General features: G+C 59.7%; 1 protein-coding gene across 1 annotated transcript; it reads right to left on the bottom strand.

Moving 5' to 3' along the window:
- Window positions 1–19498: 19498 nt before the first annotated feature.
- Window positions 19499–58079, bottom strand: PKP1 (plakophilin 1). Its single transcript, XM_061161297.1, has 14 exons — window positions 57820–58079; window positions 48778–48884; window positions 32705–33099; window positions 29636–29780; window positions 28670–28877; window positions 28054–28231; window positions 26722–26836; window positions 25614–25769; window positions 24750–24926; window positions 23602–23755; window positions 23125–23311; window positions 21335–21419; window positions 20994–21099; window positions 19499–19603 (listed from the first exon to the last, which is right to left on the bottom strand). Exons 1-13 carry the CDS (start codon window positions 58019–58021, stop codon window positions 21025–21027), a joined length of 2184 nt encoding a protein of 727 aa, XP_061017280.1. The 5' UTR covers window positions 58022–58079; the 3' UTR covers window positions 19499–19603; window positions 20994–21024.
- Window positions 58080–69671: the final 11592 nt, after the last annotated feature.

Here is a 69671-nt window from a genome sequence, read left to right as displayed (position 1 = left end):
TGTCCATCACATTACCAGGACTCACTGATCTGATGCCTGCAAATTTGTACTTTTTGATCACCTTCCTCTAATGCAACCCCCCCCCCCCCCAATCTCTCGTAGCCCCAAGTCTGATCTCTTCTGTGGCTGCTGTTTATTTGTAGATTTCACAGACCACTGAGATCATAAAAAGTTTGTCTTTGTCTGTCTGACTTATTTCATTTAATATAGTGCTCTCAAGTTCTGTCCTGGTCACAGACGGCAGGATTCCCTTCTTTTCATGGCCAAATGGCATTCCTTTCTGCATGTCTCTGTGTATCTATCACGTTTTCTTTATCCATAATAGTGCAGTTTTGACAAGTCTATCTACTTAAGAACTGTAGTCTTCTAACAGGACAGAACTTTTTGAACTAAGACTTTTCTCCCCTCCTCTCTTCCCCTCTTTGAATCATCTTCTAAGTTCCCCCCACCTTTTCTCCTGTGGGAGTCAAAAAACAAAAAAGCAAGCAAACAAAAGCCATTAAAAGCTTTGTTCTGAAGTTAGGATGGTTAGAGAATCTCTAGAACATTTTTTTCCCCTGCATTAAAAAGTTATGTGTAGGGGCTTCCCTGGTGGTCCAGTGCTTAAGACTGTGCTTCCACTGCAGGGGGCACAGGTTCGATCCCTGGTTGGGGAACTAAGATCCCACATGCCTCAAGGTGTGGCCAAAATAAATAAATAAAAATACTTAAAAATTTTAAATAGTTATGTATTACTTTGATGTTCAATGTATTTTTTTTATGGTCAGTGCTTTTTAAAATCCTGTTTAAGAAATATTGTATACTACAGAGTTGTGAAGATATTCTCTTATGATTCTTTCTAGAAGTTTTACAGTTTTGGTTTCCCCCTCCAGCTTTATTGAGTTATGGCTGACAAATAAAAATTGTATGTATTAAGTGTACAACTTGATGCTTTGATACAGATTTACACTGTGAAATAATTACTACAGTCACCTCACATGTTTGCGGCTTCTCTCCTCCTCTCCTTTCTCTTCTCGTCTTTTGTTTCTTCTCCTTTGCGGTGAAGGCCTTTCAGATCTGCTCTTTCAGCAAATTTCATGCATAAAACACAGCGTTGGTGACTATGGCTACATTGCTGTGCTTTAGCTCCAAAGCTTATTCATCTTTGCTCCTTTTTATAAGACCTCCCCCCCTTCCCCTCTTCCAGGTTCTGGCAACCAACGTTTCTATCCTTTGCTTCTATGAGCTTCACTGTTTTAAATCCCACATATAAATGAGATCATGCAGTATTTGTCTCTGTGTCTGGCTTATTTCCCTTGGCCTGATGTCCTCAAAGTTCACCCATGTTGTCACAGACGGCAGCGTTTCCTCCTTTTTAAAGGCTGTGTAATACCCCCTTGAATGTTTATACACCACATTTTCTTTATCTGCTCCTCTCTCAGTAGATGTTTAGGGTGTTTCCTTTCTTAAATAATGCCGCAATGAACATGGGAGTGCAGGTATCTTTTTGCGATCCTGATTTCAGTTCCTTTGGATATACAAGTACCAAGAAATAGGATTGCTGAACCATAAGTTAGTTCTAGCTTTAATTTTTTGAGGCGTTCCCATAATGGCTGTAACAATTTATATTCCCTCTAACAGAGTGCGAGGGCTCACTTTCCCCCAATCCCTGGCCGAGACTCAGCTTCATTTTTTTTTTTTAGTAAAAGCAATTCTAACGGAAGTGAGGTGATATCTCATTGTGGTTTTGGTTTGAATTTCCCTGATGACTAACGAGAGCTTCCCTGGTAGCTCAGTTGGTAAAGAATCTGCCTGAGACCCCAGATGACTAACGCAGGAAACCCCAGATGACTAATGATGTTGAGAATCTTTTCGTGTACCTGTTGGCCATTCGCAATGTCTGCTTTTGAGAAATGTCTCTAAATGTCCTACCCATTTTTAATTGAGTTATTAATATTTTTTTTTTTTGCTGTGGAATTAAATGAATCCCTTATGTATTTTGGATATTAGCCCCTTACCAGATAAATATCCTGCAAATAAATACCTTCTGTTCAGGGGCTGCCATCTCATTTGTTCATGGTTTCCTTCACTGTGCAGAATATAGTGCTCGTTTTTAACTTTAGGTCTGTGTCCATCTCAAATTCATACTTGCGTATGGTGTGAGGTAGGGGTCGAGGTTCATTTCTTTGCATTGATACCCAGCTCTTTCAGTACCATTTTTGGAAAACAGTTTCCCCTGCCTTCTAAATTACCTTGGCATCTCGTCAAAATCCAGGCAGGGCATAAGCCTGCAGCTGTTTCCACTCTCGTGTCGTTCTGCTGATCTATTTTTACTGCACTCTGCGTAACCTCACGTCGTCCCCCTCCCCCAGCTCCGAGGTCACAATGCTGGTCTCCTGTGTGCTCAGATAGGAACCTGTGTCCGGGTTCCAGTCCCGCTAGCTCTCCCACACATCCTGGGGCAGTGCCGCCTCTGTGACAAATCACAGGGGTTTCTACCCCTATTTAGGTTTCATCCCCTATTTCTTGGGGGTGGTTTTCTAACCTTGTGCCTAAGCCGTACCATTCTGTTGGAATAATTTGTTAGTTTTTCAGTTTCTGAGTCAGCTTTGTTGACGTATAACTCACAAACGGCTTTTACCATGCGGCTCACCGAGCTTCAGCAAATGTGAACAGTTGTGGCGCTGCGTCACCGTCGAGTTGGAGAGCGGTCCCTGGAGAGCTGCTCTGTGCCCGGTGCGGTCCACGTCCACCTTCCCGGCCCACCCACCCCCGGGTCTGGAGGACCACTGCTACGGTTTCTATCACTATGGTTTGCCTTTTCTAGAATTTACCTATGTTTATCTTTCTATGATTTCTGTTGAGCATTTCAGTTGTTTTAGCGTTTGAATACAGTGAATAAAGCTGCTCCAGAAATTCACGGGCAAGTTTCTGGGTCAATAAGAGTGCGATGGCTGGTTTGTGTGGAAGGTGCAGGTTTAACTTCGTAAGAAACGGCTGGGCTGTTCTCCAGAGTGGCTGCACCACTGTGCATTCCCACCAGCTGCGTGCTCGGCCACACTTGAGACTTCAGTCCTTCAGTGTGAGCCATCCCGGCAGGGCTTTGTTGGTGTCTCATTGTGTTTTATCCCTTTTGTAAATTAAGACGTAATTTACACACAGTAAAACCTCCTCGTTCTTGTAGCATTCCCTAACTTTCACTGCACTTGTCCAGGTGCACAGTCACCATTGTGATTGAGCCGCGGCCTGGCAGGACACTCGTGTGTCCTTGGATCCAACCCGCTGCCTCACTTCCAGCCCCTGGCGACCGTGCAGCTGTTCTCTGCCCCCAGAGTGTCCCGGCAGTGGGGCTGCGCCGCTTGTCTCCGCCTGAGCCTGCCTCTTCCCCATTCGTGCTGCTGAGAATCACCCTGTCGCGTGCACCTCGGTGCCTCCTTCGTCTTCCCTGCCGAGTGATGCTCAGTGTGCATGGACCGCAGCATCTTTGCAGTCACAGTTTGGTGGATGTTTGGACTGTTTCCAGGCTTTGGCAATCACAGATAAAGCCACTAAAGACTCTCCCTTTCAGGTTTTTGTGTAATGTGTTTTTATTTCTCTCAGATAAACATCTGGGACTGCAATACTGTCATATGGTGTGTGGTTTAGATGACAAGAAACTGCTAAACTTTTTCTAAAGTGGCGCCTCATTTTAAACATCCACCGGCATTGTATGGGAGTTCCAGCTGCTCTTCAGCAATACCTGATGGTCAGTTTAAAAAATCAACCCTTCCCATAGGTATACACGTAGTATCTATTAGCAGCCATGGTTTATGGTGGACTGGCTAAATTTGTAGGTGTGCCTACTGAAATGCAGACGCAATGTCTCCGGGACCTCACTCACCAGTGGCTCCAAAAGACAGTGATGAGGGAACGTGCTGGGGGGACGTGTCAGGCCATCAGCTGGTCTAGGAGTGGGCTGCGGTTACACCCTTGCTGACCCGTGACCGCAGTGGAGACCTTGGCTGGCTGGTCAAGAGCCTGGAAGTGTGGGGACCATGTCCGGGCTAGAGGAACGTGATTGGATGACCGGGCCTGTGTGCGGATGTGGCAGGTTCACATCCACCAGGGAACACCTGTCATGGAGGGGGGGCTGGGGGACGAGGAGGGTGGGCGATGGAGGCCCCCATGGTGCCGGCACGGCGCAAGTGTGAGCTGAGTGGCCACAGGGAGCCCCACGTGGACGATGACTCCTTAAGCTTGACTCTGCTCCTGTCGTTCTTGAATGTGCAGCCTGTGTGCAGGACCGCGTGCAGAGACACTTGCAAGCGTCCTTCCCCGGGAGACCAGCCAGACACCGCCCTGCTGACAAGCTGTTTTCTCCGGAACAGGCAGTCTCTCTGGGTCTGAGTTTGCTTTCCTGCCTAGGTACCCACGGAGCACCACTCTCTGAGGGTCTGGTCCACAGGGCACAGCCCCCGAGCAGGAGACCCGCCCCCAGCAAAGGAAGAAGGGGCGGGGCTCGCGCCACCTCCCGCACATGCGCGTGGGGCGCCTCCGAGAGCTGACCACGTGCCGGGCTGCCTGCGGTGTGCATGCAGCCCGGTCAGAGGCGCGAGCTGAGGGTGGGCCTTCCATTCACATTCTCGGTGCTGAGAATGACAGTCCCCCGCCCCGGCCCCAGCAGACAAGCAAACAGACCTCCAGCTGGTCTCCGACCCCATCGAGCTCAGAGAGCCGCGGTCTCAGAGGTGCCTTAGCTCCGCGACGCGGCCCTGCTCCTTTCTCTGCACGGTGCCGCCCCTGCTGACCCCTTCTTACGTGGGCACAACAGCACCGCTCTGGTGGGCTGGACACAGTGCCCCAGAGTGGCCCAGCGCATTCAAAATGACCTGCCCCCGAGACCGGCCATAGACACGGGGGTCCGGAGACCGGGGGTGTGGTGTGCCTCCCCCAAGATCACTGCTCAGGAGACCCCGGCTGCCACCGTCAACCTTCTCCCGGACTTGTTCATCCTCCTCTCGGTGGACATCTTGCTGGGTGGTTCACGGAGAGATCAGATCCTTTCCAGCAAGAGCGGAATCACCTTCCCAACACACGAGAAGAGAACAGACCCGTTCCCTGCCCGCTCGGCCTCATTAGGTCAGAAGAAGCTGCCCGCCTCCTGTCAGAAGCGAGACCGCAGGCAAAGGACCTGGGCCTAAAGAAGCCAGCGGGCTGCCTGGAGCTACGGACAGCCTGGGTGCGCCAGGCGGGCTCTCCCGTTGGGGGCGCGCGCTCTGCAGGGCACGGGGTCAGCCGTGGTGGTGCTCAGGGCTCCCTCTGGCGGTGCTCGGGCTCAGTCGCCCTGCGGCCTAGTCCCCCATCCACGGATGTCCCCTGCTTCGGAAGGCGCATTCTCAGCCAAGAAGTCCCTGAGCTGCTTTAAAAAGCATCAGCAAAACAGAACAACCCCCCCGCCCCGTCCCTCAATACAGCAGGTGCCGGAGGTGGGCGGAGCCTTCCCCTCTTTCCTCCTGGAAGCAGGAGAGGACAGCTCTCCCCCACCCGACCCCCTTGGCAGATGTCCTCCGTCTGCTGGAAGGAGCGTGATGTCGTTGCTGTCAGGGCAGAGAGTGGAGGAGAGATGTCCGCACACAGACTTTGTTCAGCAGCACGCTCATCTTCCGTCGCCTCCCTACATCTGCGGTTCCTTCTCCACAACTGCCCGTCTTCGTTCAACCCGACAGAAAAGTGTTTAGGTTTCGCCGCTTCTCTGGGTCTTAATTTCCTCAGGAGGGCACCCTGGGTCACATAAAACCCGTGGGAAAATAAGTGTGACTGCTTCCCTCACGTGTACCTGCCCTGTGTCCATCTAGTTCCCAGGACCGGCTCTCACGACCTATGCTAGGACGTTTCCGAGCATAGCATGGCAGGAGTCCATTCCAGCTTGGCAGCCCTCGTGAATATTCAGAGCCCATCGGACTGGTTTCAGGGCTTCCCAGGTGGCTAGCGGTAAAGAACCCACCTGCCAATGCAGGAGACGTAAGAGATGTGCGTTCGATCCCTGGGTCGAGAAGATCCCCTGGAGGAGGGCACGGCAACCCACTCCAGTACTGTTGTCTGGAGAATCCCGTGGACAGAGGAGCCTGGCAGGCTGTGGTCCATGGGGTCGCAAGGAGTCAGATAGGATTAAGCAACTTAGCCGCACACTGGTGTCAAAGTTGTCGTTATGGAAAACGGCCACCGGGTGGCAGCACTGACTCAGGCGCATCGCTGGTTACTCAGGCGACCAGAGCCTGGGTTGTCAGTTCCAGCGGAATATGCCAGAAGAAAATCCCAAGCCTTGTGTCTCAAGACTTCCTCCCTCTGCCCCTTTATCCCCCAGCACATCCCATCCCTGCAACCGCAGTGTGGGGTCGGTGCTGGCATCACAGGTGGGGCGACCCTAACTGAGCCTGGAGGTGGGAAGCCCCTCCCCTGAGACCGGGGCCCCACCCCCGTGCGGGTGCGGCAGCTTGGCTTCACCGCAGGAGGGCCAGCCCCGATCTGGACACTGTGCGCTCAAGCCGGGGGAGCAGGCCCTCCAGGGCCATCAGAGGCACTCGTGGGTGGGCACACCCTCTCAGCGCCCCCAGCCCCACGCCTTGGGAACCGAGCTTGCTCACACTCCGGGGTCACGGAGAGTCAGCGCCTGGTTGTCTTTTTTCAGTGTATTTGGAATTGCAGTCTATAGATGACTTTCAATGTCCTGGGTTGTTTTTTGTTTTTTTTTTTTTTCTTTTTGATCTACAGCAACTTGATTTGCTTAGATGTATATATGTCTTTTTTCAGGTTCTTTCCCCATATAAATGATTACAGAGTGTTGAGTGGTGTTCCTTGTGCTATACACCAGATCCTTGATTATTTTATAAATAGTAGTGTGCATATGTTAATCTGAACCAGCTAATTTCTCCTGGCTTCCCACCTTTCTTTTGTGGTAGCCATAAGTTTCTTTTCTAAGTCTATGAGGCTCTTTTTCGTTTGTAAAGTTCATTTGTAGCCATGTTTAGACTCCACCTTGGGATCCAAAATCACTGCAGATGGTGACTGCAGCCATGAGATTAAAAGACGCTTGCTCCTTGGAAGAAGGGGATGACAGAGGATGATGTGGTTGGATGGCATTACCGACTCAAGGGCCATGAGTTTGAGTAAACTCTGGGAGTTGGTGATGGACAAGCAGGCCTGGCATGCTGCAGTCCATGGGGTCACAAAGAGTCGGACATGACTGAGCAACTGAACTGAACTGAACTGCTCCTTGGAAGAAAAGCTATGACAAACCTAGACAGCATATTAAAAAGCAGAGACATTACTTTGCTGACAAAGGTCCGTCTAATCAAAGCTATGGTTTTTCCAGTGGTCATGTATGGATGTGAGAGTTGGACTATAAAGAAAGCTGAGTGCTGAAGAATTGATGCTTTTGAACTGTGGTGTTGGGAGAATACTCTTGAGAGTCCCTTGAACTGCAAGGAGATCCAATCAGTCAATCCTAAAGGAAATCAGTCCTGAATATTCATTGGAAGGACTGATGCTGAAGCTGAAACTCCAATACTTTGGCCACATGATGCAGAGCCAACTCATTGGAAAAGACCCTGATGCTGGGAAAGACTGAAGGCAGGAGGAGAAGGGGACGACAGAGGATGAGATGGTTGGATGGCATCACTGACTCAGTGGACATGAGTTTGAGTAAGCTACGGGAGTTGGTGAAGGGCAGGGAAGCCTGGTGTGCTGCAGTCCACGGGGTCAGAAAAAGTCAGACACGACTGAGCGACTGAACTGAACTGAGACCCCCCTGAGAAGTGGTGTCATGTGATATTTGTCTTTCTCCATTTCACTTACTTCACTCAGCGTGATCATCTCTAGCCTCTTCCCTGTGGCTGGAAAAGGCATTCTCCTCCTTCTTGATGGCTGAGTGATATTACATTGTATATATGCACCCCATGTTCTTTATCCACTCATCTGTCCTTCTGCAGAGTTAGGGGGGTGGGATAAATTAAGAGTTTGGTATTAAAACATACACAAGAATGCATATCAAATAGATAACCAAAAGGGACCTACTGAATAGCACTGGGAACTCTGCTGAACACACTGTAATAACCTGTATGGAAGAAGAACCAGAAAAGAAAAGGATACGTGTCTCAGTATAAATGAATCAAGTTCCCGTACACCCGGCACAAACGCAACATCCGACCAACTCTGCGCCAAGACAAAAATTAAATTAAAGAGTGGGAATGGTGTCATCTTGTGGCCATTTGCTGTAACAACAACTTTAAAACCTGGGCTGGTGGGCCCTTAATAGTCACTAGACCTGCGGGGCTCTAAACCACCTCCCCTCAAGAAATGTCCTAGGGGAGGTCATCGGAAAAGAATTCAAGAGAGCGCAGACATTCAAGAAGCCAATTTCAAGAGGTAAATTTTACTCACACTTATGTTTAAAATGGGTACCCAACAAGGCCCTACTGCATAGCAGAGGGAACTCTTCAACGCTACGCGCCAGCCGGGATGGGAAAGGAGTTGGGGAGAATGGATTCAGGCACATGTATGGCTGAGTCCCTTTGCTGTCCTCCTGAACCTATCACTCCACTGTTAGTTGGCTGTACTCCAATATAAAATAAAATTATTTTTTTGTTAAGAAGTCAGTTTTGGTTAGGGTGATCCTTTAGAATAAATGCACTTCTGAGTGACTAACATTTAGATCAACTAGTCAAAATGGTTCATCACCCATTGTTCTAAAACACTGATCCATGGAAGAAGTTATGCTGGGTAACAGCGTATCCCTGCCGTCCTGGAGCTGCTCTCTAGCTGTGGTCCTCGGGCTTCTCACCGCGGTGGGAGGGGGTCTCTTGTTCGAGGGCGAGGGCCCCGGAGCACAGGCTCAGTAGTGTGATGCACAGGTTAGCTGCTTCACGCCCCCTGGAATCTCCCTGGATCAGGGATCGAACCCGTGTCCCCTGCCCTGGCGGACAGTCATATCCACTGTGCCACCAGGCAAGTCCCTCGTGGAGGTAATGCTACACGCGCTCCCCCTGCATCAGGGGCTCCAGGCTTTCTTTTCCTTTGCACAGGAGGTGGCTTGACAGGAATCGGCTGGGCCAGTTCTCCCTGGACATCGTCCTCCATGATCCACACTGTGGGTGAGCTCACTTCCTTTGTTGTGGTTGTTCAGTCACTCAGTCGTGTCTGACTCTTTCGGGAAGGTCGTGGGACCAGTCCTCACTGTCCTAGGAGGCTTCCTACACTGATTTCCACTCTCCTCAGGCCATACCCTTAAATCAACATGAGTAGAAATTCACTTCACAAGTGTGTTTGCAGCAGTGAATATGACTTTATTCCCGCAGTGCAAAACGGCCTCTCAGGGAGCCATTCTATTACTCCACCCACCCTGATCCACAAACAGCAGGAGACATTTCGTCTTTGGGTTCATCCATCTCAGGATCAGCAGTCACGCTGATCACCCGCGTTACTTGAGAAGCATTTGCATTCAAACCAGACGTCTCAGGAACGGAAACCAGTGCCCCTAACCCAGAATGGTTACACGGATGCCCTTCAGTATGTCCTATGCTCGAAGATCCTCGCTATGGAAACGTAAAGTACAGCAGACGCACAGGTTTACCAGCCGTCACTGTAATCTTAATTGCCTATCATCATTGCAAATCCTTTACCTGATACATGAAATCAATAACTCTTCCCAAATCATGAAAACTGTGGCTCATTCATAATACTGAAGCTACGAATACACAGATGGCAAAGATTTAAATGTTGGCTCCTTCATAATCCCCACAACAGATCTGACACAGGAAAATTATGACTCATGGAAATCATGAGTCGTCGTCATGATTGCTAGTTTCATCTGAAAATGTTTACCACTCATGAGCTGCTCCTTCATTAGGCCTAAAAGAGCCTAGATCTATCCCAGGATGCCTAAATTGAAGACTCCTAACATCGATGGGACCAGGCCTACGGTGTGGACACAGAGCAGGAGAGGCCGTTCTGCAGCTTTCAGACAGGACGGAGGGAGAAGGGGACATGCAGACTCCGGAGCCCTTGGGGACGAGCTCTCCAAACTCCAGGACGGACAGGCCGCGGGGGTCCCAGGCCCCGGTGCCCTCCTGAGCGGGAACGTGGGCGCGTTCCCCTCCTCTGCCCCGCCCTCCCCTGCGAGTCCCAGAGGAGCGCCCTCGGGGTGCAGCCTGCTGAGAGTGAATAGAGGGGTCACTTTTCTGCTCGGTGCTTGACAAAGACTGAAGTCGCTCAGTGGTGTCTGACTCTGCCACCCCATGGACTGTAGCCCGCCAAGCTCCTCCGTCCGTGGGATGTTCCAAGCAAGAATACTGGAGTAGGTTGCCCTTTCCTGCTCCGCATGGACAAGCAGTTTTTCCCTCTAAACGTGACACACGGCCACACCTCCGGCCTCACATCTCCTCCCTACAGTCCAGGGTGGTGGTGCGCAGGGGGCATAATGTCCAAACCAGCTCTGCAATGACAGAAGCGATGTCAGGTCCACTGGGGCCCTTCCTGTGGCCGGGCGCCTGCGCGTCACAGTTCCACTCCGAGTCAGGACCCGCAGGTAAAGTGCTATACACGAGGAGCTGAGGCTCACAGAGGCTGGGTGACTCATCAAGGCCGGGCAAGGCAGGACCTTGGCTGCTTTAATTATGAATTTAAATTATTTGTACAGTACACATTTTACCAAATTGGGTGTCTTATAGAAACCAAGAAAAGTGTATTTTAAAGAAATTGCTTCCATATTTTAGCCAACAAATATTTGAATAACTTGTGATTCTATGAAGCAAAGCATGTGTGAGCAGTCCTGCTGGGGGAGAACATGTGTGGACCAGCATTCAGGTCTGTCTGCTGCCAGATCCTGCGGCTCCCGGGCACTCAGCTGGGGTGGGCTGCCCGCGGGGTCTCCACTGTGCTTGCTCAGTTTGGCGGCAGCCTCGCCCCTTGGCTGTAGGGCTGCTTTCCTCATCTCTCGTCCACGCTGGGCCTGGTCATCTGTGCTGCCAGTGGCCCTCCACATAAGGCGAGTGGCTGGAGGAAGAGAGTGTTCTTGGGCAGCAGGTCTGGGGCGGGATTTGACCATTCGAACATCAGCTACTGACTGGGAGGGAAAACACCGCCAGAGCGGCACTTAGAGCTTTCTCTCGGCTGGTTGCCAAGGCGCTGAATCAACCCAGAACAAGGACACTAGAAATGGAACAACTTTGCTCTAGAAAGGCTGAGGTCCTGCCTCGCTCACGTGGTCTGTGTGAGCACCAGGTCGGCCTGCTCTGTGTTGCCACCGCGAGGCTCATTCATTCATCAAGTCCATCCTTCCGTGAACCCAACCTGCATGCGTGGAGCGCAGAGCCTCTGCAGGCGCTGCCTGTTGTCAGGGTCACAACTGGGAACACAACAGGGGCGGCGTCCCAGGTATTCCTGGACTGGGGAGAGAGAAACTAGACAAACACTGAGCCAGTGGACAGACAGACACTACTATACAGACAGAGGTATGCACATGCACACACCCAGGTGCATGCTCACATGCACACATACACCCATCCAGGTACACACACGCACACACACACACACCCAGGTACACACTCACACGCACACACACCCAGGTACACACTCACATGCACACACACACCCAGGTACATGCTCACATGCACACACACACCCAAGTTCACACTCACATGCACACATACACACCCAGGTACACATTCACATGCACACACACCCAGGTACACACTCACATGCACACACACCCCAGGTACACGCTTACATGCACACACACACAGGTACACACTGACATGCACACACACACACACACCCAGGTACACACTGACATGCACACACACACCCAGGTACACGCTCACATGCACACACACACCCAAGTACACACTCACATGCACACACACACACCCAGGTACACATTCACATGCACACACACCCAGGTACACACTCACATGCACACACACACCCAGGTACACGCTCACATGCACACACACACCCAAGTTCACACTCACATGCACACACACACACCCAGGTACACATTCACATGCACACACACCCAGGTACACACTCACATGCACACACACCCCAGGTACACGCTTACATGCACACACACACAGGTACACACTGACATGCACACACACACACACACACAGGTACACACTGACATGCACACACACACCCAGGTACACGCTCACATGCACACACACACCCAAGTACACACTCACATGCACACATACACACCCAGGTACACACTCACATGCACACACACACACCCGGGTGCACAGACGTGTACATAGACATAGACAGAGGTCTACCCGGCTGGCAGAGGGGAGGGGGAGCTGGACTTGAAAGGGAGGCTGGCTATGAGGAGGACTAGGATGCAGTCTTCGTAACTTTAAGATGTGACTGTTGTAACATGTAACTGTGCTGAACCGAAGTGGCTGAGTGGGGCCTTGATCAGAACCCGCTGCCCGCAGGGAAGGGGCTCCCCGGGTGCAGTGGTGGCCCTTGTTGAGATGAAAATGAGACTCTCATTTGGTAAGGAAACCTCACCTCCTGGGGGTGGGGGCACCCCTGGCCCAGAAGCTGGGCCCTCCCCTGCCGTACTGTCTTCTCCATGCTGTGTGTTCTCACCATTCATCTTGTTTCTTTGTCTCTCTGCACTCACTGTAAGTGCTAAGAGATCCTGGATTTGTCTTTTTTTCTGAATTCCCATCTGAATCCCCAGCGTCAAGAGCGTGGCTGGCATACAGGGTGCTCAGTAACAATTTGTTGAATGAATGAATGACTGTTTATTCCCAGGGAGTCGAGGCTATGCCACCCATCCCCAGGGCCTGTCAAAAGGGCAGAGAGTCTTGCCGCTGGGAAAGGGAATGGAAACTCGGGGGCCCTGGGGCAGGGCAGTTGGCTATTTGGCGCCCTGCAGAGTCTGTCCTGGAAAGTCACAGTTTTCAGCTGGTGACAAGGCGCGGGCCGCAGGCCCTGAGTGGATGATTCGGGGGGACCAGGAGGAAAGCTGTTTCCCCGGAAGGAGAATGGCCGCTTTGCCAGCTGACAGTGAGACTTGTTTGGGCCTTCAGACCCGGTCCTGCCCCTGCGGGGCCATTACCTGGGTGGGGCGGGGTTGGGGGGGGCCACCCGTGCCCCAGATCCTGTTATTAGGGGAGCAGCCTCTGAAGCCGGGTGCCCCAGATTAATCCCAGTTCTGTCACCGACTCGCTTGGTGACCTTCCTGTGTCTCCGTTTCTTTGCCTGTCAGGTGGGTGCCATGAGCAGTCCCCCAGTTGTTGTGAGGATGGAAGGAGCTTGTTTGGATCTGCAAGCCTGGGGGTGTCTGCCGGCATCTCAACTACCACGTCCCCTGTCCTCCTCCTTCTGGGTGCCCACCCCCTTCCCACCTCTGCCCCCAGCTTAGGTGCCCTCCCACAGCCCGGGGCACAGGGCGGGCCCCTCCCACCCTCCCTGTCCTAGGCACGCCTGGCACCGCTGGTCATGGGAAGATGGACCTGGCATGAGCCAGCCCCCCCTGCCCCCCTGCAGCCCCCAGCCATGGAGGCCTCTTCTAAGGACCTGTGGCTCACCCGGGTGTGGTCCCCAGCCTTGAGCCTGAATCACTGTCACCCTCTCTGTGGGCCCGTGGGCGGGGCAGGCTTGGTCGGCTGCCCTGCTCGGGTCTGCCTTGCGGGCCTGTCTGTGCCTCCCACCCTGGCCCACTCCAGGGCCGGGCCCCCAGACAACCTCACTGCCAGACTCTCCCACACTCCTCTTATTCTGCAGCCCCAGCTCTGCTGCCTGGTCTTCCCTCTCATCTCCCCTCTCCTGCAGGTCTGCTCCTCCAGGAAGCCTTCCTGGATTGGGAAGGAATCGCAGCATGGTGCGGTCCCCACATGGCGGCAGGAACACCCCCGGGGGCTGGTGGAAATGCAGATGCTCAGGGTCACGTTCAACCAGATCCCAAGGGTCCACACGCACGTTACAGCTTGAGACCCAGTGAGCGAGGTCACTCTTGCTGTTCCAACCTGACAAGATGGACTTTCTGGGAAGCTGCGTCAGCTGGTCGGGCTGACTGGGGCAGGGGGTGGGGGTGTCTCAGATTCTGTGAACAGCAACAAGGGCTGCTCGGGCCCCAACCTGAATCGCCGTTCAACAGCAGGCTGCCCACCAGCCTCTCCTATCTGCTGGAGGCCGCCCCCACGGGGCTAGGTCAGCTGAGGCCGAGGGTCCCCAGGCCATGCCCGTGGGTTGCTGCTAAAGTGCTCCAGGGGGGCCTCCATCTGGGACCCCAGAATCTCCCGTTACCTGGCCTCAGGCCGACTGAGTGTGGCCCAGACTGGCTTCCTGCAGGTAGACAAGGTAGGGGTGGGACTCAGGTCACTCCACCTTCTCTTCCTCTCTCTGTTACCACACGTGTCCATGTGTGGACTCCTGAGTGAAGATCGATGTTTAACCTCACGTAGCCCAGATTTTCTGAAACTTAGATTCCCTTTGTCACTTAGCACCTGTGGGAATAACCTTGGGAAATGCTAATCTAATTCCATGCACATGCACACACATACATGCACACATGTACACACATGCACGGGCACACACATGTATGGGCACACACGTATGAATATACTGCCATGTATACACACATGTGCACATGCATGCCCCCACACATACATGCACACATGTACACACATGCGTGGGCACACACACACACATGTACCAGTCACTGGGGCTTTTGTGTGCGGCTCTCTTGGGAGGGGTAAGCTGAGTCTGGGCACATCTCTGCAGCCCCTCTGGACAGAGGCCGTGGGGTAGGGCAGCCTCTCCTCGCCCAGGGTTGGTGGGGTAGGCTGTCCTCACCAGCTTTTGAGCCTCAGATGTGGTTGTCCTCCCCAGTCCACCACCGGCCCTGGAGTGGGCAGCCCTGCTGGCCGTGATGGGATGTGTGTCCCACTGGAGGGCCTGCGGGAAGGGCATGTTGGGGCTGGAGCAATTTCTGGGAACCCCGGCCTGGACTCTAGCTGACATGGGGGTTGGATGGAGTGGAGCTGGCAGGGCCGGGCCTCCCTGGGCCTGCTGGAGAGGGCAGGGGTGGAGGTGGGAGGCTGTAGGATCTGGGCACCCAAGGTGGGCCCCCCGGGGGCCTGGCCAGGAGCTGGGATGGGTGAAGGCCGAGGTTCAGGCTCACAGGGATCCTGGAGGCAGGCTGGGAGTCGGCCTGACCGTGGGCAAGTGCTGTTCAAGTGCCGCTAAAGAGGGAGACGGCAGGGGTCTGGCCTCAGGCCCCCTTCACCTTCTGTCGCCTACTAGCGGTGTGACCTCGGACAAGTGGCACAGCTTCTCTGAGCCAGAGTTTCCTCATCTGTGAACTGGGAGTGGTCGCGCCCACCTGTGGCATCGCTGTGAAGATTTAGGTGATTAACGTGTGGCCACGCCTCCATGTGTCCCCGTGTCCCCCTGTCCCCCGGCCCAGCGCTCCTTCAGGACAATGTTGGGCCCGAGTGTGGGGACATGAAGCTGGGAGGGTTCAGAACGATGCACTGGCCGTGCTGGTGGCTCTGGGCTGGTCTGCCTGGGCCTCCCTGTCCTCATCTCTGAACCGGACATTAGTGCCCTGAGCTCTGTCCGTCTCACTGGGGTGAAGAAAGGGAACACCCTAAGCCTTTGCAAGGTAAGAGCTGTCTTGTGGCCCCTCAGTAAAAAGCCTATTGCTAACGAAGCATAACCAACTTCCGTTCACTCCTTCTCCGGCTGTGCGGGGCAGCAGAAGGCCCTGCGTTCCAAGAGGTGACGCGTCAGGCCTGTGGTGTCTCCAGGGCAGCCTGGCCTCCAGGGACCAGCTTCCTGGCTCAGGGTGGATGTGCTGCGGCAGCTGGGACGTGGGGTCTGGGCGACTTGGGCTCAGGGCTCCAGAGACCCTGCCCTCGTAGTCCGGGCTGCCGGCAGCCCCTGGAATCCCCACTCTGAATTGCCCTCTGTTTCTGGCCCCGAGGAACGTTGCACTCTCCTCAGGAAGTTCTCCAAGAGGCCAGCAGGGCCTGAACCCTGCTGACTGGACACGGCCGGATGAAGCCCCTCTGGCAGCGCACACGCTGAATGCACCACCTCCCGCGGAGTCGGGGTCCGTGACGGCTCACTGTGTGTTCCGACACCGTGGCCCCTTCGGGCAGTGCCGGGCACACATGGTCTCCGCGGTCACACACCCCAGACATGGGGCAGCAGGCCATGCTGTGTCTGCACCGCAGGGCTGTTGTGGACAGGCCATCTCTCAGCAGCACCCGCGGGGCAGAGCGGCAGAGGACGGGGCCCCGGGGGGCCTGAGGGCCTTGGGGAGCTGGTCACTCTCTGCATTTGACCTGGGGGCCAGCGATTGGCGGGTGGAGAGTCACGGACCTGCCCACCCTGAAGCTGCGTACTTTCCCGTGCGTACACTTCGCTTTAATGTGTGAGTGCCTGTTCAACTCTTTTGCGATCCCGTGGACTGCAGCCCACCAGGCTCCTCGGTCCATGGGATTCCCCAGGCAGGAATACTGGAGTAGGTTGCCATTTCCTTATCCAGGGGATCTTCCCGACCCAGGGTCCAAATCCGTGTCTCCTGCATTGCAGGCGGTTCTTTACCACGGAGCCACCTGGGAAGCCCTTGCTTTAATGGCAGTTCACCAATTAAGCATGTATTGACTTCAAATCTGCAGTTTGACCTCACGTTTTGGAGGCTCCAGACCCAGAGCGTCAACAGTCTGGGCCCCAGAGAGGTGGTCTTCTCCGCCCCTGCTTCCCGGAGCTGAGGCCCTGCCCTCCCCCCGGCCTTGCTGACTGTCCCCAACTGAGGGATGACTCAGGGCTCAGAGTCACAGGCTCAGAAAGGTCACCGCCCTCCCACGCTGGGGCGGGCCCTCTCTCCAGCCCGCCCTAAGCCCCCCCAGGCCCCTCCAGCCGGGGAGCCCACAGCCGCGAGTCCTGCCACCACGTGGGGCTTCCGCCTGACCCAGCAGGTTCCCGGTGCCTGTCCTCTTGGGGCGGGGGCCCCCAGCCCGTCCTGCAGGACTCGGGGAGAACAGGCCTTCAGGAAATGTGAGCTCCTCTTTCAGCCCTGAGGTCCGCTTCCCAGGGGCCTTCCTGGACGTGCTTCCCTGGACAACCTGTGTGACGCTGGGCGCGTCTGTCCTCTCCCAAAGGGGACTTATCTGTAAGATAAGGCCAGCCACACCAGTCTGGGCCTCAGAGTCCTCGTCTGGCGCAGGGAGGCGTGAGTGGCCCCTGGGGCCTCAGCGGCTCCCCCAGTAATCCACTGCTTGACAATGTTCAAAGAAACGCCAGCAATTTATTGATTTCCTATATTTCCAAAAAAGCAAACACACAGTGTACCCCACAGGAAACGGGCCTGGCCGGTGCCCGGTTCTTCCAGACACAGAGCGGGGGAGCAGGCTGCAAAGGGACCCCCCTTTCCCTCCCATGCCCCCAGCTCTGCTCGGCCCCAGGCAGACAGGAGCAGCTCTGCCTCCGGTCTGGGAGGGGTCTGCGCTGCTGGGCAGGGCACACCAGGCGGGTCTGGCAGCCAGGGGCCTGTCCGCCTTAAGCCCTGGGTCCGGGCTGCACAGGGAGACCCTCGTGGCCTGGGCCCTCCCCCACTTGATCTCGCATTGGAGTGTCCTGTTTTGGGCGTCGAGCCCGGCAGCGTGAGGCTAGCACATCCTTCCAGCCCACGCTGGGCCCGCAGACCCCAAGCTCCTTCTCTAGAGCCTCATCCACAGCACCACCCACCCTGCAAAGGTCTGCCTCTTCCAGAGTGACAAGCCTGGCCAGCTGGCAGCAGAAGTCATGAGATGGCTAAACCAGGCCTGGCCTGACTGTCCACCCGGCCTACTGAAACGCCACCCCCTGGCAGAGGCGGGGGCTCTCCCCGGCACGGCCACAGACCCGCTGGTCCTCAGCTACTTCCCTCTAGCCCTGACTGGACTGAGCGGCTCTCTCTCCTTGGGGGCCCCTAAAGCTGGGGACCCCTAAAGCCAGGGACCCCGGAGCCCCTCTTTCCTCCAGGAGAATGTGGGCCACGTGGATGGGGTGTGGTCTCTCGTCACTGATGTATCCTAAGGGCTGACAACACCGCCTGGCTCCTCGCGTGTTTCTTGGAGAAACAAACTCCCCTAGGGCCCGGCGAGTGGCCGAGGGGACGATCTTCTGGGACCAGCTCCCCATGGGCCTGCGAGGGAGGCGGGCCTGCATGTGAGGGAGACCCCAGCAGCAGAGAACACGCGGCCGCGTGGCGGGCCATCACGGGTCTGAGCCCGACCCGGCCAGTCCAGCTGTCCTCTCCTGCGGGGGGTCCTCGGGGCCGGGGTCTGACTGCCGGGGTGAGCAGTGGGACTGGACAGGGGGCAGGGGGGACACGCGGCGGGAGGAGGTGTGCTGTGGGCAAGGCCAGGCAGCCAGTCCCCACTGATTGCCGCTGGCGCTGCTGGGCAGGGGGGCTGTGGCCAGGCGGCGCTGTGTCCCGCCCGGTCTCAGCCCACAGACAGGGGCGCTCTCCGGGGCCTGCTCTATGCTCATACGAGTCTGGGGGTCTGGGAGCCACTGCCCCTGGCGGGCTTCTCACCACCCTTTCTGCAGTTGTCACGGGCAGCTGGGCGTCAGGGAAAGCAGGGCGGCCTCTGGCTGATCCCTGACACAACAGCTCCCTTTCCTAGCCGAGCGCCCTCCTCCGAAACCCTGCCTCGCTGGGGTCTCGGCGGGTCTCAGGACCCATGGGTCAACCCTTGGCCTACCCGGGCCAGCTCCTCTGCTGGGAATCCGAGGATGGAGCCGCCGCTCTCCCACCACTCTGCCTCTTTCCTCCCCAACATGTGGATTATTCGCCCCTGTAAAGGAGGGCTCCCAGGTGAGCCCGCTCTGATGGGTACACGGCCCGCGGGAGTGGTTGGCCGCCCCCGGCACCTACTCTCTGGACAGACTGCACACAGCAAAGACAGCCTGCCTGTCCTGGCCCATCCAGCAGACCCCACGGCCACCCAGCCCTGGCCCCAGGCCCTGCGGGAGGGCCGCTCGACCACGCCAGATTTCCCAGGAGATACACTGAGCCCCACCAACCTCCCTTCCTGCAAAGCCGCCTCTCGGGGTGGGTGGGGGGATGAGCCCCAGCCCCAGTCACTCCCCCGCCCTGACGCTGCAGGACTCCCCGTGGGCCTGGTGCTGACGAGGCCCCGGCACCCACTCTTCGAGATGACGGGGAGCGAAACCCCAAGCACAGTCACCCGTGTCTGTGAGAGTGAGTCCCGCCACCACCGTGAGCTCAGCCTGCAGTTCCCCCAGTCCTGCAGTTCCAGGGCCTGCCTTCCGCACACATGCATGCACACACACGCGTGCACTCACACACACACTATACATATGTATATATGCCGCTCCTCAGAGAAAGAAGTATTAACATCAAGACATAAGCTCCCTTAACTCAAGAAAGCCCCCCCCGCTCCCCTCCCCCACCCCCACTGCCTGTCAGTTCCCCCAAGGAAAAGAAAGACTCTAAAAATATTTTCATCCACCGCAGCGTCCCTGCGTGCTCTTGGCTGGCTCTGAACACCTCCAAACGCTGTGCAGGTGGACAGACGCGCCTGCAGTAAGGCCCAGGTCTGCTCCGCTGGTCGGATCACGTCTGGAAAAGGAGAAGACCCCCAGTGAGCACCCGGTCTCACCAGTGGTCCCCTCCCAGCGCGCCCGCGCCTGGGGTCAGGGCCACGCCTGAGACGTTCACAGGGTGCCTGCATTGGATCAGAGGCCCCCACGCCCACGTGTCCACCGCATCGAATCAGAGCCCCCCACGCCCACGTGTCCACCCCGGCAGCAGACTGCGTGTGTCAGGCGCCTGCTGGCTAGTCTCGGCTCTGTGTCCGTCCTTGTGCTGTTGGGATGCATTTGCTGCTGGGCGGGGGAGGTTCTGAGGTCTGAGGGCACCTTCGTCTGGATTGAAATTGTGGCCCCTGCCTCACCAGCACGCCCTGGGCCACTGGGGCGCCCAGAGGTCCCTTCAACTCAGAAGGCCCTGTCCTCATACCTAGCTCTCCGCAGGTGGGGCCACCTCTGCTGACCCTCCAGCGCTGACCAGGCCAATCTGAGCATCGAAACGTGGCCCTAATCCCTTGGGATGCTTGTTTAAAATGTATTTTCCTAGACCTCACTCTGGAGCCACTGAGTCAGGACTGCTGGGGTTGGGACCAGGCGTGTGTGGTTGAGCAAGCATCCCAGGTGAGCCGAAGGAAGGCTAAGGCTTAGAAGCCCTTGTCAGGGATGCTGGACCTGAGTTTTTGGTCCCTAGAATTGTCAGCTAGAAACAAGCTTGTCCACACTAGGCACGCTGCAGAGACTGGACCGTGGCCTGTAAGAAGAAGAGGTGAACCGCAGACGCCCAAACCCAGAACCACACACTGTGCCATTGCTGGGGTGCCATTCACACTGCAGTCCATGTGAGTGGTACCACCTGGGTTGTGCAGTGAGCAACCTACACGACTGTGCCTGGCAGTTCTGCCCAGACCTCTGGCCTGTTGATACTACCAGTCCATCCTAAAGGAAATCCATCCTGAATACTGACTGGAAGGACTGATGCTGAAGCTCCAGTACTTTGGCCACCTGATGTGAAGAATTGACTCACCAGAAAAGACCCTGATGCTGGGAAAGACTGAAGGCAGGAGGAGAAGGGGACCACAGAGGATGAGATGGTTGGATGGCATTACTGACTCAATGGACATGAGTTTAAGTAAACTCTGTGAGTTCGTGATGGACATGGTGGCCAGGCATGCTGCAGTCCATGGGGTCACTGAGTTGGACACGACTGAGTGACTGAACTGAAGTGAACTGAACTGAATGTCCTGTGTGGGACAGTCACTGCCCAGGCAGTCGACGCGGCAGTCCTCACAGACCTTACGTCAGCCAGACTGGAGCCTGCTTCTATGTCCCTGGGGAGCAGGGCCGGGCCCCTCTCTCTGAGGATGGCCGGGACCGTGGCAGGGGGCCTGGAGGTGCCCCTGCCCAGAGGGGGCGAGTCTCACCTGCAAGCTGAACGTGGGCGGGCAGCCCCTCTCAGAATAGGGAGGTGAAGTTCCTGAGGCTGTTGGCCCCGGCTAAGGTCCCCAGCATGCTCCTATCAAAACCTTGCTGCGGGAGAGACAGCAGCTGCGTGAGACACCTGGGGGCAGGCACCACGGGTGTCCCCACGCTCAGAGGCTGCTCCCAGCGCGCTTCCTTGACGGCCCTGCCCGCCGCACCTCCTCAGCCTGGGGCGGAGGCCAGCCCCTGGACCGCGTTACGAGGGGCCGGCCTCTCCCTCCTGCGGCAGAGCCGGGCAGGGTGGGCGAGCCTGCCGGCAGGGCCAGGCGGGGTGAGGCCTTACCTGCCTGAGGAGCCCCTGCAGCTCCCGGCTGGACCACATGTCGGACAGGAGGAGGCGGGCAGCCTCCGCAGCCTTGGGGGAGGTGCTGTGGGGCGGAAGTTCACCGGCGCTGAGACTGGCCGCCTGAGGATGAGCCAACCCTCTGCCCTCCCCCTCACTCCTCCTGGGGCAGCCCCGCTGGTGGGCATCCTCACAGTGGGCACACTCCGCGGCTCTGCCCCCTCAGAGGCACCCGGGACTCTCTTTGGGGCCCCCTTTCTGTCCCTTGGCCTTGTCCTGGGATGACAGAGCTTCGTGGGCCAGATAAGTCCTGCACGGCAGGGGCTGCTGCTGCATGCCTCCTGCTGGCCCACGGCACTCACTGTCCTTTGGTTCCCAGCCAGGATGGGTGCTGCCCGGGGCCTGAGAGTGAGGCCTCAGCTTCTGGAACCTCCCTCCTTCGGGCCTCCCCGCCCACTCTGCAGGGCCCCGCCACCCTCCACGCCGCCTGCCGCTGCTGCAGCCCTGCTGCCCTGCCCCCTCCACCCGACCCCCGGCCACCTGCAGTTCCCCCACCTGCAGTCCCCCCACCTGGAGTTCCCCCCACCTGCAGTTCCCCCCCACCTGCAGTTCCTCCACCTATAGTTCCCTCACCTGCGGTTCCCCCACCTGCAGTCCCCCCACCTGCAGTTCCCCCCACCTATAGTTCCCACACTGGTAGTTCCCCCACCTGCAGTCCCCCACCTGGAGCTCTCCCCACCTGCAGTCCCCCCACCTGGAGTCCCCCCACCTATAGTTCCCTCACCTATTGTTCCCCCACTGGTAGTTCCCCCACCTGCAGTCCCCCCACCTATAGTTCCCTCACCTATGGTTCCCCCACCTTCAGTTCCCCCCACCTGCAGTCCCCCCACCTGCAGTTCCCCCCCACCTGCAATCCCCCCACCTGGAGTTCCCCCACCTGCAGTCCCCCCCACCTATAGTTCCCTCACCTATGGTTCCCCCACTGGTAGTTCCCCCACCTGCAGTTCCCCGAAATATAGTTCCCTCACCTGTGGTTCCCCCACCTGCAGTGCCCCTACCTGGAGTCCCCCCACCTATAGTTCCCTCACCTATGGTTCCCTCACCTGCAGTCCCCCCACCTATAGTTCCCTCACCTATGGTTCCTCCACTGGTAGTTCCCCCACCTGCAGTGCCCTCACCTGGAGTCCCCCCACCTATAGTTCCCTCACCTATGGTTCCCCCACCTGCAGTCCCCCCCACCTATAGTTCCCTCACCTATGGTTCCTCCACTGGTAGTTCCTCCACCTGCAGTGCCCCCACCTATAGTTCCCTCACCTATGGTTCCTCCACTGGTAGTTCCCCCACCTGCAGTGCCCCACCTGGAGTCCCCCCACCTATAGTTCCCTCACCTATAGTTCCCTCACCTGCAGTCCCCCCACCTATAGTTCCCTCACCTATGGTTCCTCCACTGGTAGTTCCCCCACCTGCAGTGCCCTCACCTGGAGTCCCCCCACCTATAGTTCCCTCACCTATGGTTCCCCCACCTGCAGTCCCCCCCACCTATAGTTCCCTCACCTATGGTTCCTCCACTGGTAGTTCCTCCACCTGCAGTGCCCCCACCTATAGTTCCCTCACCTATGGTTCCTCCACTGGTAGTTCCCCCACCTGCAGTGCCCCCACCTGGAGTCCCCCCACCTATAGTTCCCTCACCTATGGTTCCCCCACTGGTAGTTCCCCCACCTGCAGTTCCCCCACCTATGGTTCCCTCACCTGCAGTCCCCCCACCTGCAGTTCCCCCCGCGGCCTCCTACCTGCTACGGCACAGGTTGATGACGTTGTTGACCATGCTGCTGGAGAAGTGCTGCTTGGCCATGCCCGGCAGGGAGGCCATCAGGTTCCTCACGGTGTAGCAGGCCGAGGCCAGGATGTCCTCCGAGTTGCTGGTGTTGCCGGTGTGACTGGTGAGGAGTCTGGTCACCTCTGGGAACACTTGGGTTCCTGGGAGAGAAAGGAGGGGCGGGCACGGGGTCGGTGACCGAGGGGTCCCGTGCGGCCCAGTCTGAGGCTGCCCTCAGCCAGGCTCCCAGCCAGGTACCTCCCACTCAAGGCTGGTGGCCCGATGGAACCTACGCACCTGCTCCCCACCCAGGTGACCTGCCCCTTCCTATGCCCACACCTCTCTTGGGCCAGCTTCCCCTTCCAGGATGCTCCCCCAGGGAGAGGTCAGAGGGGGACTCCCCTCCCAGCAGGCTCTGGAGAGTGGGGCCCCTCCCGCAGGGGGCACTCACCCATCACTCTGTGCAGCGCGGGGTGCCGGGACATGTTGCTCAGCAGCGAGGCTCCAGACCGCACCACGTCCGAGTTGCCGGACTGCAGCAGGCGGGCGATGTGGGGCAGGCCCTTCTCCTTCAGCCCGATCAGCTGGCTCATGCCGCTGGACATCTGGGAAAGAGGACGAGCGAGGCCCTCGCTGGGCTTCCCCGGGCCCATGGCAGGCAGGAGGGGGCCAGGAACCCCACCCTCAGGGACCCCAGAACTTCCTCTTCCATGTTGGAAGCAGATAGACTCACGTTTGCTCCCACCTGGGCGGCTGCAGAACAATCCCCCAGGCAAACACACCTGCAGCTTGCTGGGGGCAGCCTGAGCCCAGCGGGTCTGGTGAGGGGCATCCCTGCCCCTCATCCCCCATGGGAGGGGCCCAGAATCAACTCCCAGGTGTGACCGGTTCTCGTGGCGGCTGCCTGGCCTCCCTCCAGCTTCCCAGCTCTCTGGTTGCGTGAAGCCTGGAGTCGAGGGTCCCTGCCGCCTAAGGAAGGGCCACCCGTCTCCTGCCGGCTTGCTGCTTCTGTGCTGAGTGTCGGGTCGAGGGTGGATGAATGGGCCTGTGCAGCTTGGAGATGCAACCCAGGGTCCCCGAGAGGATGGGCAGCCCACCAGGCCCCTGGCGGGAAAGCCACGCTGGCCATAACCTGGTCCAGGCCCATCCTCTAGCAGTGGGGGGTCCTCTTTGACCCTGAGCGCACCCTTACCCCCTTCTGTCCTGAGCAGAGAGGGTGGAAGGGCAGCTGCAGACCCGCCTCCTACCTCCCCCAGTTCCACCATGTCCCCAGACTGCCTCTGGCCTCAACGCTCTCCCAATTCTGCCACACTTTTCTGTGGACCTGCCCACACCCCAAACCCTCCATGTCCACCTCTGTCCGCTCAGCACGCAGCAGACCCTTCACAGCCTGAGCCCAGTCTGGGCCGGGAGCCAGGAGGCAGAGGGGACCCTACGGCACAGACTCTAGGCGGGCTGGGGGTTCTGGCCCCCTCAGCTGCCCCGTGCCTGGCCTGGAGCATAGCGCACGTCCCTCCCTGACTCAGGCAGGCTGGTGGAAGGGGCAGCCGGGCTCAGACCAGGGGGGAGAGACAGGTGGGGCGAGGTGGGGGCGCTCACCAGCCCTTTGCTGGCAGTCAGGTTCTGCAGGGCGCCCGCGCAGGCCTCCAGGGTGGCGTCCTTCTTGCTCTTGCCCATGAGGTTCAGGTAGGTGCGGACGGCATCTGAGTGGTACAGCCAGCTGCTGCCCTTGGGGTTGGGCTCTTCCTCGGGGAGCGGGCAGTCGTAGTTGTTGTTCTGGGGACAAGAGGAAGGTTGCGGGGCTGAACCCACGTGCCCTGCTCCTCCGGCCTCAGAGTCGTGGTTCCCGGAGGAGGGTGTGCCCGCTGCCCCTTCCCCCAGGCCCTCTGCCCTCTCCGCGGGCACAGAGCATCCTAAGTGTTCCCCTGGCCTCAGAGTCCTGGTTCCTGGAGGAGGTGTGCCCGCTGCCCCCTCCCCTCCCCCAGGCCCTCTGCCCTCTCGGCGGGCACAGAGCCATCTCTGCGCTCCCAGCCAGCTGGGCCCCCGCCTCCACGGTGAGGCTGTGGCTTTCACATGGGCATGCCTCCCTCACTCCCCAGGCCAGCAGGGGTGACCCAGGGCCCAGCTTGCATGGCCTGCCCAGAGGAGGCGGCCAGCCCTTCCTTCCCAGCATCTCTCTGCCTCTGGGAGCCCTGGGGGCTCAGGACGCTCAGACGGTGGGCGCCAGGCTGACCCCCACCATCAGGAACCAGGGAGAAGACAGGGGCGAGGAGGCCTGCACGCAGGCGGCTCCGGCTCCATCCCCGCGAGCACGCAGGGCCTGTGTGGTGGGGAGATGAGGCGCTCCCCTCTCCTGGTGCAGCGGGGCCCACGGCCAGGCGGGGCAGGGCCCCTCCCCCAGGGCCGGTCTCGGGCTCCGCGGGCGGGCGGGTGGACGGGGCCGCGGGGGCCGCGGGCACTCACCGTCATGCGGTCGCTCTTGTTGCTGAAGCAGCCGGTGGAGGACTTGTCGGTGTAGGCGTTGCGGGCGGTGTACTCCAGCTGGCGGTAGCGCGTGGGCACCTCGGCGTCCAGGCGGTAGGAGAGGTTGTGGAGGACGCACATGCAGTTCTCCACTGACTGGGGGCCGAGCAGAGACGGCCTGAGCCCCCGCCCGCCCCCCGAGCGCCTGGCCTGGCCGGGGAAGGCCCCCACCCAGCCGCCCGGGGCTGTGCGAGCGGCCCTGCCCCCGCGGCTGTGCGAGCACCAGTGACCTGCCAGCCCCTCCTGGGCCTCAGCTTCCTCAGCTCTGAAATGGGACCAAAGTGGCCTGCTTCCCAGGGCTCCCGGGGAGATGACCCCCAGGAGGCACCTACGGGAGGCCTGGTTGGTGGCAGGCACAGGCCGCGGCCACCGTCCCTGCTGCCCCGGCCAGCATGCCCACGGCCAGCCTGGCTCCGGAGACACAGCCTGCACGAGCGACTCTGAACTCCTCCTCAAAGCCTTTGAGTCCCAGGACCTCCCCGCCCGAAAGGTTTCCCTCCTTCCCGGGGCCTCATATGCTTCCCTCTTCCATTCGGTCCTCCTCTCTCCCCTCCTTCCTCTCCCACCACGCCCTCAACCTGTCCCCTTGACCTCTGCCCCCTTCCCATGACCTTCACCTTCTCACTGTGACCTCCGCCCCCTCCCCGTGTCCTCCGTCCCTCCCCGCGACCTCTGCCCCTTCCCATGACCTTCACCTTCCCACTGTGACCTCTGCCCCTCCCCGTGACCTTCACCTTCCCACTGTGACCTCCACCCCCTCCCCATGTCCTCCGCCCCTCCCCGGTGCCCTGGAGACCGCTCTCTCCTGAGGCCTGTGGTCACAGCTGATGGAGGAGCAGGAGGCAGAGTCCTCTCCAGGGAAAGCGCATGCAGGACCCAGGGGTAGCGATGCCCGGCCAGCCCCTGGGGACGGCTCTCTCCTCCGGCCGGGTGGGCGGACTGCAGCCTCCGTGCCCCTTCCCACCACGGTCTGCCCTCCTGCCCGTCTGCGCAGGTGTGTGGTGTGGGTGGGCGCGCGGCTGTGCTGGCCTTCTGGGGCCACACTCACCTTGTCGTCACAGCGGTTGGCCGCCACGCAGTTCTGGACGTAGGCCATAAGCGAGTCGATGAGCCCCACGTAGTTGCGCATGGTCTGGCGGCCCGCGTCTGCGGAGCTCAGGTTCCTAGTGGAGGTCACGAGGAGGGGCAGAGGTCACAGGGAGGTGCAGAGATCATGGGGGGTGGAGGTCATAGGGATGGGGTGGAAGTCACGGGGTGGGGTGGAGGTCATGTGGAGAGGGCAGAGGTCATGGGGAGGGCAGAGGTCATGGGGAGAGGGTGGAGGTCGTAGGGAGGGGATAGAGGTCACAGGGAGAAGGTGAAGGTCATGGGGAGAAGGTGAAGGTCATGGGGAGAGTGGAGGTCATAGGAAGGGGTAGGGGTCACAGGAAGGGAGTGGAAAATACGGGGAGGGTGGAGGTATGGGGAGGGGCAGAGGTCACGGGGAGGGGTCGGAGGTCGTGGTGGGAGAGGAAGGCGGGGAGAGAGGACAGAAATTGAGGGAAGCAGATGAGGACCGGGCTCTTCTCAGGCCTGGCTGAGGCCGGGCTGGGGTCTCCCTGGCCTCCTCCGCCCTCCTCCGCGCCCGCCGGGCTCCAGGCCCGGAACTGCTATGTGTCCCGGGCTCTGATGCCGCTAGCAGCCTGGCACACACTGGACCCTTGTGGCACGTTCTGGGCAGGGCCTGGGGCTCCACCCCCTGGCCCTGCCTGGGGCTGCTGGACAGGAGCTTGGAGGCTCCCTGGAGGCGGTGTCCTGCCCCCAGCACAGGGCTCACCCCCGGGCCGCCTGGGCGCCCCTGCCTGGCGCAGGTGGGGTTTGGCTGCGGCTGCCCCGTTAAGGTCTCCATGACCCTGACTCTGCACCTCCCCAGCCTCTCCCCTCCGCTCCTCGGAGGCTGCTGTTAGAGGGAGGTGTGACCCTGAGCGCGGTCTGCTCCTCGGCCATACCCGCCACCTCCGCCCCCAGAGGAGAGTCCCACCCCCTGCAGCCCCCAGGGCCTTTGCCACGGGCTGGGGCAGAACCCAGGAAGTTCTGGCCAAAGCAGTGCCCTCCTCACGCCAGGGAACACGGCAGACGCTGTTAGCGTCACAGCCAGGAGGTGACGCACTGGGGCGTCGGTACACGAGCATCTCAAAGACGCTCCTCAGGAGTGCAACAGCCAGGGCTGTGCGGAGCGGGCAGGCGGCCAGCGGAGCCAGTTCAGACGTTCAGACCCAGGAGTCTCCACTCAGACTCCTGGCTCAGGCCCCCCTGGTGCAGGTGGGGGTCCCAAGCCTCGTCCAGGCCCTCGCCCCCGGCCCCTCTGAGCCTGGGCTCGGACGGCTGGACCCCGCCTCACCTCAGGCAGCCGGTGGCATTGAAGAAGACCTCGGGGTCCACGGGGTCCCGGGTCAGGTTGCTGTTGCCGTCGCACCAGCCCGAGAAGGGGATGATGACGCGGTCAGCCAGCACGGGCAGCGCCTCGGCGATCAGCTCCTCCTTCAGCTCATCGGTGGAGGACAGGTTCCAGAGCAGCCCTGGGGGACCGCGGGCTCAGCAGGACCAGGGCCCAGGGCCGCCCCGCTGGACCCCGCCTCTGCTGAACCCCGCCCCGCTGGACCCCGCCCCCGCTGGACCCCGGCCCCCAGACTGCCGTCGGGCTCACCAACCCCCGACCCTACGTTCCAGCCAGACAGCAGGGTTTCAAGGGCGGAGCACTGGGGGTTCTCTGTGCGGGTCAATGTGACACACGGTGGCTAAGCCAAAGCTCCGACCCCTCGGGGTCTTCTCCTGGTCTCCATCTCTCCAAACACAGATCCCGCCTGGACACACTGCCCTCTCTCCTCAGACACCTCAGACCGCGGGCGGACAGAGGGACCCAGTACCCAGGGCACCCGCTGGGCACGACTAGCCTGGCCAGCACTGGCCTGAGTGTCCGCCTGAGGCTGCCCCCCGCCCCGCGGCCGGGCCCCCACCGGTCAGCTGCTTCTGGATCTCCGCGCTCCCGGTCCTCCTCAGGAGGCTGACCGCCTCGCGGATGCCGTTCTGCCGCCGTGTCTCCAGCTTGTTGGCGGTGCTGCGGAACACGAGGTTGCGCAGAGCCCCGGCCGCGGCCTGCTGCACGTTCTGGTTGGGGCTGCGGAGCAGGTCCACCAGCTTGCAGATGCCGCCCAGCTGGTACACCTGCGGGAAAGCGCGCCGGGCGGGGCTCAGGCCGGGCTGGAGACCCGCTGCCCGGAGCCGCGCCACTCTGAGCCCATCGCCCGGCGCTGCCCAGACAGACGACGGGCAGCCTGGGGAGACGCGGGGGCCAAGGCAGCGCCGGACAGGGCGCCCTGCTGCCTCGCCGGAGCCCTCAGCCCCCTCCCGAGCCCCGTGTCTCCCCTGGGCGCCTGCGGTGGGGACCACAGGGAGCACGCTTCAGAGTCCTGAGGCCGGGGGGACCCCTGTGGGGACACCTCCCACTGTGGCAGGGGCTGCGTGCACACGGACCCCACCCGCACTAGGAGTCTGCCCGCTTCACAGGGCCGCGAGGGGGCCTCCCTGCCGGCCACACTCAGGGGCACAGACAGCCCTGCTCTCAACCATGGGAGAGACAGAGAGACACAGAGAGACAGAGAGACAGAGAGACAGACAGAGACAGAGACAGAGACAGAGACAGAGAGAGAGAGAGAGAGAATCAGAGGGTAGGGCTGAAGCTGAAGGGGAGGAAGCCGTCCTTTCCTTAGTGAATTTGAGGAGGGGTTTCCTTTGAGCCCGTGGCTGTCACTCCAGACCACGGGCTGAGTGGCGTCCCCTGCAGACAGCCCCCTGACCTTGGGCATGCCAGGCACACTCCCAGCCTTGGGCAGCTGGGCAGGGGGATGAGGAGCCAACAGCAAACGCCCCCCACCCCGGCTCAGAGTGGGTTCAGGCTGCCCCCCAGCCCCCCGGCCACTGACCTGCTGCTTGGCAGACTCGTCCTGGAAGCAGGTGTGCTGGATGTAGTAGGCCCCGATGGCCTGGCACTTCTCGTCCTGGGAGCTCAGGTACTGCACAGCCTTGGGGATGGTCAGCCCGCTGCACTCAATGTCCTCGCTGCAGATCCTGTGGGCATGGGTGGGCCAGAGGGTTGCAGGGGCTCAGGGTCCCTGTGCCCGCCCCAGAGCTGGAAGGGGCTGGCCCCACTCCCACGGTGGACAGCTCCCCCAGAGCAGTGGACGGCTCACCCCGCAGGGAGCATTTGCAGGGATGAGGCCCTGGTCACCGGTCATGTCCAAGCGGACAAGTCACCTCTGTGCTGAGAAGCAGCTCTGCCCTACTCCTGAGGGGAAGCGCCCACCCACCCTGCCATCTCTCACGTGTGTGCCTGGTGCTGGGAAAACAGAAGAGAATGCTGGGAGCCTCTGCATCTGTCTGGACCCCTCCTCCCGCCCTCCCTCCACCCATCCATCCCCCATCTTCCTCTCCTGCATCCCTCCATCAACCATCATCCATCATCCATCTTCCCTCAATCTATTGCCCATCTTCCCTCCATCCATTCATCATGCATCCATCCACTGTCCATGTTCCCTCAATCTATTGTCCCTCTTCCATCCATCATCCACCTTCATCCATCTACTGTCCATCCTCCTTCCATCCCTCCATCCCTGCATCTTCCTTTCCTTCATCCATCCATCATCCATCATCAATCTTCCCTCCATCTATTGTCCATCTTCCCTCCACCCATCCATCCCCCCATCTTCCTCTCCTGCATCCGTCATCCATCTTCCCGCAATCTGCTGTCCATCTTCCATCCATCCCTCCATCCATTCCCTCCATCATCCATCCATCTATCATCCATTTTCCCTCTATCCCTTCATCCATTCATCTAGCCATCCACCCCTGCGTCCCTCTCTTCCTCCTCCCTCCATTTCCAAGTCGAGCTGATTTTTCTTTCTTTTTTTTTTTCATATTTTTTTTTAAAATTTTTTAATTTTTTTATTAGTTGGAGGCTAATTACTTCACAACATTTCAGTGGGTTTTGTCATACATTGATATGAATCAGCCATAGATTTACACGTATTCCCCAACCCGAGCTGATTTTTCTAACACAAACATTCTCACACCTGCTCCTCCTCCCATCCTCACGGCCACTGCCTTCCTTCTGACCACGGTCACTCTCACTGGGACGACAGCGAGACCCACCCCCAGTGGCTTTCTTCTCTGAGCACTCAGTCCCACCCGAAGTGTAACTCCCGTTCCCAGATGAGCGGTTGACACCCTGTTTGCTGAGCTGTCCCCATCAGCAGCTTCTCCATACTGCAAGTTCAAGTTCAGACTCGAACTGAGACTGATACCCAAGGGCATGTGTTGGTCGAACCGTACAAAATGGCCAATAACCCACATTTTTGGAGCCACAAAACTAGAACCATCCTGTTCTAACCCAACAGTCTGGTTCTGCCACGACTCACACACTCCCAGCCTGAACTCGTGTCTGCTCCAGCAAGACTGCGCTCCACGCTGCACCCTGATCAGGCCTGGGTGCCTCTGTCCCTTCCCCTCACTGCAGACCCCCAGCTGGGAGCCCCCCTGGGGAAAGGAGTCCTCCTTCCAGGACCTGCTCCAGCTCCCACAGTGCTGACGGCAGGCCGCGTCCCCAGCCTCTGGTTCCCACAGACAGCTGGGCAGCCTCTTCCTGGCCCCAGCCCCCACCCCTAGAAATCCTCCCAGCATTTCTAGAGCAGCCCGCGCCTCGTGAGTCCCAGCCTCATGCCCCTCCACTGCAGGCGCCCGACTCCGTTTCTGGAAAGACGGCCTCCGGAGAGGAGCTCCCGGACCTCCATCAGTGGTACCCGCCGCATCGGGAGAACACCGCCCAGCATCTGCAGGGCAGACCTCACCTCCACAGGCGCCTGCCACTCATGCCCGATCCTGTCCTCTTGGGGCCTCCGGTTTGGGGAAATGAGGCGGGGCTGGACGAGGCCCTGGTCCGTCTCCAAAGGAGACATTCTCTCAGTCCTTCTCCAAAGACTCCTAAGTACCCGTGTGGCCTCCAGGCAGCCATCAGAGGGCCAGCTCCATAATGGCCAGGACAGCGTGGTGAGCAGAGGCGGGCGTGGTGGCGGCGTGGCCTTGGACAAGCTACCTGGCACCTCTGAGCCCGTCTCTCCCCAGGTCCTAGCCTGGAAGGGCTCTGGGGGTCAGACACGAAGACTGCAGTCCCCCCAGGCCCCGCGGAAGGCAGTTAACCCCACAGCTGCAGGCGGCCCCGGCTGTTCAGTGCATGCAGTCTTCCTGCTCTGCCCATCCACGCTCAGCAGACGTCAAGGAAATGCGTACAGGACTCTGGTGGGGACCGGGTGCAGCTCTGAGGTTCATGGGGCGCAAGAGCGACCCTCGAGACCCGGTGGCCGTCCCCAAGCCGGCCTGTGCCCAGGGCTCTCTACGGGCACCGGTGGCCATCCCGATGGCTCTCTACGGGCCCCGGTAGCTGTCCCCAAGCCGGCCTGTGCCCAGGGCTCTCTACGGGCACCGGTGGCAGTCCCCAAGGCTCTCTACGGGCACCGCCCCCCACGCTGATCCTTCTGGCTTCTGTCCTCTGCCCTGTAAGACGGACCCCACCGCTTTCTCGTCATCGACCCTGGGGCACACTCCTTTGCTCTTTCGGAAGGTGGGGAGAGCACTAACCCCCAAGCCCAGCGAGTCTCAAGCCCCGACAGAGTCTGCACTGCCTGCAGGCTGGTGAGGCACGCCGCAGGCCCAACAGGGTCTCTGAGTCGGAGGTCTAGGCAGCCTGCCGAGGAGCTTTCCTCAAAAGCTTCCTGGTGATGCCGAGGCTGGTGGTCAGAGGCACACACTTTGAGAATCACTGGCCCAGCCAGCCCCTCACTTCCCTCCTCCCCCGTTCATCACCGGAGACCCCTTAAAATCAACCCACACACTTGACGCCTCTGTTCGGGGTCCGGGTTCTGCCACCCCCTGCAGGCTGAGAACCCCGGGCCAGCAGCCGGTCCCGGCGGCCCCGCCCGCCCCTCGCCGTGGGTACTCACTTGGAGCTGGCCCTGGAGTGGCTGAAGGACAGGTCCTTGGTGCAGGAGGTGGGCGGGATGCACACGGGGTCCTGCTTGGAGGTGCAGGAGGGCGGGCGCCCCGGGTACTTCTTGACCGCCTTCTGGCCGCTGCAGGTGCTATAGAAGCTGTAGCGGTTCTGGGTGGTCTTGTGGCCCTTGCTGCCCAGCGTGCCCTTGCGTAGGGTGCCCCGGGGGTCGCAGTAGAGGTCGGGCTCGCTGCGGCTGGCCTTGATCTTCTGCATGAAGCAGATGTCGCTGCCGGCGCCCGGCGCGGTGCAGCTGCCCCGCGGGTACTGCCGGCCCCAGCTCTCCATCTGGCTGTAGGAGCTGAAGCGCCTGTTGTCAGCCTCCCGCTTGAGGGTCCCATTGTAGATCTGGGGGAGAAGGGGAGGGAGGCTCAGCCGGGGTCCCCACCCAGGATCCACCACCCCGCCACCCCCGTGGTGACGCTCAGAGGGTCCTGGGATGTCTGGTGAGGGGGGAGCCTTGACCAGCCTCTCATAGACAACTTCTGAAACTGCAAGTTGTGACACCTTATGGATTAGGAAATCAATTTAGCAGACTGTGACCATTTTTTTTTAAATGGGATCAAATAATATATATTGGAATTAGAAAATATGAGTGCAGGACATGTAGAAAGGGCTGGGCTGTGTGTCAAGCGTACGGCTTACTGTGGCTTGTAGCCAGAGAAGGTTAGACAGCCGCTGACCCAGTCCCAGTGGGCCGGGTCCAGAGGGGGAGCTGGTGGCTGAGGGAGGCGAGGGGCTTTCCCACGGAGGGAAGGGCAACCGCGGGGCTTGAGCCCGAGTCTCCGGCCGCAGCCCCGCCACGCGTCCTGTGCGGATGTCCCCAGCTCCCGAGATCGCCTGTGCTCCGCGGGGGACTGCTCCCACCCTGAAAGGACTCTCCCATTGTCGTTTCTCTGCTAAACTCCTCATCTCGCCTCCCGCCGACCAGGGCAGAGGGCATTCTGGGGAACCCCTCCAAGGCCAAAGCAGGGAATCCTGCTCCTGGGCCCCCAGCGCCCATGAGGCAGGCCCGGGGCTGCAGCGGGCACAGGGTGGCCAGGGCTGTGCCGTCAGACTGGCATCAAGGGAGCGGCGGGCAAGGCTCAACCGAACCGCAAACCTGGAGGACAGCGAGGTGCCCCCAGGGCTCTGTGTGAGCCCAGCGGGGAGTCGGGCGCCCTGGGAAGAGCCTGCAGAGCTGGGGGCTCGAAGAGCGAGGCCCTCACGGAGCAGAGCAGCCAACCGCCGGCCTGCCAGCTCTGACTCACCCCGAGACCAGAGGACCCACGCAAACCAGAGAAAACGCGTGCACCAGGGGCCGACTCACACTCAGCTTTGCCGGGGTGAGCTGGGGCCCAGAGCCTGCCTGCCCCACCCTGTGAGTGAGTATGAGTGTGTGTGTGTGCGTGTACGCGTGCACACACGCGCCCACGCAGAAGGGTGTGGTCGGGCAGCCGGCTGAGGCCCCTCCACCCTAGGTCCAGCCACTGGCCCTCGGCCAGGCCCCCTCGCCCTGCACAGAGAGCCTTTGGGGCAGGAAGCCACTGTGGTCAAGCTCCGGTCAGTGGTGAAACCAACTCAGAAGCCCCCATCACCCTGGCAACGGTGCTCTGGTGTGCTCTGCTCACCAGCCGGGCCGGTGTGCACCCAGACAGGCGCGGCGCTCACCCCCAGACTGGGTCAAACCAGCCAAGCCCAAAGGTGTGTGGGGCGGGAAAGGCGCAAAGGGACCAGAAGGGACGGCGGTCAGCGGGGCGGGCTGCCGTCTGCGTGTCTGTGGTTGGCACACGCGCGGCGCACCGGAGACACGCTGATGGTGAGAAACAGGAAGCCGGCCCCCAGGCTGCGGGCTGGAGGCCACACCCCCTCCTCAGGGGAGGAAGCCGATGGCGGCACCTTGGAGCGAAGGCTGAGCCTTAAATGGAAATGCAGCCCAGAGCTGCCTGTCCTCAGAGACGACACTCCCGGTCCTTGTTCCGACAGTCCCCGGGTCCAAGCCCAGCACATGCAGATGCCGGCATCCTAGCTGGAGCCTGTGACCTTCGCCCCTTTCTTCTACCTGCCCCAAAGGCCTGCTCAGCATGTGGGGCAGCAGGGAGAGCTCAACGCGAGCAGGCTTGGGGGTCACGGCACAGGGTGAGGCTCGTGGCAGGGCAGCAGCTGTGGACTGCCCTGGCGCTCAGACCGGGACCGCGGGCTGCCCGGGCACCGGAGGGGCCGAGCCCTCACCCAGGGCGGCCCAGGAGGGGTGGGGCTGCTCTCATGCCGCGGCCTCAGAGCACGGGTTCCAAGAAGGCAGAGGAGGCTGGTCTGCCCACACGGGCAGCTTTCTGATGGAACGGCGCTGTGTTTCTTTGAGTGGGCAGGACAATTCTTCATTGTCCACGATGCCCTGAGCACTGCGGCGGGATAAGTGCTGCACCGGTCCCCAGGCCCTAATCGCCAGGAGCACCTCACAGCCGCTGTGGCCAGGGAGAACACCTGCACGCTTCCTAGTGCTGCCTCGCGGGTCCCGAGCAGATGCCCACCAGACTGCAGAGTGGCAGCTCAGTGCTGGCCAGGCCGGGGGACCCGGCTCACCCCACGCAGACATTGGTCTGCTGGCAGTGCCCTCGGCTTTGCCTACAAAGGACAGTGAGACGCACACACGCACATACACACATATAAACACATGCTCACATATGCTCACACATGCACAAATGTGCACACGCACGCACACACACATGCTCACATGTGCACACACACGCTCACACGCACACACACGCACACACACGCTCATACATGCACACATGTTCATATGCTCACATATGCACACACGCACATGCACGCGCTCACATGCACACACGCTCACACATGCTCACATACACACACCTACATGCTCACACACGCACACACATGCTCACACACATGCACACACATACACACATGCTCACACGCACACATGCGCACACACCTACATGCTCACACATGCACACACATGCTCAATGCACACACACTCACACATGTACACATATATACACACATGTTCACACACACACACGCTCACACACGCACACGCCCTGTGGTCTAGCTATCTCAAGCTTCCTTGGGAAAGGCCAGCCTCAGGTGTATCGGAACACACCAGAGGCTAGAACCCTGGGAGAGCCTGGGAGCAGAGCTGACCAGAGAGCCGCCTGTGGACACCTGGGGGGGCCCCGGACAGACACGTTTCTGTACCTGGAACCACCCAGCGAGCCTCGCCGGGCCAGGGCCCGCTCTGCTCCCACTTCAGCTAATGACTGAGGTCTTGTAACCCATTTTTCTCCCTCTCCCCTTCCTTTGTAGAGAAGTGGGGAACTTTGCCCACTTCTGAGTTCCCCCCAACCCTTCTCCTCGACGTAAGCTCTCTTCCCACCCCTCCTGAGGTCGGGAAGTCCTCAGAGGCGAGGAGTCCGGTCCTGTGGGCAACTAGTCCCCAGTAAGTAAAGCAACCTGGACCGGGGCCTCAAGCCCCTGAGCGCAAGCACCACCCCCCCACCTCGGGCTGTGGCAGCCGGAGGGGCACAGGGCAGGCCTGGGTGAGAAGCAGGTCTGTGTCCTGCCTGTTAAGCCCATCCTGAGACCAAGCCTCGCCGGGCAGGTGGGGCTGGGCAAACCGGCTTCAGGTGGACACACCCGGCCCCTCCCGCCCAGACGCGCCCAGCAGAGCATCACCGCAGAGGGCCTCTGTGAGAGCCAGCACAGGGCCACCTCGTGGGGTCCTCGCCCTCCTGGCCTGGTGAGGGGCTCCTGAAGAACCTAGACTGGAGATGCCTCGGGGACAGACCTCTCCTGCCATCTCACTGCACCCGCTCAGCACCCAGCCAGGGCCCCGCCCAGGGGAGCAGACAGACCACAGCCCACCATCCTCCTGGACAGCGGTCAGGACGGCACCACGGCCAGTCCAGGCGGCAGGGGGCCTTACCACGTGACGCGCTGGCCCAGGGGTCTGGAGAGCACAGAGCCCCGCCCAGCAAGGGCTCCCCGGGGAACTCGGGGCCCAGGGCGTGGGGAGCTTCCCAGGGATGGGGTGACTGCTTACTCGGCAATTTGTGTCAGTGTGGGAACGGCCAGCCTGAGTCACCAAAGGTGGGACCTGGGCGGGGGCAGGGTGGGGGCGTGCCGGTCCCTGCCCCCTCCGCACGCCACTCCCTCCCTGGCTGGGAGCAGGGGCCCCGCCCTGGGCCGGCCTCCCTTCCTTCCTGGCACGGGGCTTGGTGCGGAGCATGAAGGACAGAAAGAGCAGGCCCTGGGCTTGGAGGCCCTGCCATCTGGGCTGCAGGAAGCTGTGGTGGGCGCCTTGCCCTGCAGTCCCCCAGGCTGGGAGGAGCTGTCCCAGGAGTCCACCACCCGCACCCAGAGACAGCAGTGCCCACTCGGGGGCCCTGGTTTGTGAACTGGACGCTGCTGGTGGGTGACCAGCTCGCAGGCTGCAGGGGGGCACCACGGAGACCTGAAATCACTGATGCCAGCTGCCAGGCATCTTCTAGGGCCTGATTTGTTTAATGTGGATAAACTGACATTTTGATGTCCATTCTGGGAGCAGAGATCTCACCAGAGAGCTGGCTGACAATGGCTAGTGTCCCCTGTAACCCGGGATGGTGGGGTCAGGGTTCACAGAGACCAGTCAGTGGTGAGAACCATCGTGGTGACTCAGAGATCTTCTGAAGTATCTGGACCGTGAAGCCCAAGCAGAAGAGCCTGCATGGCTGCCTCAAGGCGCTGCTCTCTCCAAAGAGAGAAGTCGGGGCCCTGAAAAGCCTGCTGTCCTGGGCTCTGGGCCCACGGCTGCTCTCAGAACAGCAGGCGTCAGGCCACCACAGCTCTGCTGTTCCCGGTGACGGGGCAGGGGGCGGGGCCCGTACACTTGGTCACCCTGCACCTTGAGAGCTGGCCTCCCCGACGTGCGATGTCCGAAGAAACAATGGTGCGAGCTCCAGCTCCAGCACCCAGCTCAGGTACTGAGTTCCAGCATCCAGCTCCAACACCCAGCTCGGGTACTCAGCTCCAGCATCCAGTTCCAACACTCAGCTTGGTTACTCAGCTTGGTTACTCAGCTCCAACACCCAGCTCCAACACCCAACTCAGGTATTCAGCTCCAGCACCTAGCTCAGGTACTCAGCTGAAGCACCCAGCTCCAACACCAAGCTCAGGTACTCAACTGAAGCACCCACTCCAGCGCCCAGCTCAGGTACTGAGTTCCAGCACCCAGCTCCAACACCCAGCTCGGGTACTCAGCTCCAGCATCCAGTTCCAACACTTAGCTTGGTTACTCAGCTCCAACACCCAGCTCCAACACCCAACTCAGGTATTCAGCTCCAGCACCCAGCTCAGGTACTCAGCTGAAGCAACCAGCTCCAACACCAAGCTCAGGTACTCAGCTGAAGCACCCACTCCAGCGCCCAGCTCAGGTACTGAGTTCCAGCACCCAGCTCCAACACCCAACTCAGGTACTCAGCTCCAGCACCCAGCTCTGCCTTCACATCCTGCTTCCTGCTCCATCCCTGAACTGTGGGAGAGGCTGGGTCTTCTGAAACTCTTGCCCTGCATGCCTGAGACACAGGCTTTCCTCAGCTCCTGACCTCCTAGGATAGGTCTGGGGAACTGGGATTTCGGGTTTCACATGTGGACATCTCAGCTTCACTTTGGGAAGGACCCCCTGGCAGGGGACTGCCTTTCAGAGGCAGCTCTCAACAGACCCAAGAGGCAAAGGACCCCTGAGAGTCAGCCACCATTCTCATGGGCTCAGGCGAGTCCGAGGCACGGTCCTTGTACCCTCCCAGAGCCCCAAGCTCTTTTGAACCCAGAGGCAGCTCCTTGGTTCCAGTGATGGTTCATTCTGGGGACCCTTCTAAGGCCCCCACGTGAAATAACCCCTGGAACCTCAGATGAAGGGTGGACTCCTGAGAGACCACACCTGAGGGCGAGGGAGACTCCCGGGCCAGGAACCCCAACTTGTGCCAGGGGCCTGGGGGATCGCTGGGCCCTGACTCGCCCCGGAGCACTGAGCCAGGAGGTGCTTCCAACCATAAGACAAAGGAAAGACTCCACGAGGTGGCAAAGTCCTCGGGGCAGATTCTTCCTTGGAAACTCCTTGGTGAAGGAAGCGCTCCTGCTGGGGAGATAGCCAGGAATTTCACGGGAAGGTTGGCTGGGAGCTCCAGGGTCTGGTGACCGACCCCTGCTTTGGAAGGTGAACCTCTGCACATGTGCACACACACTGCTACACGCACGCCTGCCTGTGTGGGACACACACCACTTCACGGAGGTCTTCACACGTCACGTCACTTCACAAAGAGACTCCATGGGGAAGGTCTTTGGACATGCCCTGAGCCTATCCTGTGATTACTGTTGTAGCAGGCCTGGTGCTCCAGTTTGCAAAGATCCCCCCAGTCATCCCCCTGGACATGTCGCAAGGAGATCAAACCAGTCAATCTTAAAGGATGTCAACCCTGAATACTCATTAGAAGGACCAACACTGAAGCTGAAGCTCCAATACTTTGGCCACCTGATGGAAAGAACTGACTCATTGGAAAAGATCCCGACGCTGGGAAAGACTGAAAGCAGGAGGAGAAGGGGACGAGAGAGGATGAGATGGCTGGATGACATCACTGACTTGATGGACATGAGTTTGAGCAAACTCTGGGAGACAGTGAAGGACAGGGAGGCCTGGCGTGCTGCAGCCCATGGGGTCACAAAGAGTCGGACATGACTGAGCGACTGAACAACTCCTCCTCTTGCTGGAGCCTCACAATCACCTCCTCCCGCCCGGCTGATGACGTGTCAGGACAGACGGCAGAGCTCTCTCCCATAGCATCTCTCTCTCTCTCCTCTCTTTCTTTTGGCTGCACCGTGTGGCATGTGGGATCTTAGCTCTTGGACAAGGGATTGAACCCGCAGCCCCTGGAGTGGAAGCCCAGAGTCTTAACCACTGGGCCACCAGGGAATGCCCCGAGAGCATTTCATAACTCAGAGAACTTGAGGCCGGGCCAAGGCCACGCAGCTTAGATGGGGCTGACTCTGAAGCAGGACTCAGACCTCCAACCTCTCCCGGTGTTCGCCCTCCAGTCACCCGGCCTCCAGTCACCCGGCCGCATGTCTGGTGACATGCGTGCTGTCCAGCAGCCCAGAGCCTGGTGACACGCGTGCTAAGGGCCCAGAGTCTGGTGACACGCATCCCGTCCAGTGGCCCAGAGCCTGGTGACACGCGTGCCGTCCAGCGGCCCAGAGCCTCTGCAGCTGGGGCCCTGCAGCATGCGTGGCTCCCGCCCCAGCACCTCCGGGGCGCGCCGGCCCGGCACCTGGGAAACCGCCTCCCCTCGGCCCCCGACCCCGGCAGCGCCTGCCCCCGTCGTTGGCTGACAGTGGGAGACGTTCAAGAAGAGCTCGGGTGCCTGGCTGGGTGACCCACGACTCGGCTCCATGCCCACAGGGCCGGGCGGAGGCCCTCTGTCCCGGCCTTGTGATCGGGCACAGCTGCCTGGCGAGGTCACGAGAGGAGGGCGAGCCGGAGGACGCGCTCACCCCTGCACCAAGCTGGGTGCAGAATCAGGTAAAGGCCGAGCTCCCGGAACCAGCCAAGCCTCACTGTGCTTCCCGGGGCCCTAGAAGCCCGGCCACCTTGTTCCCCGCCCTGGGGGCGCTTAGAGGGAGGAGAAGGGCCTGCCCCCGGACCCCCAGCTCCTTCTGGCCTCCTGCACGGCACCCCGCCCTTCCCCCCTGCTCTGTGGGCCTCCTGGAGCTTTTTTCCACCTTGATTCCCGAGAAGGAGACGGCCGGGGCTGCTGCCTGGACGTGTCTGTAACATTTGCCGACCTCCCTTTTCTGAGCAGGAAGAAAAAAGCCATCTCTGCATGGACTTAAATAAGGATACTGGTGTTTTTTTTTTTCTCTCTCTTGAGTTACTGACACAAAGTTTCCTTTCAAAGTGAATACACTTCCTAAATTTTTTTTTTTTTAATCATGTTTTCCTTTTAATAAGGCTTGTTACTCAAAAGCATAGCTTTGAAAACCTGTAGCTTGTTGTGACAACCAGAGAAGCCGGGAGCAGCTTCGCCTGAACACGGCCGCGGTGCCCTCATGGGCTCTCCGTCGCCGGCGTGGAGGGCGAACGCTTAAAGTCAGTCTATTAAAATTAAGGAATAATTGTCGGTGTGATGATTTTGTGGAAACAGTGACAGTGGAGATCAGATGCCCAGGTTCCCAGCAGGGACAGCATGACGGGACTGCTGGACAAGGGGCCCCGAGGTCAGTGCCCCAGCGCCGGGTCTCCCTGAGTGTCTGTGCAGCCTCGGGCCGTCCCCTCATGCCTCTGAGCCTGCGTTTCCCCAACCAGAGCAAGTCCTGCAGGCTTCTGCCTTTGGGCGTCTATGATTCAGCCCGACTGCAGTCTTTTGGACGCGCCCTTCTCCCCAGCTCAGAGCTTGGGAACAAACCCACCAGCCTGCCCTCATCCCCTTCCCGGCCACACCCTTGTGCAGCCCCCAAGCTGCCTCCCTCCCCAGCTGTCTCTACCTCCCATCGCCTGCCCCGATTTGGGTTCTCAGCTGAGTTTGCTCTTCCCAGTCAGGAAGGCCTCCGTAGAGACACGAGGGGGCCCTGGGCTAGGAGGCTGGGCCCCACCCTACCAGCGAGGGGTGGGGGCCTCATCCACCCATTTGGGAACGGCTGCTTGCTGCTCTTGTCCCAAGCGGGTGAGCCCGGTGACAAAAGGAAGCCGCAAGGGAAGGCAGGCAGCAGACCCCCTGCGGTGTTTTGGCCCCCCCTCTTCCCCCCTCACCGCCCCTGCCCCCTGTTGTCCACTCTGGAGCCGAGCAGGAGAGGCAGGAGACGAGGTCCGGGCACCCGCCCTCCCCTCCACACCCCCCCACAGCGCAGAGTGGGCTCTGGACCCGGTTCTGCCTAGCAGACCTGTGAGGCATCTGCTGGACGAGGCCCTGCACCGCGGTGCAGCCTGACCTCCCCGCTAATGAATCAGAACCCCAGGGCCCGGTTCGCTCCGACCCCACAAGGATGCCAGGACCGGAAGTGCAGACAGGATGGGGAGAGCAAACTGCTGCACTATTCAAGAGGCTCCCAAGCCTGGCTTCCTTGGGCTGCACCCACCCAGCATGACGGCAGGGGCTCGGCCGGCCTCCCCGTCTGCTCACCCGGAGCCCCGGGGCCCCATCCCCAAGCCTCCAGGACGCCAGGGACCAGGGTTGGGCCTGACCTGGTCCCGCCCGCCCGCCACTGACACCCAGGAGACGAGGCCGGAGGTTAAGTCACTCTGCCGCCTGCCACAGCACCTCATCCCAGCCTCTCATGCTGTTAGTGTTTATAACTAACACTGTTATAAGCGAGTTAGGGCTTTAAAGACTTGTCGGCTGAAACTAGTTTTTGTCAGGACTTAAAAAAAAAGAAGGCAAAACCAAAACACGCTAATTTTCTTCTGGTGCAAAATAAAGAAGCTTTATGATCGGCCTGAGTCTTCAAATCTCCCCTCCAAAGTTTCGGAGGCTCTGAGGTGACTCATGAGAAGGAAGGTGAGTCCGACGGTGGCTCACGGGGGGCGGGCGGGGGGCGGCCTTTCTAGGAAGACGCTGACCAGAAGTGGCAGGTGGATTAAAGCCAAGAAGACATAAACACAGGCAGGCTCTGTCCTCTCCCGGAGGAGGAGGCGCCCCTTCCCGAGCCCCATGGGGAAGGACTACTGCAGACTGCCCCAGGCGGGCAGAGTCTGACCTCCCCCCTTCTGCTGCACTGAGCCCCCTGTGGGCACACATCTTCCTGAACACGCCCCCTGCCCCCCAGGGGCCCACCAGCTGGGACCCAGACAGGTGACATCCTGCCTTCTCTGGGCCCGGCCTCTGGCCCTGCCCTACTGGGGGTGATGGCTGTGCCCAGGCGCCCGGTGCCAGCCCCAGGCCTGGACAGCCCCCTGCCCCTCCTGTCTGCGAAGGGCAGCCCTCCAAGCTCAGTTACCCGCCCAGAGCTGCCCTGGGACTCTGCCTGCATGGCTCCCGGGCTGCATCCTCTCCCTTCCAAGCCCCTGGGTGCCAGCTTCTCTCCCCCAAGTGAGGACACCTGACACAAGACCTCAGAGCCAAGGAGACCCTGCTGGTGAACCCGGGGGGCCAGCTGCGGTCAGACGGGGGCTGCTCCTCCAGGGAGGGGAGCAGGGGGCAGCCCCCGGCCCCACTCCCTCGTCTCCTCTCTTGGGCACATTCTGTCCCTCGGCAGCAGGATCGTTGCCTCTTCTTGCCCGGCGAGAGCCCGGGGCCCTTGGGACTGGGTGGGGGTGCGTCACTGCTGGCAGAGGACCCGGGCTGGCAAGCACCTAGACCACTCCCTCTGGGGGCAGGAGCCGTGCCCGCCTGGACGGGACTTGCTTCTCCGCCGGGACTTTCCAAACCGATCAGAGAACCCAGAGAGGGGAGCAGGGCAGGAGGCAGGCCTGGGCTTTCAAGGCGGCGGTTTCCAGGGGCCTCCCCTCCTCTGTAGGGAGCTCGAGGGCCTGCCTCCTCTCTGCAAAGTGAAGGGCACGAAGCCCGAGCAGCTCTGTGGCTGCTGCAAGGGTCAATCAGCCGCCATTTCCCCGGTGCCCGGCCCAGATGGAAGCAGAAGGCAGTGCACCCACAGGCCTGGGGGTGGCCCCGCCCCACCCGGAGACCACCGTGAGGCCCTGGCAGCCGCTCACGGACCGCTCTCCAGCCACACAAAACCTGAAAACTCAGGGCCAAAGGAGCCCTCCGCTAGGAGGTCCTCCAAGGACGAGAAAGGTCTCGAGAGATGAGCCCCAGGTCCCTCTGCTCGTAGCAGCCGAGCTGAGGGCAGAATCAAGGCCTCCTGCTTGACCGGCGCGTCCTGTCCACAGCCCCGCCTGCCCTCGAAACAGGAATTCTCACCCGCTGCCGAGACAGGCGAGCTGAAGCCAAGAACGGGTCCTTCCATGTCACCTACCTCTGGGAGGAGTCTGTCTGCCGGCAAAGATAGGCTGTTCCTCTGCCTCAAGGGCAAGGGTCCCACCACGTTCTCTCCGGCAGCCCCTCGCCCTGGGCCCGGCCCCCACAGACCCCGCGCACACGCGGCTCGCAGAGCCTGGGTTCCCATCGCCCACGGAGCCTTGCACAAGCCCAGCCCTCTCATCTACAGAAGGGGGCCTCGGGGCACCTCTGGGTGTTGAGTGCCCACCCCCTCAGGGAGGGGGTCCCAGAACATGGAGGCTGGTTCGTGATGGGCTCATCAACCACTAACATGTCAATAACACATATAGCTGAGAAGAGGCTGGGAGGATGATTCGCAGTGAATCCTGGGTATTTTCTTTAAATAATTTTTTTTTCCAGCAGTGCCATGCTGCTTGTGTGATCTTAGTTTCCCAAACAGAGCCTGGGTCCTCAGCAGTGAGCGCACCGAGTCCTAACCACTGGCCTGCCCTGAAAAAGTGAAAGTCGCTCAGTGGTGTCCGACTCTTTGCGACCCCATGGGCTATACAGTCCATGGGATTCTCTAGGCCAAAATACTGGAGTGAGTAGCCATTCCCTTCTCCAGGGGATCTTCCCAGCCCAGGGGTTGAACCCAGGTCTCCCGCATTGCAGGCAGATTCTTTACCAGCTGAGCTACAAGGGAAGCCCAAGAATACTGGGATGAAATAGAAAAATGGGGTCAGTGACCAGAATGAAGACAGAATCTCCCGTGGTCACTCTGCTGGGGAGTCTGGCCCTCCGAGCGCTGGTCTGGTGTAACTGAGCACGCAGAAGGGGTTCAACACGGCGCCCCCAGGGGATCCCTGGCCCAGGCCGCCTGGCAGCTACTACCATATGGGATCGGCTCCTGGCAGGACGCTCTCAGCCTGCCCACAGCCAGAGCACCTCTCACCCGTGTGACACCCAGAGGGATGGAATGCTCGTGACGCACCTCTCGGTTTGTGGAAAACTTTTCAGGCTGGAGGCGCAAGTGAAGGAGACTGATGCCTTAACCCAGAACCCTTCCCAGGAGTCTAACCTGTCCACGGGCTGCAGCCTCGTCCAGGACATGCCAGGGTGACAGCAGCTGGCTTCCAGGGACCCGGTACAAGGACCCTCAGAGGGGCAGCAGCCTCCCTTCCCTCCCCTAGGAAATTCTGTCTGGGTCCCCAGCCTAGGAGACAGGCACTTGGGGGTCTTGTTTATCTTACAGGGATAAGTGGAAACACACACTGACCTGGGGTCTCCAGATCCAGCAAATACAGGACACCCAGCTAAATCTGAAGATCAGATAAACAACAAATAACATTTTAGGCTAAACAGGCCTCCAAAATTGCATTTCTTTATGTATAACTGGGCAGCCCAGCCTGACCTCCACTGACACTGACAGCTGAGGGAGTCGAGTCCAGGAAGGAAGCGGGGGCCGCTGCCTGCAGCTCTTGGTGGTGGGGCGGCAGGGAGGAAGTGAGGGCATGTGAAGTCATGGGTCTCGTCTGAGTCCCCAGAATGGGCTGTAGTGCTACAGTATGGAGATTGATGTCTGGAGTGAGGACAGGAAAATCCGTCAGGGTGAGAGCCAGGAGACTGGGGTCCAGTCCACTGCCCCGTCACCAGCCATGTGACCCTGGGCCTCACTGGGCCCGGGTGTCCTCAGCTGTGGAATGTCAGCCTCGTTGGGCTCTGACACTCCCCGAGCCTGGTCCTGAGAACAAGGCTGGGCATGCCCCACCCTTCACCTCAGCTTCCCCGCTCCCCATTCCCCAAGGTTCTGGGCTCTGGGCTCTAGCGATGCCGCCCCGTAGATTCGGTCTCTGAGGGCCAGGAGGCTGGAACAACCAGAAGAGAACAGACAACTGACCAGCCAAGAGTTTTCTCTGGACCGGTTCTTTTCCTCAAGCCCCTGGATGGTGCATCAGATTCACTTTGCTTCATTCTATTAAACACCCTCTAGGTTAAATTTTCTTGACTTGTGATGTGTGTGTACATGTGTGCTACATGGCTTCAGGCAGGGCCAACAGTTTGCAACCTGTGGACTGTAGCCCGCCAGGCTCCTCTGTCCATGGGACTGTCTAGGCAAGAGAACTGAAGTGGGTTGCCATGCCCTCTCCTGGGGATCTTCCTGACCCAGGGATCAAACCCTTGCCTCTTACGTCTCCTGGATTGGCAGGCGGGTTCTTTACCACTGGGTGCCACCTGGGAAGGCTGACTTGTGATATAAGTGGTTGTAGATTATAAGTAGTATAAGTAATATGATGACATATATATATGGAGAGGGAAATGTCAACCTACTCCAGTACTCTTGCCTGGAGAATCCCTTGGACAGAGGAGCCTAGCGGGCTACAGACCATGGTGTCTCAGAGTCGGACGCAACTGAGAGACTGATAAACACATATATACATCTCGTCCACGTTTTTTAAATTAGAAGACTATTGCTGAAATAGAATATAAGGTAGAATCATACGTCTTTTTAAACACCTTTAGAACTTTCCTTTTTGGAACTGTCCACAGGTACTTGGCATATTTAGATAAAATCCATGCTCAGGGGTGACCAATCTTTGTTATCTGAAGTTGATTCAATGTTTCAAGCCTGAGAAGTGAGGCTCTCAGAGGGCTGACTGTCATTTCTGCTCAAACACAGATCCTGACAACACAGAAATGGGACTGGTTTTGTTAGGGGGCCCCTAAAATGGCACTAACGACCAGTATATTTTATAAAAACCTTTAGGGGTCACGAGTAATGGCAGGGCTGGTACAGTCCTGCCGCTCAGCCACCGACGCCTGCTTTCGCCTTGCCGGCGTCCTCTCTGGGTTTCTCCCAGTTCCCTGCTTCTCCGAGGGCAGCTGGAGGCTCCTCTGAGGAGGGTCCGTGCCTGCGCGCCCCCACCCCGCCCTCTGGGCCGGTTTCTGGGGAGGGGGCGGGGCTGAAGCCCCCTGGCTTGGGCACTCCGTCCCTGGGACAGCCCCTCGGCCTGAGGCTCTCCTGGCGTCTCCGCTGCTCGCCCTCTGCTCCCCGGCCCGAGTCCCGACCTGCTGGGTTCCGCCATCCTGGCTGACACGCGCTGGCTCCGGCGTCAATTCTTCCACCGCCCCCCGCCCCTCCCGCCGCCAAATCCCCGTGTGCGCGCAGCCGTGCGCTCTTCCCAGAAGCCTCCTGAGCGGAGCGGAGCCGGGACGTGCCCCGACAGCGCCGGCCCTGAGTCATGTCTGAAGTCCCGCCAGCGGAGAAGGAGCGAGGAGGCCCGGGAGGGAGGGCTTCTCACCAGGTGTCAGCAGGCAGGCACCGCGAGGGTGGGGGCGGGGGCCAGAAGAAACGCTCAGCCCTGCCACACTCAGGCTCTCGGAGCAACCCCTGGGAAGAGCTCCGCGTGGGCCCTGTCCAAAGGTCTCCTGAGACAACCCCTCACGGCCCACCTGAGGACGCTGCCTGGGGGATGCCCCCGCCCCAGGGCAGGTGAAGCCCCCACGGAGGGGAGCGCCGACACCCAGGGCCACAGTGCCCAGGGCTCGCGCCCGGGTGCCCAGGTTCCTATTGGGCAACGCACCGCCGCGAAGACACACACACTGCTCAGTCAGCAGCTTACTCATCCTCACTGCTGGACCCGTCCAGGGACCTGCCCTCCTCTCTCCTCACCCTTTGCACGGCATTGTAAGTCATCTCCAGATTCTGCCCGGTCATCAGTCTATGTGTCAAAGCCCTTTGCTCACATCTGTGCCTGAACTACCGACCTGCTGGGCTCACTGCATTCATCAGTTATTGGCACTGGTGTTATCAACTGACATCAAGAATCTGAAAAAGGAGGGCAAATGAATGCACAGCAAACCTAGTTAAACCTGAGACATGCAAGAAAGGCAAGTCCTCCTGTCTGAGCTACCAGGGAAGCCCAGTCCTCCCGAATGAGCCTCAACAAGACCTCAGGGAGGAAGGAATCAAGGGGATGACAGAGAACATCTAACTTGTAGACCATCCACCTCCCTCTTGCCCGGGACCCTGACAATCAGGGTGACATCTGTGAGCAGCGTGGGCTCAAAGCCAGAGCTGCCGAAACCCAAGCCCCAGGGCACAGAGCCGAGTCCCCTGGAGAAGCTGTCCCCGCTGCCCAGGCCGAGGAGCCTCGCAGAACTCCTGGAGCAGCACAGGCTGATGTGGACGTTAGCAAAAATAAAGCCACGGAATCTGCAGACTGGGCAGAAACCTGGGCGTCACCTAACCCAGCACCCCGATTTGGAGTAGAAGACTCCTGTGTGGGCTTGTGTGGTTGAACCAGAGCATCTGGTTCAGTGCCTGGCGTGGAGTTAGGGCTAAAGAGGTATTTGCCCAGTAATGGGTGACGGGCGCAGCGGTGAGGCCACAGAGAAGGACGGAGACAGGGCTTGGCTGAAGGCATCGAGGATAGTCTCGTGCTAATCAAAAAAAGTTTCTTAAGAAGGACTATGCTCAGGTTTTTCAATGCATATTGTTTCGTTTAGGCCTGACAACAACCCAGAGATAGACTTTGTCGGACCCATCCTACCTGTGGGGGGACTAAGGCACAGAAGACTCTCGGCCAAGGTCACAAGCCCTGTAGCAGCACAACTAGAATCTCAACGTGGGTCTGTGCAACTTATAAACTCAAGCCCCGGGCACACACCCTCTTACTCCAGAGCTGGCCGCCGTGGACACCCCCGCCCCCCCAGGGGACCTCCAGAGTCCCGTCCTTGGTCATCAACACCCACTGAGGAGGGGGCCCCTGGGGATGTTTCTAGAAACCTCTAAGTATGCCCATGACCGGACCACAAGAATCAAACTTCTTTCAGAACCATGAGTAAATCAGACATATGAGAAAATGGACTTAAAAAAAAAAAGATGCTTTCTTTACGCCTTTTCTAAAATGTTCTCATTTGATACATTTAGAAATACCCACTCTGCCCGGAAGGAGTGCAGTAGCGCCACATGTGAAATAATGGCCAAGCAGACGGACCGGTCAGAGATGGGGGCTTCCCCTGGGGGACCCTGCTGCCCCCCACCCCCTTCTCAGCAGCCAGGACGCTTTCTCCTGCTCAAACCGGGGGCCGTGCCCGCAAGCGCCCAGGATCGGCTCCTTACCGGGTAGCCCCACGAGCCGTTCCCTGCCTGGAACTTGGAGTAGAAGCTGCTCCGGCTGCTGCTCCCGTAGTTGTTGTAGTTGTCGGCCAGGCCATCATACATGGAGCCTTGGGGGCAAGGACAGGCGTTAGGACGGTGCCGGCCCCGCGCTGCCCCCAGCCCTTGTCCCCCGAGCGCCGGCACCCTCAGAGGAGACCAGGAGGACGGGGAGCAGCTCTGTGCCAGCCTCTCCCTCTCTGCCCGCCTCCGGCACAGCCGCATGGCTGCGGGTCAGCTCTCAAGGCCCTGGGCAGCCCCCTTCCAGGGTCTACCTGTGGTGGGCTGGCACCAACAGGTCAGGAGCTGGCCTGGGGGGCCTGGGGCCCCTGCCGCCCCGGTCCAGGGAAGCAGGACCCCTCGCTCCATGAGGACGGCCTTCCCGCTCAGGGGAAACAGCCAGGAGGTGGACATGCTGGGCCCAGAGGCTGCAGTCAGGGCCACAGGGCAGCGCCCGAGGATGTGGCCCGCGCCCGGCGGACTCTGGTTCCTGACCCAGATGGGGTAAGGGGCCTCCTTCCTCTCCCAGGAGCCCCCGCCGCCAAAGGGGGAGCAGCCACCGACCTCAAAGGTCCAGGAAGGAGTAATTACTGTTTTCCCAGAGCGTGTGGGCCCGCAGATGACAGGGTCCGCCGGAGGACGGAGCGTCATTACGATCATTAGGGGCAAAGTGGCTTCAGCTCTCAGAGGGCGGCCTGGACAGACAGCCCCTTCACCAGACAGCGAGGGGGGGCTGCCTCAGGACAGCCCGGCTCTGCCCGCTGCCCTAGAAGCTGACGGTGACCTGCCCAGGGCTCCGCTCACGCCGCGTGTTGTGCCAACCCGGCCTGACTTCCTCGGCCACAGACGTGGAATCGGAATCGTCCGTGGACCCAAGCTCAAAACCTGGGACCGAGCTCCGCCCGAGGGGCTGTCCTGGGTCTGGAACCCGGGCGGCATCCCGTCTGGCACCCCATTTCCAGGACCAGGAGCTGTGGCTTGACGGCCTGGGAGTCCGCAGCAAGGCTGGCCCCACGCCCCTCGGGCCCTGGGGAAGATGGATCCTGTCAGAGGGCCCGAGCTCAGCTCCAGGGGCAGGGTCTGGCTCAGTCCACTCTTCCCTGGGGACTGTGCCCCTCAGACCCCCGCACCTCTGGGGGTGGGCGCCGAGCACCCGGCTGGGAGAGAAGGGAGGGCAGGGGCGGCTTTGCAATGTGTATCCCCACCTCGGGCCACCTCCTGTCTAGAGCCAGGTGACCCCGACAGCTCACAGGAGGGGTCCTGCCCCTGACTCCCCAGGCCCCCACCACAGAGGGCTGCTGGGGCCAGTGGCTGTGGCAGAGACCCCTGCCCTGCAGCTAGAGGTGCTGAAACTGGTCCTGGCTCTGGACCTCGGTGGGGGCTCCCCAGGTCGCTCAGTGGTAAAGAACCCACCTGCCAATGCAGGAGGCACAGGACAGCAGGTTCGATCCCTGGGTGGGGAAGATCCCCAGAGGAGGAAATGACAACCCACTCCAGTATTCTCGCCTGGAGAATCCCATGGACAGAGGAGCCTGGCGGGCTACGGTCCATGGGGTCGCAAAGAGTTGGGCACGACTAAAGAGACTTGGCACGCACTTGCACTGGGCCTGGCCTTCCTCTTCTGGAGAGAGAAGGGGTGGCCTCTCTGCACCCCCAGGTCCCATGGCTGTGTGATCATAGCAACTCTCACCTCACGGCATTCAGGGAAGTGGCCTTCTTGTCTCTAGAGACAGGCTTCAGCAAGGAAGCATTTGGGCACCAAAGGCTTCATCATCATCTGCTTGGCTGCCAGCCTCAGGGTCCCCGAAGAGGTCTGCCCATTCCAGGGTGCCCTGGGCCCAGGCCTGACTCCCGAAGGGGCTCTCCTGAGGCTGTGACTTACTCCAAGCTCCCTGATGACCAGGCAGCCACACCGCCTCCCTTCTCAGGAAGCTGCCCCTCTGGAAAGGTGACCTTCCTCAGGAGGAGTCTGGGGGCAATCTCACGGGCGTGGACCCCAGGGCAGGCAGCTGACAGCTGGTGTCCTGCCCACCTCCCCTCCATCCAGCCCACTCCCGCAGCCCTTCTGGGTGGGGCGGGGGGAACAGACCAGGGTCCCACAGGGGAGGAAGTCCTCACCCAAGGGCGGGTGTGGGCCAACCAGCTGCTTTGGATGGAAATCTGGGCTGGCAACAGACATGGGGTTCTGGGACAGGCATCCCCGGGAGGCTCCACGGAGGGCAGGTTCCCACGGGGCCCCCACCCTGCTCAAGAGGGAGGCTGTCAGCAGAGACATCACTTGTCCTCTTGGTCACCAGCTGAAGCGTCTCCTCCCCAACACCTGCCCCTGCCCGCCTCCCTCTTACTTCCCTCCACGTGACAGTGGGGGAGTTCTCTGCCGTGGCTCTGGAGTACCCTATCAGCCAAGGCCAGTTCCTGTGACCCAGGGGGCCTGTGGGGGTGACAGGTGTGGGTGGTAGCTCTCACTTGTTTGGACCAAGGTCTCCAGGCCCGTCCAGGCAGCTCCTGAAGGCACCTTCCCAAGATCACCTGCCACTGGGGGTCAGACTGCCTGACTCCCACCATGAGCCACTTGGCCTGGCCTCCTTGTGAGAATGAGGCTGCCATCACACCGGCCAGCACTACTTCTCTGGCGGGAGGCAGCTGCTTGTGGGCTGCGGTTTCGAGGGGAGTCCAGAGACTTCACATACTTGCAGTCACACCTTGCAGCATGCCAGATACTCGAAGGGGTGCAGGCAGGAGGTGAGCTGTTTGTGAGCACTGTGCCCACGGCAGAAGCAAGGGCTCCCTCTCCTGACCCCGGGGGTCTGGTTGGTAAGCACCACCCTCGGAGTCAAGTGCAGCAGGAAGAAGACGGAGCTTCCCCCCGAGAGTGATGCAACAGCTCTGACTGGTCCACGGCTTCCCACTGGTCCCTTGGCCTCTCTGGACGTCACTCCTAGGAAGCCTTCCGCGATGACCCCCACCTGGTCCCTGCACCCAGGTCCCCATCCTCTCGGTGCAGGGCATGGTGAGGTATGGTGCCCCCCGCCCAGCCCTGGGGCTCAGTGTCCCCGCACCTGCAGCAGGGGGCTGGGGTTGTTCACTCCACTCGACCAGGTCCCCCCGCACCCAGAGAGGTCCCTGTTGGTCCGTAAACTGGGAGAGACCGGAGCCAGAATGCCCAAGGCCGCAGCCCTGGCGGGGGGTGGGAAGAAGGGTCCCAGCACCTCTCACTCCACATTCACCCCACCTCCCGGGGGGCACAGCACCCACGTCCTCTCAGGAAGGGCCGTGGGCCTCTCTGTCCAACGTGTGTCTGCCAGAGGTGTCTTCCCACCCCCAGAAGTCTGGGGTCAGAGGGCAAAGGTCTGCCTTCCCCGTGGGGTCAGCACTGTCAGCCGCTCTGCCCACACAGAAGCCTCATTCAGGTCAGCGCTTGGGGGAGAAGTTGTCTCAGACCCACCCCGCAGACGACAGCACCTGGGGTCCTCCCCTCGGGCCGCACAGGGGGCGACTCGCCCCGGGTTACCGGGGAGCCCTCGTCAGGACGCCCTGGACTCTTCCCCCGCCGGGCGGGCGGACCCTCCCAGGGTGATTCATCCTTCCACCGCCAAGCTTTCCACGCCTGCCACACCTGAAACATTCCTGCTCTCCTCTCGGTGGGCCCCGCCCGCTCCCCCAACCCGACCCCGGCCAGCTCCTCCTAGGGAAGACCCCCGGGGGGCCGGGCCTCCTGCGGAGCCAGTCGGCATGCGGCCGCCTGTTGGACACACTCTGTGCTGTGTGTGTGTGTGTGTGTGTATGTGTGTGCGTGCGCGCGCGTGTGTGTGCACGTGTGTGTGGGGGGGGGGAGGTCCCCACCCACGCCAACCCCGGGACGGGACTCCACCTGGAGGAGGCCGTCAGGACATGGCCAGCCTGCTGGCCGGGCTGCTCCACGGCAGAGTCCCCCCGCCCCCGACCAGCCCCCACACCCCGCCCCACGAGCCACCCGCCCTCAGAGAGGGGGACCTCGGGCCGCCCCACGAGGGCCTGTCTTCCGGCTTCTCTTGCGCTTACGTTGATTCCTCCACACAAAAGCTTGACAAAGGACGCCCTCCACCTTTTGGCCCTGAAAACGCCTTTGCTTCACCCCCTAAATCCCTTCCATGAGGGATGCCCAGCAGAGCGGGGCCCACAGTAAGAGGGACTTCGGTGAGAGAGCAGGGAGACACTGGGGCGCCTGGACCGTCCGGCAGCCCGGCGCCGGCCCCTCCGCCCTCGCCCAGGCCAGCAGGGGGCTCTGGCTGCGCCACCCGGCCCTGGACGGGGGCGTTCAGCCCAGTCCCACAGCCGCCCTGGCACAGTCCTGCCCACTCCTGCGCACGTGTAGGAACAGACACCAGAGCGGCCTGGGCCACCCCAGCCCCGTCTCCCCCGTCCCTCGCCAGCACACGTGACCCCGAGGGCCGGCCAGGGCGTGCTCAAACCAGCTCTGCCGGAACCTGCTTCTCCTTCTGATGATGTGTGCGCGGCCACCACTGAGCCTGCGGGTTGGGCCAAAGGCTGGGCTGGCATGGCGGGGGCGGGCTGGGCAGGGCTCGCCCCGCGGGGGCTTCCAGAGTAAACGACTGTCCCCAGCTACTGCCGCGCTGGATGTCATTTGTATGTGTGAGTGTGTGTGTGTGTGAGTGTGTGTGTGTGTGCATGGGATGGGGTGATCCCCACACTGGGTCTCTGTCTGAGGGAGGATGGGGACAAGAACAAGGATTCTTGAATTTTGTTGCAAGTCCACCTGCCCACACCATCCCCACAGTAACTAAACCAGAGCCTCCAGGGTGGGACCCAGGCAGGCTCATTCTTTAAAACTCCCAGACGGTGCCAACGTGTGGCCACGATTGAGAGCAGTCACTGGGAGATATTTTTTGGTGATCCGATGCTTCCTGGAGGGAGACTGGGAGGGCTGTGTCTTGCGAGGAATGGCTTTCTGCCATGGCAGGTGGTTTGGGGAAACGGTCCGCAGAGGCAGTGAGACATACAATCTGCTTCCAGTGAAACATCTGCGGTGATCACGCCCCACCTCTAACGGCTGCACAGACCCAGAGAGAGGCAGGGCTGGCCTGAGGTCACACAGCAGCTGGCAACAGCTCCAGAGAGCGCTCAAGCCTCCTGGGACCAGTCAGACTCCCACCACTGCACAAGCTGCAAGAGGGAGTGAGTGTGTATGTGTGTGCACACGTGCGTGCCTCAGAGGTGCGTACCAATAAAGAGCCTTGCACGAGGCTACCTTCCGCTCCATGGAAAACGTTCCTTCATTTTGTTTTGTTCAAACATCACACACCTTCTAGGAGTCATACCCTATAGCAGAGGTAGCTCCCAGAATTTTAAACTTAGAACAACTGGTGTATTGATACTGATAGTTTGGTGTGTGGGGCGAGGAGTTTGTTTTGTTTATTTGTTTTTTTAATCTCTGTCAATGAGCTTAGCAAAGGAGCAAGGTGCCGGGAAATGGCATGTGCCGTGGAACACCCAGGATACTCGGCATTTTTGCATCTGCTTTAACAGGCCAGTGGAAATGCTGGCTAAATCCTCAGCTCCGAGCCAAGAGGCATTGTGAAGCAAGGAGCACTGGCTCCTGTGAGGTTTAATCAGGACACTTTGCTCTGGGACAGGCTGACGCAGACACCCCGCCCTCCTCGCGCCTCAGCGCTGGTCCCAAGGGAGAAGCCCAGCAGAGCTGTCTGAGCCTGGCCTGTGCCCAGGACGGGACATCTTCCGAGAAAGCGGAGAGCAGACCCCCGGCCCGGGCGCAGGCTCGTGCTGAGACACGGCCCACGCACGCAAGGCCAGAGAGCCGGCCAGCGTGGCCTGAGATGGGGCCGTGCCGCGCCACCCCCCCGGGCGCAAGCCTCCACCAGGAGGGCTTTGGGGAGAGGATGCCTGCCCCGTGCACCCCCACCTCTGCCCGTCGCGGGCAGGAAACGGTGCTGCTGAGGAGGGTGCAGACGGGACCCCCAGCCCGTGGTGACGCTATCTCGGGGCAGTGGGCAGGGCGGGCGGGTCAGGACTCCCTGGAGTGAGGAGTGGTGTGTGGAAGGGAGTGGGCTCCAGCATGCGTGTGCGTGCACATACATGTGTGCATGTACATTTGTGTGTGTGTGCATGTGTGCTTCCGCACACATGCGGGTGTGTGCGTGCCTGTGTGTGTGTGCGTGTGTGTGGTGGCGGTGGCAGGTTTGGATTTGAGTCTGAGCAGTCTTGTTCAGCTTTCAGCAGAGGCTCCAAGGAGAGCATAAAGGGCATGAGTGTGGCAGAGCCTTCTCTGGGGCCACACGAGTGCGCCAGCCCCTTCCCCCACGTCCACCCCACGTGGACTCCCCCTCGAGGGGGTCACATTTTCCAGCCCCCATCTCCCACTGGGCCGCCTCTTGCTTCCCACCTGGGCTTACACCCTTTGCCCACGGGGACCCCCAGGAAGCAAGGGCAGCCACGTTCCAGAGCCCCTTCAGGAAAAGGGGGGGCCAGGTCCCAAGCAGACTCCACCGGCAGGGTCTCCAGGCCCCAGAGACCCCCTCCCTCCCTGGGGACTGCCTGGCTGGGCAGGGCGTCTTTCTGGGCCCAGGTTTTGGGGGAGGGCACGGCGTCTGCCCCAGGCCCCTTCCACGGGGCCCCCTTTCACCATCCTCGAAGGCTCCAGGCCCCTCCCGGACCAGGTGGAGAGCAGCCCCGTGGGGCCGGAGCCAGGGCGGGGGCCTGGGAGAATCAAAGACCTCACAGAAGCGTGCTCTCCTGTCCTGGGAAACGGAAGGAGAACCAAGTCTGTCCTGGGGCAGAGGGGGACGGCCTGACGTGTGGTCCCCCCAGGGACCCCGTCACCCCTCCTGGGAACCAGAGCAGATGGGTAGAGTGAAACCAACGGGATAAAGAGAGACCGGAGCCGGCAGAGGTGGTCATGGAGCAAACCGGGGGCGCCCGGGCGGCGGTTGCCAAAAGGAGGGGATCCCTCTGAAGACAAAGCCAGACAAACCAGAAACACCAGCTCCAGGTGGCCTGACGGCCTCACCCAGTTACAGCGCCCGCTGGGGAAACTGGCCCAAGCCAAGGGTAAAGGGGACACGCCTACAGTGTCAGCCCTCAGAGCGGACACGCCGGCCATCGGCAGAGTCCATGAGCTCCTGCTGACGCCCCCCGCGGACCTCGGGGTGGAGGCGCGGGGAGGGGGGTGGACGTCACCCGCCACGAGGGAGGCACCCAGTTGGGCCGGGGAGGGGGCATCGGGCACTTCGACTGGCTGTCTTCTCCGGAGCTACGGCCCCCCAGCTCAGGCCAGGGAGGAGCGGGAGGGGAGGGACCGGCGAGTCCCGCCCCAGGGAGAGGAAGCCGGCGTGAGTGGTGACCTCGCGGTGCCCAGAAGGGGCCACTTTGTTTTCCAGTCCTACTTCCAAAAAAGGCTGGAAGCAGCCACCGAGGCCCCAAGCAAAAGGGAAGGTGGCAAGCACTCCGGAAGCTGTGACTTTGAGTGGGGCCTGGCGGGAGAGGAGCCAGGGCGGGGAGCACAGAGCCTCAGGAGTGGGGGGCTTGGGCGCAGAGCAGTCCGCTGCCAGCCATCTTCTCGCCCTCAGCTCTACCTGGGGCCACTCAGGGGAGAGAAGAAGGCACGGAGGCAGAAACCGCGAGCTGCCGTGTGCGTGTGTGTGTGTGTGTGTGAGAGAGAGAGCTGGTATGTGTGTGCCTGCATGCCCGTGTGTGCATGCGCGTGTGGGCCACGGGCGGGGGTCCATCCCCTTTGTCTCCTCCTCTTTACTACTCTCGTCTACCCCACTCTCTCATGAGCTCGAGAGCTCTTGAAAAATATACCTCTTTTTTTTTTCAATGAATAAGTCTTGGTTGACCTGTACTGGTTTACAGTCTGCAGCTTCCTTATTGGCCTTAAACTATGGGGCTTCCCTGGTAGCTCAGGCAGTAAAGAATCTGCCCGCAATGCAGAAGGCCCAGGTTCAGTCCCTGGGTTGGGCAGATCCCCTGGAGAAAGAAATGGCAACCGACTCCAGTATTATTGCCTGGAGAATTCCATGGACAGTGGAGCCTGGCAGGCTACCGTCCATGGGATCCCAAAGAGCTGTATACGACTGACTGGACTCTCACAAACTTAACTAACTAAATAATTAGGTAGAAGGTACCCGCTGACTTACATGTAATTCTCACTGGGAAATGCTTTGTGTGAGTCTGCGGTCTAGAACTTCCACTAAGGCGCCTGTCAGGTATCAGACCTTCCTCCCTGAGTTTCGGGGTCCTGCCCCTTTCTCCTGCCCTCCCCCGACAGCTGGGGGACCTCAGCGCGGCAGGGTGGGGCTGGCCAGGCCCATGCCTAGATTAAGGAGTGCCCAGCACCAGGGCCCAGACCAGGGTAGGGGCAGTTCTGACCTCCAACCCAATTGCCTTCTGGCCTCTAAGAGGCATACTTCTACACCAGATGAGTGGGCAGACAGTCCCGAGGGAGAGGGGGCAGCTCTCAGCTCAGGGAAAGGGCGTCCTGAACCCCTCCCGGGGCTGGGCCCCCAGCGTCCGCGCTGCCCTGGGGCCACCTGGGAACCACACTGCTGTGAGGCTCCAGTGCTGGGCCGTCACAGGGGCGCCTGCCGCCGGTGCCCGGTTGCCGGAGTGCGCGCCCCTCCTGGGCCTTCGTCGGGCTCTGTGACTCCCCGCCCATCCCAGCCAGGCACTGGGTGACCCCCTCCGCCCAGGACTGGGACCCCACAGCTAAGTCCGTGCACGTTGGGGTGGGAGGGGTGAGGGGCGCACGACCACGGGCGGCTGGGCAGGATCGGACTCGGGGAGAGACCCCCGGAGCCGGCTGGGGAAGAGAACCCCTGGACCAGAGGTCGGTCCTGACTGTCCGCCGCTGAGCGGTCAGGGCCGCGGCTCCAAGGGGGACCAGAAGGCCGGGGGCGCCGCTGGGGCGCTCCGCGCGGACCCTGCCCCGCGCCCCCAGATAGGGACGCGCGCGCCCCTCGCGTCGGGGAGGGGCGGGCATCCGGCCTTTACCTCGGTTGGAGTGACTCAGGGTGGACGACTGGGAAGACTTGGACTTCTGCCGCTTGACGGTCATCATCACCTGCTCCTGCACGCGCTGCCGGCCCGACGTGCCGGTCTTCATTTTCTGGTCGGACGGCAGAGCCAGCGTCGAGTTGTCCTGGTCCTGGAAGCATTCGTAGGCCAAGGCCGTCTTGAGCGGCGAGTGGTTCATGGCGGCGCGGGGCGCGGGGCGCGGGGCGCGGGCCTGGAGAGCGAGCCGAGCGGTGCGAGGTGCGGGCGGCTGCGGGAGCGGGCTCTTCTCGCGCTCAGCGGCGCCCTGTGCCCATAGAGCGATGGTCCGCGAGCGCGACGGCTCTCGGCTGCTCCCGGCGCCTCCACCCGCCGTCCGGGCCCCGGGACTGGCGGGCCCGCCCTCCGCCAGACTGGATATACCGCCCCGCCCCGCGCCGCCCCCTCCCCGCCGCGGCCGCTCCGCCGGAGCCCCGGGCGCCGCGCCGCGGGCCGGGCGCTCTCGGGGGCAGGGCTTCCAGTCCCGAACGTGGACCGTGGCGGCTTCCTCCTTTCTCTCCCTTTGTCCTCGTCCCTCTCGCCGCGACCTGCCGAGGTGAGGCCGCCTCCGGGGAGCCGCCCTCTGGCCCCGTCCTGCGCGCTCAGGAGTAAAGCGTGCGCTCAGCTCGGGCCGCGGGAGACTTCTCTCCAGGAAAAGAGTCCTTCTCCACTCTGCGCCCCGCACAGCCCGATGCCCGCCTCCCTTCGTCCAGGGGTCAGGGCAGAGACCAGCCCTGTGAATGGGGGGCTCCCAGGCTGACGCAGGAGCACCGTCCTGTCCAAAGGCTCGGCGCTAAGACAGCTTCCGACCTGAAGGGAAGGGGTGGGGGCCCGAAGCCCACCCAGGACCAGACGTGAGATGTAAAACCATAGGGTAGCACCCCCACCCCCATCCCGGACATGGGCTCCCCAGGGCAACACCGTGTGAGCAGTGGGTGTCTCTGAAACTCCAGACTCGACTCCTAAAATGGGCTCCTGGCCCATCTTAGGGGCTCAGTAAAAGTAGGTTTTAACAGATGAATGAAGACTGGCTAACTTAAGGTAAACTAAGGTAATATGAACTAAGTAACTCGAATCCTACCCAGATCCTTACAGAAAAACTGGAAGGTTGCCTGACCTTTTGAAACTGCCTGGTGGTGTATTTATTACCCTAGGAAGTTGCATCTGTTCTCCCAGACTCCCTGGGGACATGTCTAATGAAGCTTCATTCCTATAGTCTTGTCTTCAGGCCCAGAGGTCGCTGGCACCAGGGGATCTGGTGTGTAACAGGAACTGAATGTTTTAGACTTACGTTGATGGAAATCTTTCTAAAGGCAGCGCACCCTGCCTTCCCCCATTAAGCAAAAGACCCTGAGCAGAGTTTTGCCCTTCCTGACATGCCGGACATCCCGTGCTGAGCCACAGTGCGGCCCAGGGCTTCCTCCAGATGTCACCTCTGCTCACTTTTCTAGCTGACACTCACAGCTCATGTCTTCGGTTTGCCTTTCTGCCCTGTAGAGGGGACTCTCAGAAGCTGCACTTGTCAGGGATGCTGTGAGGAAGAATGGAGAAGCCTGAGGACGGTCTTAGGGCCCACGTGACAGTCACTCTCTGGCTGCCTGAGACGTGGGTGTTAGAAGCAGCAGCCCAGTTGTTCTCCATAATGCATTCCTGGGAGCCACGTGCAGAGCAGAATATCGTAAAGCACGTCATGGTTTCAATAGAAATAGTTTGATAATTGAGGGTTAGGTCCCTAAGAAGTTAGCGTCAAGTAAGCCAGAGATGTGACCAACAGTATGTCATAGATAGCCAAGTCCACCCCCTGCAGACCTGGACCATCGCTTCCAGCTGTAAGATCCCACTTTGAGCCTCAGTCTGTCAGAGCTGGGCATCATCAGGCAGTTCCCTGACCCAGAGAGCAGGTAGCTTGCCCCTGGTCACCAGTTAATACATGGCGAAGCCTCCATTCCCATCAAGCCTGGCTCTCCCCTCCACACGACCAGCCTCCTTATAAAAGCCCTATAAAATGGGCCTTCGAGTTCAGGGCACACCGGTGACAGAAGCGCCCCATCGTCCTGTGAAGTACACGTGACCGCACATAAAAATACAAGTCCATTGTGTCACACACCGGGACCATCTACAACCTAATATGCTGGCCATAATAAATGCTAATTACATCTTTAAATAACGAGACTTTGCTACCTGTAGGATGCAGAAGGGCCCTGAAGGAGGTCACGGGAGTAGCCCATATCTATAAAAGGCCACACTTAGCCCCTGGAGGTTGAAACTGATTATCTTTAAAATTGCTTCCAGATATGAAGTTTTTCTAGATGCTTCTCTATGATTTTGATATTAACATTGTGATATATTGAAAGCCATGGCAAGTATTCGCTGTGCTCCCAGCAGTCAGCACAGTCTGGGCCCTTACATGGAGAGCCTGGTTTGAATCCTTACGATCCTTCTATGAGTTGGGTACCAGTGCCATCATCTTTCTTTTTCAGATGAGTAAACAGGCTTGGCAAGGTCACCAGGCTGGTAAGCTGCCTGAGCCCAGGCAGCCTGGACCCAGCCCCGGGGCACCTGGGGACGGTGCTGGACCGCCTCCTTGAGATGTCCCCTTGAGAAGCAGCGGCTGAAAGCCTTCCATGGACCAGCCTTTTAACAGCATCCGTTCCATCACGTGGCATGAAAGCCAGGCGTCCGGGGACCCAGTCCCAGCCGCGTCCCTAGTTCACGTCACGATGCTGGGCCGGCCTCCTCCTCCGTCCTCCTCACAAGTCTGTGAAGTGAGGAGGTAGACTCGGTAGCTCCCGAGTCCACTGTCACTCTCACGCCCGGATCAGTCGCTTTGTCTCGCCTACCTCCAACGTCAAGGAGAAGAGAAGTGTGGAAGTGGGTGTGGGTGGAGGGCGGGCCGGTGCCAGAGCCTGTCCACACTGCAGACACGATTTCAACTCCCTGCAACCCTCCATAACCCTGCAAGAGATATGGCTTTGCCGATGAGGAATCACACTCAGAAGCATGGAGTCAGTGGTGCAGGAGAGAGAAAGGGAGGGGCTAGGACTCCGCTGGTGGCCCAGTGAGCAAGACTCAGCTCCCAAGGAGGCGGCCCGGGTTTGATCCCTGACCAGGGAACTAGATCCCACAAGCTTCAATGAAGGGTTTGCATGCCACAACTAGAGATCCCGTGAGCCACAACGAAGACTCCATGCAGCCAAGTAAATAAACAAAAGTTTTGAAAAGAAAGGACTCGGGCTCATACCACAAGTCTGGGACCACGGTGAGGTTTATTCTGGCTGGAAGACTGGTCTCAGGCCACAGCTCTTGCCATCCATCACTTCTCTTCTCCACCTGCCCCAGCCCTGCCCCATGGGGCCCTGCCTCAGAAACAGGCTGAGAGGGTCACGGGCCCCAAGGGGAGAGCAGAGGTCATGAGGACCCCTGAGATGAGCCATGCCTGTAGATGGTAAAGACACCTTAGTGGGTGTGGGGTGGTTTAGGGAGAAAGCGTCTTGGAAGAAGTTAACCTTGACTTCGGAAACAAGAGTCGATTTCATCCTCAAAGATGTCACGATGACGAGTACGAATGGGGGTCTCACTGTCTGCCCCTGCCCTGCAGGCTGCCTGGGACCCCGAGTCCACCGTTCTCAATGCTCCAGCCTCGCAGCTTTGTGACTGAGAAGTGGACGACGGGTTCCTTCATTTGACGGTGCTCCGTGAGGACCGCCCGCTTGGCAGGCCCTGTCCTAGGACACGATGCTCAAAGAGACCAAGTTCCCCTGCATCCAGCTCACCTCCTAGAGGGGCGGAGAGGCAGGGGCAGCCGAGCCAGGCAGGAGCGCTGGCCCGGGTGGAGGCTGAGAGCAGGCCCCGGGCCTGTGCTTTTTAGGGTTGAAGCGGCTCCTTGCTCAGTTTCCAGGCCCCCAGGTGAGGGGGCCACCTCCACCCAAACCCCAGATGGAGCCGGAACTGGCGGCTTCCCGGGTGGACGCCTGAGCTGAAAGACACGGCCCGCCTCATGCAGCTCAGCCCTCCGGCGCCTGCCTTGTCCACCCGCACCTGCCCTCCGTCGCAGGCAGCTGTGGGCCTCCCGCTCCGCCCGCTGTTCTGGCTGAGTCCCGGTCAGTTAGTGGGGTCCCCAGGGCTCCCCAAAAGACCCTTCCAACAAGGAGCCACAGACCCTTCCCCGGGGGCCCCGCTGCCCCCTGCAGCCTCACAGCAGCCTCCCTTCTCATCCTGCCCCAGCCCTGCCCGCTCTCCTGGTGCCCCGCCTGCTCTGTATCTGCACGGCAGTCCCTCCGTGTGCGGCCCGCTCAGGCTGTCCTGTGAGCCGTCCCGGGGCTAAAGGGCTCTGCTGCGGGCTAGTGCCCGCGGACGGTGCTGTGAAGCACGGCCCCCACCCTCTGAGGGCATCTGGGACGGCCAGAGGCCGGCGCTCAGGCGGTCCGCTCAGCCATGTGGACCGTGGGTGTAAAGGCCACAAACCGGGCATGTCCTCGGGACCCACAGTCCAGGCGGCCTCGGGTGTGTGCGGGAGGTGTGCACGGGTGGGCACAGGTGGGTGGGGTCCCGCACGGCTCCGTGTGGCGACGGGAGTGCCCTCTGTCTGCTGACTGCGCCAGCTACAGCACAAGGGGCGGGTAAAATAAGAACCAGGGATTAACAGATACGCACACTGCTACACCTGTGGGTCTCCGTTTGAATGCAGAGTTCCAAAGAATAGCAAGGAGAGATAAGTGATCAGTGCAAGGAAATAGAGGAAAACAATAGAATGGGAAAGATTAGAGATCTCTCCAAGAAAATTAGAGATACCAAGGAACATTCACGCAAAGATGGGCTCAATAAAAGACAGTAATAGTATGGACCTACAGAAGCAGAAGATATTAGGAAGAGGTGGCAAGAATATACTGATCAGCTCAGATCAGTCACTCAATCGTGTCCGACTCTTTGCGACCCCATGAATCGCAGCATACCAGGCCTCCCTGTCCATCACCAATTCCCAGAGTTCACTCAAACTCATGCGCATCATGTCGGTGATGTGATCCAGCCATCTCATCCTCTGTCGTCGCCTTCTCCTTCTGCCCCCAATCCCTCCCAGCATCAGGGTCTTTTCCAATGAGTAAACTCCGCATGAGGTGGCCAAACTACTGGAGTTTCAGCTTCAGCATCAGTCCTTCCAATGAACACTCATGACTGACCTTTAGAATGGACTGGTTGGATCTCCTTGCAGTCCAAGGGACTCTCCAGAGTCTTCTCCAACACTACAGTTCAAAAGCATCAACTCTTCAGCGCTCAGCTTTCTTCACAGTCCAACTCTCACATCCATACATGACCACTGGAAAAACCATAGCCTTGACTAGACGGACCTTTATCAGCAAAGTAATGTCTCTGCTTTTTAATATGCTATCTAGATTGGTCATAACTTTCCTTCCAAGGAGTAAGTGTCTTTTAATTTCATGGCTGCAGTCACCATCTGCAGTGATTTTGGAGCCCCCCAAAATAAAGTCTAACACTATTTACACTGTTTCCCCGTCTATTTCCCATGAAGTGATGGGACCAGATGCCATAATCTTAGTTTTCTGAATGTTGAGCATTAAGCCAACTTTTTCACTCTCCTCTTTCACTTTCATCAAGAGGTTTTTTAGTTCCTCTTCACTTTCTGCCATAAGGGTGGTGTCATCTGCATATCTGAGGTTATTGATATTTCTCCCGGCAATCTTGATTCCAGCTTCTGCTTCTTCCAGCCCAGCGTTTCTCATGATGTACTCTGCATGTAAGTTAAATAAGCAGGGTGACAATATACAGCCTTGACGTACTCCTTTCCCTATTTGGAACCAGTCTGTTGTTCCATGTCCAGTTCTAACTGTTGCTTCCTGACCTGCATACAGGTTTCTCAAGAGGCAGGTCAGGTGGTTTGGTATTCCCAACTCTTTCAGAATTTTCCACAGTTTGTTGTGATCCACACAGTCAAAGGCTTTGGCATAGTCCATAAAGCAGAAATAGATGTTTTTCTGGAACTCTCTTGCTTTTTCAATGATCCAGCTATACAAAAAAGATCTTTATGACCTAGATAACCACGATGGTGTGATCACTCACCTACAGCCAGCCATCCTGGAATGCAAAGTCAAGTGGGCCTTAGGAAACATCACTACAAAGCTAGTGGAGGCGATGGAATTCCAGTTGAGCTATTTCAGCTCCTAAAAGATGATGCTGTTAAAGTGCTGCACTCAATACACAAGCAAATTTCGAAAACTCAGCAGTGGCCACAGGACTGGAAAAGGTCAGTTTTCATTCCAATCCCAAAGAAGGGCAATCCCAAAGAATGCTCAAACTACCGCACAATTGCACTCATCTCACACACTAGCAAAGTGATGCTCAAAATGCTCCAAGCCAGGCTTCAACAGTATATGGACTGTGAACTTCCAGATGTTCAAACTGGATTTAGAAAAGGCAGAGGAACCAGAGATCAAATTGCCAACATCCGCTGGATCATCGAAAAAGCAAGAGAGTGCCAGAAAAACATCTACTGCTTTATTAATTACACCAAAGCCTTTGACTATGTAGATCACAACAAACTGTGGAAAATTCTTCAAGAGATGGGAATACCAGACTACCTGACCTGCCTCCTGAGAAATCTGTATGCAGGTCAAGAAGGAGCAGTTAGAACCTGACATGGAACAACAGACTGGTTTCAAATTGGGAAATCAAGGCTATATATTGTCACCCTGTTTATTTAACTTATATGCAGAATACATCATGTACAAGCTGGAATCAAGATTGCTGGGAGAAATATCAATAACCTCAGATACACAGATGACACCACCCTTATGGCAGAAAGTGAAGAAGAACTAAAGAGCCTCTTGATGAAAGTGAAAGAAGAGAGTGAAAAAGCAGGCTTAAAACTCAACATTCAAAAAAATAAGATCATAGCATCTGGTCCCATCACGTCATGGGAAATAGATGGGGGAAGAGTGGAAACAGTGTCAGACTTTATTTTTTGGGGCTCCAAAATCACCACACATGGTGACTGCAGCCAGGAAATTAAAAGGCACTTGCTCCTTGGAAGAAAAGCTATGACCAACTTAGATAGCATATTAAAAAGTAGAGACATCATTTTGCCAATAAAGGTCCATCTAGTCAAAGCTATGGTTTTTCCAGTAGTCATGTATGGATGTGAGACCTGGACCATAAAGGAAGCTGAGCACTGAAGAATTGGTGCTTTTGAACTGTGGTGTTGGAGAAGACTCTGGAGAGTCCCTTGGACTGCAAGGAGATCCAACCAGTCCATCCTAAAGGTGATCAGTCATGAGTGTTCATTGGAAGGATTGATGCTGAAGCTGAAGCTCCAGTAGTTTGGCCACCTGATGAGAAGAACTAACTCATTGGAAAAGACCCTGATGCTGGGGAAGATTGAAGGCTGGAAGAGAAGGGGACGACAGAGGTTGAGATGGTTGGATGGCATCACCGACTTAATGGACATGAGTTTGAGTAAACTCTGGGAGTTGGTGATGGACAGGAAAGCCTGGAGTGCTGCAGTCCATGGGGTTGCAAAGAGTCGGACACGACTGAACTGATACTGCTATATATAAAATAGATAAGTAACAAGCAAGTATTGTCTAGCACAGGGCACTAGATATTCTTTACTAGATCAATAGCACAGATCTAGATCTATTCTGCTAGATACTCAATATTTTGTGATAATCTATATGGGAAAAGAATCTGAAAAAGCATGTGTATATATACACACATATGCATAGCTGAATCACTTTGCTGTACATCCAGAACTAACACAACATTGTAAATCAACTATACTTCAATTAAAATGTTTTTAATTGAAAAATGCTAAATGAAGTAAAAAAAAAAAAAATTCAGTGCCTCAGACACACCAGCCACATTTCAAATGCCTCCATGCAGGAGTGCAGTTATTAATAGCACTTTAGCTCAGATGGTAAGGAATCTGCCTGCAATGCAGGAGACCCAAGTTCGATTCCTGGGCCAGGAAGATGTTCTGGAGAAGGGAATGGCTATCCACTCCAGTATTCCAACCCAGAGAATCCCATGGACAGACCATGGGGTCGCAGAGTCAGACACAGCTGAGAGACTAAGATGACGATGAGCCCGGGGGCCACCAGCACGGGACCCTGCCGGCCTCTCGAGGCCTCTGCCTGGGGCTTGGATTCTGCTCTAAGGGGGCTGAGAGGCCGCTGAGTCGCTCCACACCTGCCCCCAGCCACCGTCAGCTCATCAGCCCTGTTTGCCGAGGAATTCCCCCAAACGAGTGAGTTCAGTGCCCCCTGCAGGGGCCCGCGTACCTGCCGCCTCCCAGGCCCGGCCTTCACTCTCCTAAAGGCTGACTTCTCCCAGCACCTTCGTGCTCCTCTCACTGCCTCCTGGCTGGGGTACCCCCAGGAGGCACGCGGCCCCGGCCCACCTGTCGGCCTCCAGGGAACACGGGCACCCTGACTGCACACCTCCTGAGGGAAGCCCGCCCCGGGAAGTCAGGGTGCCCTGCCAGGCCGCCCTTCCCGGTCATCTTGGGGAAGACCAGTCTCAGGAAGAGTCCCCCCAAGGATCTGAAGGAACGAACTCTGCGGTGGCCCCTCGCAGGGTTCTGGACTCCCGCTGCCCTCAGGGGACCAGGGTAGGACTGGACAGACCCTGGACTCGAGTCCAGGTGTGGGTGCCCGCAGCCCCGTCGTCCCAGGTCATCGCGCCTGGAGAGTCCGAGTGGCCACAGAGCGGCCCTTTGCCCTCGAAGGGGACGTGGAAGCGGAGGGGCCGGGGCGGCAGAGGCCACGCCCCAAGCCCTTCGCGGGGGTCCTGGATGGACGACGGGAGCACGTGACCGGGGACCCGGTCCCCGAGGCCGGGCGGGACCGGGCGCGACTGTGTCCCGTCGTCCACGCCACCAGCAGGGGCCGGGGGGCAGCTCCGGCAGAGAGGGGCGGGGAGCGGAGGCCTGCGGAGCCGGCGAGCCTGGGCGGGTCCCAGGCGGTGGGCGGGGCCGGCTCAAGGGCCAGGCCGGGCTATGCACGCGGCCCCGACTCCCCAGGACTCTCCGGGAGCTGCCGCTCTGGTCTCCCTGCGAGGATCGGGGCGCGGGGAGTGGGGCGGTGGCCGGGCTGGGGCTGGGCGGGTGATGAATAACAGCCGCAGCCCGGCCCGGCCCAACTGGCTGCTGTCAGCGCGGGATCTGCTCAGCCCCGCCCCGCTGCCAACCCAAAATTCCAGTTCTGTCCTCCCCACGCGGCCAAACCCAGCGCCCGCCCCGGGCCAGCGCTGCTGTTTTGCAAACCTGTGACAGGACTGGGTTCCGGTCGGGGCCGGTCCTCAGGATCGGGGGCGGGGAGGGGGGGTATGGCCCCCTGCAGGGCCGAAGACCCCAGAGCACAGGCTCCAGCGGCTCCCCAGGAGGCGGCCTGGGGAACAAGACCAGGCCTTTGCAGCCACTCCTGGCTGTGTGACCTTGAACCAGCCGCTTGACCTCTCTGCCTCAGTTTCCTCCTGTGTTGGGTTAGTCACACCTAGCTCACAGGCTTCTTGTAACCATAAACACGTTTAAAATGTTTACCGCCCGTCTAGGCCCGTGCCAGCTGCCCCGCAGGAGCTTAACGCTAAGCAGATCATCCTTCCTTCCTCCCGCAGGCCTCCTGTCCACCCGCCCAGAGCCCCCTGCCCAGAGTCCCCTGCACTGCTGGCCACCGCCGCCCCTCCCCTCCCCGCTCCATCCTCTCCCCTCCTGCCTCTCTGCCGGAGCCGTCCTCTCAGCCCTGACTCTGGCGTCATTGACTTTGGAGACCTCAGAACATCACAGGTGGAGGGGGTCTCGGAGACCATCTACTCAAGCCCTGGATCCGTCAGAGGAGGCGTCTGAGGGCAGAGATGACGGGACCCCGCCTCGCAAAGGCCTCCTGCACCCCAGAGGCCGGGCTACAGCTCCCTTTGGGGGACAGTGGGGGGCGGGCCAAGTGGTGAGCCCATGGGGAGCCTGGGAGCAGCCTTGCTGGGAGAGTTGTGGTGTTCGGAGGCCGTGGGAGCGTGGGAGCTGGCAGGGCTGAGGTATGAGCCCCCCCCTCGCCGCGGGCTCTGTGCTCCCCTGGGTCCCACAGCCACCTGCCCCAGCCTTCACAGCCTCCTGGTAATAGGATGAGTCACCTGTCCGCACCCCAGACAGGGGGCCACACCCAGGCCAGCTGGCACCCCACGCTGTTTCTGCTCTGAGCTGCTTCCTGGCAGCCTGCCAGCCACGGATGGGCACCAGGCAGGGGTGGGGAACCACGCTGTTCGGGCCTGGGGCTGGGCTGAGTCCCGCTGGGGGCGGAGCCCCTGTCTGCATTGCCCCCCGGCCTTGGCTGGGACACCCACCCAGTGCTTTCTTATCAGGGGCCTCAATGGCCAGCAGGCCGGGTGCCCTGGCTCCTGGACTCCGTGGGGCGCTGGGCTTCAGGCTGCTTCCAAAGATCTGCCGTCTCCTGCTGACCCCGCCCGAGTCGGGGGCCACGGGGGTGTGATTTGTGGCCCCTCTGCCAGGCGGGGCGGCCGCGCCTCCTCCCAGTCAGCCTGGTCACACTGGGCCCTCACCCCAACCCACGGCCACCCCTCCCCACGGCGTCCCGAGCTGGACAGCTCGCCTTCCCCAGCGCACAGTGAGGCAGCCAGTCACCAGCAGCCTTGAGTCAGTCCTCGGTAAAGCAGTGCTCGGACGTCCTGCTGGTGTGTCCTGTTGGGACATCCTGTGGCCAGTGGCCCCTTTGGGCACCAGTCTGCCTACCCCCCCCTTCTAGGAGGTACTGTCATCCCAGAGGCCCTGCTAGGGGCCCATTGTTACAAGGAGCCGGAGAGAAAGGGGGGTCCTCTGACACCACCATCTGTGGCCTTTGCCCTGCGCTGGCCGCTAAGCTCTGGAGGGGCCAGGGGGCCTCTCCTCGCCCTGCACGGCCACCCTTGCTGGCCTTCTGCCCCCAGGAGGCCGGGGCGGCTTGTCACAGAGGATCCTGCCCCCTCCCCGCTGGCCTGGGAACTGTAACTTTGAACCCCACTGAAGCCAGACACATGTGCCCATCCCACTGCCCTCAGCTCAGAACTTGGGCTGGGGAGCGTGGGCACAGTGGCGTGGCGGTAAAATCTGCGGCCTTTTGGGACCGGGATGCTGGGGGCCAAGGGCGGTGGGAGGTGAGTGTGTGGTCCATGTGAGGAGTCCCGTGAGGGGATGTCCTGGGGGCCTCGGGGGAGGGAGTACCCACTGGCGTGGTGGTGGTTCACCTCTGCTTTTTGCACAAGGCTTCGAGACCCTGCTTGCTGTCTGTCTAGGTCTTAAGTCTCCAGAGTGGTCTGGAATCTGCCCGTCCATTTCCCTCCCGAGAAAAGTGTCACCCCGTTAGCGCCCCCATTGTGAAGCCGGGGCTGAGAATGACTGCAGAACTCAGTGGCCGAGCTGAGCCTCTGAGGTCATCCCTGCAGCCCTCGGTGGGGGGCTTCCCTCCACGCCCACCCCCCCCACACACACAGCACAGGAGAGTCTGGGGAGGGCCGAGCTGCCGGAGAGCACAGTCATCTTGGGGGCGCTGGGGCACCCCCCGAAGGATGTGTCCATATCCTGCCCCCCAAACCTGGGGATGGGACCGTGTCGGGAAGGGGTCCTTGCAGATACAGTCATGCCAAGGATGAGGAGAAGATGAGGTCACCCTGGGTTGGGGGTGGGCCTGAAGCCCATGACCAGCATCCTTCCTGGAGGAGGCAGAGGGCGATGGATCTGGGGAAGAAGGGCATGGAGCCAGCAGTAGGGGTGGCCGTGCCACCACCACTGAGGACGTCTGGGGCCCGGAGGCTGGACC

This window comes from Dama dama, chromosome 14 (genome assembly GCF_033118175.1).
Source record: "Dama dama isolate Ldn47 chromosome 14, ASM3311817v1, whole genome shotgun sequence".
In the NCBI taxonomy this organism is placed as follows: domain Eukaryota; kingdom Metazoa; phylum Chordata; class Mammalia; order Artiodactyla; family Cervidae; genus Dama; species Dama dama.
This window is presented reverse-complemented; position numbering and strand designations above follow the sequence as displayed.

Excerpts from the sequence above, each read along its gene's own strand:
- PKP1 (XM_061161297.1), bottom strand. The coding sequence starts at position 58,021 with ATGAACCACTCGCCGCTCAAGACGGCCTTGGCCTACGAATGCTTCCAG. Across the intron at positions 28,878-29,635 it reads ACGAGTCTGCCAAGCAGCAG|GTGTACCAGCTGGGCGGCAT; the intron begins GTCAGTGGCCGG and ends GCTTTCCCGCAG. Across the intron at positions 28,232-28,669 it reads GATCCAGAAGCAGCTGACCG|GGCTGCTCTGGAACCTGTCC; the intron begins GTGGGGGCCCGG and ends GCGGTCCCCCAG.